Here is a 72,089-nt window from a genome sequence, read left to right on the forward strand (position 1 = left end):
CCAATTATAATTTGTCTGTCTGCACTATATGTGGTATTTATGCAATTGGGCTTAGATGCATATAGTGGCCCATATGTTTGTTAGATATATGAATTTTGCCAAATAAAATATTCATAAAATGATAGGTTTTATTTGGGTCCATTAGAAAATGTAAAGTTTAAATTCCTCTCTTGTGGGTGATTCCACTTGTGAAGACCCATTTGCTTTGCATGACTATAGTGGGCCTAATCAATTAATAAAAATTAATAAAACGAAGGTTTAAATTCCTATCTTTTGGACCTTGTATGGAATATTGAGGGTCTTTGTAGTGGGAACGACATACTGGACCCAGCCCTCCTCCATACAAGTCCAATTGTTAAGGCCCATTTGCCTGAGTTGGACATAATTGTATAAGTTCATTATATAAGTTAAACCTAAATATTTATTAGCAACAAATTAATTCTAAATTAATTGAATTTGTTTCACTATGACACTTTACAATTAATAGGAAATTATAGGACTTCGGTTTTAAAAATTTAATCTTTTCAATTTTTTTGGAGAAACTTAGTGATTAATTTTTTAAAATTAATAATCAAAATACAATTTTTAATAATTTTATAATGAGCTTATTTTAAGAATTTTTATTCGATCTACACTGTTGGTTTAACACAGTCTATAACTTAATGGGGCCTCGAGACGCTTTGATTCGTCCCCCTACAGAAGGTGTTCATTAGTTATTTTGACAATGTTAGATTTGGAAGATAGATAATTATAGGTCAAATTCTACTAGACTCACCCATACGGTGACTACTAGGACTAAATCTATGATTATCGAAACCATGGGACTAGCTCATAAAATAAGAGATTTTGTTTTCTCATTTTGATCGAATAGTTGGTGGTTAATAGTGGTGTCCATTATTAAATGAGTTTACAACTCTATTTAACTAGTGGTATTTTTGACACTCGCCAACCGGGACACGCATATCATAGATTACTTAAAAACCTAAAGAAATAGAGATATGCTTATTTTGATATTTTTTCTCATATCTTACATATTTTTGGTATATGTTGTGCTATTTCTTGAAATTTGTGTGAATAGGAGTTTTATTTAGAAAATGTGATTGATTTTTATTTTATTGATAATAAGTAGTTTTTTAAGTATGGCTGTGTCTACTCCCATCCTTTCTCAACTTTCAATGGAGAAACTCCCTGCAGAAAACTTCTTTAAAAGGAAGCAGAATATCAACATAGAGTTGATTGGTGACAATTATGCGTTCTTCATGACCGAGGAATCCCTAGAACGATCTCCATCTCCGCACGTTCATGATGGCACCGTGTCCTCACGTTCGTGATCAACTCAACTATGGTCTGACACAGCTCATGAATGAGCTTCAGATTTTTGAGTCTATCATGGGTCGACCTAGTAAAGGAGGAGAAAATAAGACTATTGTTGTTGCTGCTGATCCAGCTAAGGCTGAAGCTAACCAAGCTTCCTCTTCGAAAGATGGAAACAAGAGGAAAGGTGAACAAAATAACAACCCCAAGCCTGCAAAGGCTACAAAGACGAGTGCACAACTAAATGCACAGATGCCTATGGGGAAGAACAAGAAAAATAAGAAAGGTAAGGATAAGTGTTTAAACTGCAAAGAGAAAGGGCATTGGAAATGAGATTGCCCCAAGTTTCTACCAATGAAAAATAAAGGTAATGATTATAGTTCATTTATCTTAGAAACATGTGTTTTAGAGAATGATAAATTCGTTTGGATTATTGATTCTGGATCTACTAACCATGTTTGTAACTCTTTACAGCTTCTTGAATCGTGGGAGGAAGTGGACAAAAGCGGCTTAAAGCTTAGAGTTGGGAACGGAGCGTTCGTTGCGGTCCAAGCTAGAGGAAGAGCTCGTCTGAAGTTCGGAAATAAATTTTTAATTTAAAATGATGTCTTTTTCATTCCGGATTTTTAGTAGAAATTTAATATCAGTTTCCATGTTGAAATTAGAACAGTTTGTTATGACTTTCACAAGTTTTAATATATCTATTTCTTTTAATGGATCACAATTGTGTATTGCATGTTTGGAAAACATGCTTTATATTCAGCGACCTAGCGAACCCCTCGCTCTTAACAATGATTTATTCAAAGTAGCTAAACTTAGGACCAATAAACGTCAAAAGACCAATAACAATAATATGACATATTTATGGCACTTGAGACTAGGTCAAATTGGCTATGATAGGTTTCAAAGACTTACAAATGACGGACCTTTGAGGGAACTCATCATAGGTGAATTACCTGTCTGTGAATCTTGTCTAGAAGGCAAACTGACCAAGCGTCCATTCTCTGCAAAGGGTGATAGTGCCAAAGAACCACTTCGACTTGTTCATTCAGATGTTTATGGACCTTTGAATGTACAAGCCAGGGGTAGTTTTAAGTATTTCGTCACTTTCATTGATGATTACTCTAGATACTCATGTCTTTACCTAATGCATAGAAAATCAGAAACATTTTCAAAGTTTCAGGAATTCCTAGCAATGACTTAGAACCAATTAGGTAAAACATTAAAGATCTTGCGATCTGATAGGGGTGGAGAATATTTGGATATGCAGTTCCAAGATCATTTAACTAAACTTGGGATTTTATCATAACTTACTGCCCCAGGTACTCTGCAACAAAATTGTGTGGTGGAACACCTGAACAGAACTTTATTAGAAATGGTTAGATGCATGCTTAGTTACTCAACTCTACCAACTTCATTCAAGGGTCATGCAATTGAAACCGCGAATGAAATTCTCAATGTCGTGTCGTCTAAATCAATCCCCAAAACACCTTTAGAACGCTGGAATGGTCGTGAACCTAGTTTACACCATTATAGAATCTAGGGGTGTCCCGCCCACGTCTTGAGGAAAAAGGAAGGAAAGCTAGAACTGCGAATTGAAGTTTGAATGTTTGTTGGCTATCCTAAAGGTACTCGGGGTGGACTTTTATATAGTCATTCAGAAAAGAAAGTGTTTACTTCTACGAATGCTACTTTTCTAGAAAATGACTATGTCCAAAACTTCAAACCACATAGCAAAGTAGTTTTAGAGGAGATGGTTAAAGAATTGACTCCAACCAATGTTCCATCATCATCAAAGCGAGTTGGTGATGAAATTCCCACTCTTCTTGTCCAACCGACACAAGTCGATTTAAATGAAGATAGTACCACTGTTCCTGAGCAAACAGTCACAGAGCCTCGTCGTAGTGGGAGGGTTTCTAGGAGCCCACTTTGCTATGGTTTGGATGGTGAAACCAATATGGTTGTTGGTGACACTAGTGATGATGATCCGTTGTCTTTCAAATAGGCAATGACTATAGAAAAGGAACTATGGCTCGAAGCCATGAAACAGGAAATGGAGTCCATGTACTCAAATTCCATCTTGGATCTTGTGGAAGTACCTAATGACTTTAGGGCCATTGGGTGCAAGTGGATCTACAAGAAGAAATGAGGTGTTGATGGAAATATCGAGACTTATAAAGCTGGATTAGTGGCAAAGGGTTATACCCAAAGAGAAGGTGTGGACTATGAGGAAACTTTTAGTCCGGTAGCCATGCTAAAGTCCATTCGCATCGTCCTATCCATAGCTGCCGCTCTCGATTATGAGATCTAGAAAATGGACGCCAAGACAACTTTTCTTAATGGAAATCTTGACGAAGTAATATTAATTTGTTTAATATTAGATCTACATGAAAATAAATAAAGATACTGTATAAGTTTCCTAACAGGGATTCCTTAAGAAAACGTGTGGGGCTATAAAATTTATTATTACCTACCATTAGTATTAGTAGGTGTTAGATTTACCTACGATTATGTTCAAAGGGAAATTTTTTAACGATTCTCGCTTATTTTTCCCTCCGATTTTTACATAATTAAAAAAAGGTGATGTGGCTGCTAACATGTGATGAATATGGTGACATGTCAAGTGAGGAATACAAGTGGACGTATTACTACGTGACACGTGGCACTAATAATATATTTAAACAAATAAATTATAATAATATATAAATTAAAATTTAATAAATATTAATTTTAATTTAATATATCTTTTATATAAACCTAAAATCAAATGAACCCTAACATTTATCTAACTCTCAATCTCTCATCTGCTGCCTCCCTCACTCATGACCTCTTCCCCATTTTCGACTCCCTCTCACTAGATCTCTCCCATTTTCGGACTCCCTCTCAACAACTCTCTCCCATTTTTAGACCTCTCTTCGTGGTCAACTGGCATTTTTGGACCTCTGTCCATGGTCATCGACGCTTGCTTCAATCCCTGAGCCGCTGCAATTTTTCTTCGAATCTCGAAGCCGCCACCATCGTCCTTTGAACCCCTGAGCCGCCACCATCGTTGTTCACTTCTCTGAGCCGCTACCATTGTTGTTGAGTTATCTGAGCCGCCTCTATCATTTTTGAGTTCTCTATGCCGCCACCATTGTTGGTCAGTTCTCTTAGGGTAATTTTTCATTTTTAGATTTGTATAATTCCTTTGTGATTACTGTTGTTAATGTCTCTGATTTTTTGTTTAAGGTTTGATTTTGGTTTCTTTAGAGGCTTTGATTATTTTGAATTGGGTGGATTGGCCTGACTTTGAGATTTTTCTGGTGGCTTTGATATTTCAAATACTTTGGATTGGTGGCTGTAAGACTTTTGAAAGTTTGGTTTGGTGGCTCTGAGTTTCGAACTTATTGGCTTGGTTGCTTTGAGGTATAAATTTATGATTTTTTTTATTAAATCCCCACTAATCTAAAGGATTAATGATGACCCATTATTCTGAGGCCTTGTGATTGTTGTTTGTTATGTATATTTAGTATATGGTTTAGATTTATGCTTTGAGAAAATTCTGTTTTGATGATTACTGTGTTTCAGCTCTGAGTTGTTTCACTGTTATTGAGTTGTGATCTTGTTTAGAGTTGTTCAGTTATGTTTCATTCTTGTAATATGGTTTATGTTTTTCATTGTTATATTCTGGTTCATTTGTTTAATTGTCCTTAGGCTTTGAATTGTGATTTATTGTTTTGGGGTTTTGTTTATGCTCAGAGAATATGTCATATCTAATATTGTTTCCCCTATGCTTTCTTGTTTTGATGAGAAATTAGTTTTACATTACTTTGTGTATATAAATCTAGTTTATTGTTTCTTAATGAAATTTTGAATTTTAATGGGAAGCTTAGGAGATGTATCTTTGTCTATAGAGTAACTAATATTTTAGGCACTTATTATTTATTTTGCTTGTTTTTCCATTCTTATAAAAAAATTTGGAAATTAAATTAGAAATCTATCTGCCCTGTTTGCTATGTTCAAAATATGCATCTGTCCTATTTTATATTGCAAGTTTCTGAAGCTAGCTTTATGAATTTTTGAACTTTGGCATATGACTTTGGTTTTATTGTCTTTGTTGCATTTTAAATGAATCTCACTGTCTCTTGTTTTAAATTTCTTTTGGATATGTCTTGTTTTAGATTTTTTTTGGCCTATAATGTTTAATTTTTTTTTATGATTTTTATGTTTGGCATATGACTTTCCAAGGCTTTAAGGATTTGTCATTTTTGTTTTGCTTGGCTAGGTGGGTTTAAGTTGAAAGATTGACTTGGCTTAGTGGGTTTTAGAGTTTCAGATTGACTAGCTTTGTGGATTGGCGACTTTGAGAGTTTCAATCTGTTTGGCTTGGTGGTTTAGTAGCTTTGAGGTATATTTTTATGATTAATGTTGATTAAATCCCCACTAATCTGAAGGGTTCATGATGATTAATAACTTTGAGGTATTTTGTTTTGTTATGTTTACTGCATTTATTATAGGATTCAGATTAATAGCTTTGATGCATTGTTGTTTTGGCGATTTATTTGCTTTATTGGTCTGATGTATTAATTCATGTTTCATTGTTCTAGAGTTTTAGTTCATTGTTCTGAGGCTTCGAGATGTGTTTCATTGTTTTGAGGCTTTATTTGTTTCAAGTTTGATGCAAGTTTAAAGTGGTTTCTGCAAGTTCATAATTTAAAGTTTATCACATTAGTTTGCAAGTTGAATACTTTGTTCTAGGTTCATGTTAATTTGTGTATGTTTAGTTCTATTTTTGGTTTTATGTTGGTCTTTTTATTTTTTTAACAAGTCCTTTTTTGTTTCTGGTGTTATGTTTGTTGTCATTTCCCAAGGAAATGAATTTCCTCTATCTTGTTAAATATTTTTCTTTTGCCTCTGTCATGCTTTAAATTATTTTTCTTTTGGCCTATGATGTTAAAAAAGAGTATGTTTATTATGGTGGTGATTATGTGACTTCTTGTGCTCATATTTTTTTTTATATATATGCTGGTATATCAAGTTACATAAATGTCCTTGATAAGTCATGTTCAAGAATAAGTATACTTATTTTATGTTGGTGATTATGGGACTTGTTGTGCTCATATATTGGTTTTTAATAAATGTTGTTATATCAAGTGTCATAAATGTCCATAATAATAAGTCATATATTTTCTGAAATCCTTATGATGATTAAATTGGGGATATTTATTGTGTTGAAATTAATTATATAGTCCTTCAGCCAACTTGAACCCCACCTCTAGCCATCGTTGGTGTCCACCTCCCAAACACGTCATTGACATTCACAAGTTCAGTTAGAGAAAAGGAGGCTCTCGCACAATGATCCCAAAGTGAAGAAATAGAAAGAAAAATTACATTATTGAGTTTGCAATTACTTGAAAATAGAATTATGAACACTTGTTGATATTTGGATCATCGTGGATCAGTGTAACGGCCCGCGTCACTATGGCTGCTTCTTGGAATGACGACTGGCCCTACAAACCAACGCGAGTCTTTCCAGCATGCTTTGTCCTCACTCACATGCTTCTTGTGAAAACTTCCCAGGAGGTCACCCAACTTGAGATTGCTCCAGGTCAAGCATGCTTAACTTTGGAGTTCTCAAGTGATGGGCTACCGAAAAGAAGATGCATCTTGTTGGCATAGGTAGAACCCATCAATCCATTTAAACCCTCTTCAACTATGTAGTCCCATACCTACATAGTCTTAGAATCATCACACTTAACCTTCCCCAGGCGGTGTGGGATTGCACAACTTTACCCGGTCTTTCCCCCTACGGATCACGGGATACTGACTATCACAATCACCCACCCTTAGGGGTCCGACGTCCCCGTTAACCACACTTCCAGCTGGGTCAAGGCTTTGATACCATTTGTAATGCCCCACGTCACTATGGCTGCTTCCTGGAATGACGACTGGCCCTACAAACCAACATGAGTATTTCCAGCATGTTTTCTCCTCACTCACACGCTTCTTGTGTAAACTTCCCAGGAGGTCACCCATCTTGAGATTACTCCAGGTCAAGCACGCTTAACTTTGGAGTTCTCAAGTGATGGGCTACCGAAAAGAAAATGCATCTTGTTAGCATAAGTAGTACCCATCAATCCATTTAAGCCCTCTTTAACTATGTAGTCCCATGCCTACATAGTCTTAGAATCATCACGCTTAACCTTCCCAGGCGGTGTGGGATTGCACAACTTTACCCGGTCTTTCCCCCTACGAATCACGGATATTGACTGTCACAATCACCCACCCTTAGGGGTCCGACGTCCCCGTCGGCCACACTTCTGGCTGGGTCAAGCCTTTGATACCATTTATAATGCCCCACATTACTATGGTTGCTTCCTGGAATGACAACTAGCCCTACAAACCAACACGAGTCTTTCCAGCGTGCTTTGTCCTCACTAGCACACTTCCTAGGAAAACTTATCAGGAGGTCACCCATCATGAGACTAATCCAGGTCAAGCACGCTTAACTTTGGAGTTCTCAAATGATGGGCTACAAAAAAGAAGATGCATCTTGTTGGCATAGGTAGTACCCATCAATCCATTTAAGCCTTCTTCAACTGTGTAGTTCCATACCTACATAGTTTTAAATCATCATGCTTAACCTTCCTAGGCGGTGTGGGATTGCACAGCTTTACCCAATCTTTCCCCCTACGGATCACGGGATATTTACTGTCACAATCACCCACCCTTAGGGGTCCAACGCCCCCGTCGGCCACACTTCCAGCTGGGTCAAGCCTCTGATACCATTTGTAACGCCCCACATTACTATGGCTGCTTCCTGGAATGACGACTGGCCCTACAAACCAACACGAGTCTTTCCAACGTGCTTTGTCCTCACTCGCACGCTTCCTGTGTAAACTTCCTAGGAGGCACTACAAGAAAAAATGCTTTTAATAACACCAAAAATGTGTTATCAAAACATACCATAACACTTTTTGATGTGTTAAGACCGACTATGTTATCGTAGGGCAGGGTACTTTACATAACACTTTATCATTGTTATACATATGTGTTATTATACTGTCAACGATAACACACTTTCTGTGTTATTTTAATAAATAGATAAGTGTTTAATTATATTATTTATAGTCGATTATATAACACATTTCAATACTTATAAATTTGTGTTATACTACACTTTAGTATAACATTATTTGTGTTATATAGTGAAGTTTGCATAACAAAATTCTTTACATAAAAAGTGTTATTGTAATAGATATTATAACACAATTTTCATATTATTTTAATATTTAGATAAGTTTAAATTCTCATTATGCATTCATTTATATAACACTAATTTATTCTATTATATTTTAATTTTTTTTTTATATAATTAAAATTAGCTTTCTAATATATACTAGCATCATCAAATGAACTTGATTTTCAAATAACAAAAAGTAAAAACATTCAACATTGTATTAACAATCCACAAATCAGTTTAAAACATTCAACACTGTCATCAACAACAAAATGTTCTTTAAGTATTCACGTAGTCTTAAATATTCAACATATTGAAAAGTTACTACTTTCAACACAAAATATTCTCCCCTGACAGTGCATATATGCCTAAGCTCCTAGTATTTGCCAAATTAAAAAACAACAGTTGCAGGGAGAGGGTCCAGTGGTTAGCAATGACTATACAGTTGCAAATAATGGCTAGTAATCCCAGACACATTAGAAATATTAGCCACGTCCTCGACAAATTCCATGTCTATCATGCCACCAAAACGTGAACTGAGACAACAAAACTCCACTGTCGAGAGAAGCAACACAAGTAAAAGCTTTATTGTTATGTTAACCTGTGTAGTTGATGGCCTGAAGTCACACAGTACCCGAAGGCCAGAACCTGATGTTTTCAACAAATGTATGCAAACAGATAAGTTGCAGCTTTTACATGCAGATCTTAAAAGAATCAGAAAGTAACATGTCCCGGATGACCCCAAACATAACACAGTACACAGGAAAGGAATAGTATTTACCACACTCGACTCTCCAATTGCCCACTCACAGCAGTTTCTTGAGCATGAAATGAGTTGCCAATGCCCATTAAAGCAAAACACACCGCCTAGAGCATAAAGAAAAAAAATATCAATAGAAAGAACAAGGTAAACCAAAAAATTTATAGAAAAATCAAACAAGCCTATCAAGAAAAGAAACTCTTGGCAAATTTTTAAATAATCAAAACACAACAAATTGAAGATTCCCATTTGTGCCAATTCCAAAGTGCAAAAAATAGTTAACATACCTTAAAGCCAATGTACAGCAAAACATATTTCAACAGAAAAATGCATGAATAGCCAAGCAGTAAAATAGTCACATGTCACTAGTTTTAACATATATCTAGGAGGGCACAAATATAGTAAGAAAGATTGGATTTTATAAGTAAAGGATGAAACTAGACATGCCTAAGCCTCTATAATCAATCCTCCACATGCATACCATAATAGCTTAAACCAAACCACAAAAGGCAACATCAAACAAGAAGTTGTTTTCAAATCACTCCATGCATAAGAGCACTCTCCCAACAAAAGGATGTAAACATTATTCATCAAGACAGAAAGAAAGGAATAAATTTCTGATTAAGATTCTAGACCTATCAAACATTTTTGTCTTTTTTAATAAAGGGGGTGAATTAAATAATACTAAGCTAACCTGGTTGGGCACCAAGATCTATAACATGCAGCTTTGATGTAATTTGGCCAGCATTAAAAGTCTTTGTTGCAAAGGAAATGAGAGTAGAAGGATTCTCATTCCCTGGAACCTGTATAAATTCGACAATCAATCAACAAATATGCATATATGATATGCATACCAAGTGCGATAAAAAACAAGAGAATTAAGAGAGATAAAGAGAGGGAGAAGTTAATTTACGCACTTTAAATTGTGCAAAAGCAGCAGCATGATTTTCCAGAGCTTGACTTCTTTGTTGTTCCACTGAAAAGAGTTGCATATTCCCTTTGACCAGATTTTGCCTCTGTAAACAGAGCAGAGAAATAAATCAAGTACAAGAAATATGACAATTAAAGCTCAGAGTCTGCCAAGCAATCAATAAGGTATTAAAGCATGTTACAGGAAAATTCAAAATGACCATTTGGACAAGGCTCTTTGGCACTAACTAGTTATAGGAGATGCAGTCCCTTCTATTCCAACTACATGGATTACATCATTACAAATGTAACATATAAATACCAAGATCATCAAATATATTGGCTTGATGAGGATTTCCCTATGAAAAATCTATACATAAAGCATATTTGCATATGAGTGTCAATCTACTAAATGATATTACAATATATAAGAACATACCTCAGGAGCACCAATGGCAATTCCAATCAAAACCAACCACTTTTCAGAAGGGTCACATCGATAGTTTATTATATGATTGTTTGCCAGATTAGTAGTTCTTTCGAACATCTTCACAAGTTCAGTCTCACCTACAAGGAAGATATAGTGCACATACTAGCCAAAATTTTAAAACAAAAGTAATTGTATTGTAAAACAAAGCAGGCTAGAAGAGAAGTTCGAAGATTCCGCAATAGTTTAAAAAAAAATTAAATTGTTTAAATTAAATTTCAAAGATTCCGCAATAGTGTAATCTATTGTATTTAGACATAATGATTGAAATTGTGCACTCAAAGCTTTCTCGGTACTTAACACTGTCTTGCATAAACCGTCAAAGATAATGATTATAAATAGTTCTCTAGCATATGAAATTGGTTGAAAACTCTACACCTAAAGATGCTGACTTCTAGCCTTCTAGTACTCATTTAGCAAGCCAAATTGTATTATTCAAACTCATTGGTAGAAGAAATAATATCATAGCAAATACTATTTAACCTTAAATAGATAATTATCAACTGTATTAAGATGAAAGTATTAGAACTTAGCCCTGCTTTATCAAGGTGAGCATTACATAGCTATCATTATCAGCTTTCTGTGTTTAATATAAAACTGCATTTTTAATTTTTTTTTTCCTCATTCTACTCTCATGACTTGCTAAACTTCTATGGTGTATAATTTCGATAAACTTCTTCATGAACAGAAGTTTAATGAAATTATACACCATAGAAGAATTCTACTATCATTTCAACTGGTTCCTAAATAATCTAAATTAGAAATTTAGTACTATAGTTCTGAGAGATAGAAATTTAGAGCTAGAGAGAGTAAAACCAAAATTCAGGAACAAGTTAAAACTGAGCGAAACTGGGGAATGCAATCTTCAATATGAGAATCAAGTACACCTTGCTAATTTTTATTTTTTCACCATAAAATGTTATGATTCAATTGTTGAATTATATCCATTTCAACTTTTGAAGTGGCATTAAATCACCAAAAACTAGAAAATAGCCTTAAAACCCCACTAATGTCTGAGACACCCAAAGGACTAAATCTAAACTTTTCCAACCACATGTAAGTGGGACAAAAGGAATGTTTCTAAGCCAATACAGCAGCAATGTCTCAAAATGGGCCATTTCACATCTCTTAAATGTCTAATAATTTGTATTCTGGGTAGCTTAAACAAACTATTATTTATTACATGTTTTCAGCTGTCAAACCATGCCTTGTGTCAAACTCTCTTAAAAAGAGGTTTATAACTTTCCATTTTGTTTGGTGAGGGAAAACATTTTCATAATTGATTATAGTGGAAACCAGCTGTGTCTACATGTTTGATCTTTCATATCTGTTTTAGTAACCATATTTATTGTGTTATGAGTTTTGTGCTTAATCAGAAAGTGTGTGATCTTGAAGTGGTGTGTATGTATGCAGCACAACAAGAATGAGAGGTTCTCTACTGTTTCAGGTCTGAAAACCCATGTAATCACATAGATAAACCATTATATATATATTGAAAATATGCACTGAAAAATATGCCCTTCCAACGAATGTAAGAGTATATCAAATAATAACTTTTTAACTACTCAATACAAAGTTAAAAGTGTATGCGTGATAAAGAAGTCTTAAAATACACACCAAAAGGAGATAAAGTCATAACTCTCACCCCAAAATATCACCCAAAACCCAGCATAATTTATTATTTTGAAAACAAAAAACAACTAGCAACAGATCAAAGAAACAAAATGGCTGAATACTTTATTATTCCTAATCCACACAACAACCCAAAACTTCATCTTTTCACACAACGAATCTAGAGACACTTTTTCCTTTAAGAGGAACATTGGAGGAAGAGGCTAAAGAGATATGGAACAAACTAGCCTTTTAGTCTTAAGTTTCTCATTCTAGTAACTTTTAATTGTAGTATTCTTTGTTATAGTACCAATATCAGTACTTTATGAGAAATGGATTTGATTAGATACTGAGTTTGTGTTTCATTTTTCAGTGATTTTCTTCCATTAATGGTTTGACACTATTTTGGTTACATCATTAGTTATGTTTTGTGTGTTTTTATTTCAATAAGAATTGCTTCTACTTGGGTGTTATTTGAGTACTGGTTCAGTGGTTTCCTTTTTAGTTTATTTTAATCTTTTTGTTATGATATTTCTATCTTGGTACCAATAGAGTAATTATCTATCCAGCATAATATTCAAGCTACAATCATAGTGAATTATGTTAAGGAAATAATGGTGCAAACTATGTACATACATTTTATTCATGATTATGATGTGTATCATGTTGAATTTTTTTAGAGTTAAGATCAGGCTCCAATTGATATGGCTTGATTGAAGACTTGGAATCATGGTGGCCAAGTTTGTTTGCTCTATTCAGTTAGTAACTATAGTCAAATGATAGTTATACGTTTAAACAATTTGTTCATGTTTTTAGTTTTATATGATCCGTTTACTTAATTGAAATAGAGGGAAGATCAGAAATTGTAATTCTCTTTTTCTCTTTTCCTATCTATATGGGGTTTGTGCTTTGAAGCTTTTATTGCATTTTTGGTCCACAGTAGAAAGGCCAAAATTAATATTCTATATTCATATATATATATATATGTATATTTAAATTTAATGAAATGATCTTTCAATACTCAAAAATTACACTTGTGGTTTAGGTTTACTAATAAACAAGAAAAATGGTACAAATCTAAGTATAAATGGTTGATATTATGATTTATCATTTAAAACTTATAAGGATAAAAAAGTCCAACAATCCACTTATTAACAATGAAATATTAACCAATCTAAACTTTACCACCTTAGCTCATTTAGAATTTTTTTATATTAAAAAAAATCTAAAGCCAGGAATACTGATTTATTGCTAGAGTCAATAACTTCTATTTCCCTACCAATCACTCTATATAGCCAAAACCAATATTAATATTAATCTAGAGAGCATAGAATACAACTTAAAAAGCTACTTTCTTGGGTATATAATCTAGAGAGCATAGAATACAGCTTAAAAAGCATACAAACCTTATAACAAACACAATTGTAAAGATTATTGCCACATGGCAATAAATGGGCTCCAAAGACAAAGCTTAGATATGTACATAAGTGGTAAGAGTGTTAAATGCAAACTAAAAATGGTGGTCTAGACTCTAGTATTGTGAATATGACACTTACTCTGAAACTCAAACCAATCTTGATGTGATTTTGACTAGTGATTAACTGACGAATGACTTAACTAATGGTTGTTGTATGAGATCGTTGAAAATATTGTACAGTAAAATATAGCACAATAAACATGAATAAAAACTCACTATACATTGCATGAGATCATATATAAATATATATATCTATTAATTTGTAGCTTCTTGTTTGTTCTGTTGATCTTAAATAGTGTTGGGAGCTTCTTCAAGTGAAGACAAGGCTTGCCCATCTGGCTATCAAAACGGATATTGAATAAGACTAAACAATGAGGGCAAAACGCGATGAGAGTGGCACAACATGAGCACTGAGCTATAGCTAGAACAAAGACTACGAACATTTTTATCTTTGTGTCGTTTTTCACTTTCTTTGGTTTGAGGTGACTCAAATTTCTTCTAGAAAGATAAAAATATATACCCTACAAATTCCACTTGATTTTTTCCTTACATATATATGAGCATGTGTATAATCTAGAGAGCATAGAATACAGCTTAAAAAACATACATAGGCACAAATATCTCAAATTTGGTTTATGTGGTACACTACAAACCTTGTAGAATCTTATGTTTAATGACACAAAACCTGTTACAATGTATATGTTCATTTGTTTTTTTACAAGGGTTATTGATATTGATCAGAAGAATGTAATGTACTTTACAGTGAAATCAAGAAATAAAAAAACTCAGGCTAGGTTTTTTCTAATATGAATATTTGTTGTTGTTTTCATGAGGTCTTTATTGGAATAGAATGTGGATTTCAAATAAAAGTCAAGTCTTATAAAAGCTTATAACTCAATTTGTTATATGTATATGATATTTTTTAAACCTTCACTCTGGATAACTAAGCTAAATATGGCTTCTACTCATTGGGTTCTGTATAGAAAAAAAAAATTGGCACCTGTCATAAAATTAGTATCAGCCACAAATTAAAAGAATACCACATCAGTCTGTTATAAATTTTCAATGAGGATAGTTAATATTAAACCTTCTTCGGTATATAATCTAGAGAGCATAGAATACAGCTTAAAAAGCTACTTTCTTAGGTATATAATCTAGAGAGCATAGAATACAAGTTTCAAGATAAGTTACAAAAGTAGAGTCAAGAAACAAATAGTAAACAAAAAAAGTGAGTGGAAGACACCCACTATATATATATAAATTAACATACAAGGATTATATTACAAAAGATTATGGAAATCAGCAAAATAATAATGGGCATTGAACATTCAATTTTGAATGAGTTCTAGAAGTTGAAAATTTGGATGAGAAAGTCAGAGCAATGATCATATAAGAGAAAGAGGAGGAAACTATAATCTAAAATACAAATACTAATTAATAATCTCATTCTCTCTAAGTTCTCAAGATCACTCAAACAAAATACACAACTCAACAATAAAACATAAACTGATTTTCATCCCAATCCAAGTTGAATATTGCTACAAACAAATTGTTCAAAACTATCTCTTTTTCAAGTTCCTCTACCAGAATTAGATACTATATGACCAAACCAAAACAACACTCAATGTTGATAACCTTATACTAACAAGTCTATGCTCCTTTCTGCTCAATTCAATATATGACATATCATATTTGACAACCACTGTCTTTTTAAGCTCGTAAACTTTGATAACCTTATACTAACAAGAATGTATCTTCTATATACTAATGTAAAATTTTTAAGTTGGTGCCAACCACTGTCTCAAGTGTGCATATCTAACCATCTCAGCGAGCATACCACTGTCTCTAGCATGCTTACAATATAGCTAAGACTGTGTTTAAGCAGAATACCAAAAAGGATAAGTAATTTACAAGCTATGAGTGCTAAGAGAAGTTTGGCTCAAAAAGAGACTGAATATATACACATTGCATCTTTTTGTGTCAACATATTTCTTTTAATTTTAACAAGATTGAAATAGAAAGTTAGCAAAAACAAAAGGACAAACCCTATTGAGTCTTCTGAATGCTCTAAAGCCTGCCTCAACTCCGCCATTCGCTTCCTTCTAGATCCTCAATCCAAGCCCTGAAGTGAAATTGCAACAAAATGAACAGAAAACAAAGGAGACATTTTGCCAAGAATTTAACCAGATACAAATCCACTCTAAACATATCCCAAAAAGAAAAAACACATAAAAATCAACCAAAAATGCTTTAAAGTCAAAGCCCAGCAATATGCAAAATCAAAAACTAATTTTGAAAACCACAGATTTTATAGATTCTATGAGATTCAAGCTGATAAATATAACATCTACAACTAAATACTTACCTGGCTTGCCAAGATCGAAGAGAAGAACGAATCTGAGAAGCCCAAAGACTGGAAATCGAAGGTCGACAGAGAGATAGAGAAAGACAAGAGAGAGAGTGAGGAGTTTGGAGACCGTACCAAGCTGAAGAAATGGGTCTCTTCTTTGTGTTGAAATGTTGAAGGAAATGGGTCTCAGAAATGTTGAAGGAAAGGAAATGGGTCTCGGGTCTCACAAATTCTCAGGTCTCAGAAATGAAAAAAAAAGCTAAGTGGCGGGATGGTGCAATATATTATTGCTCTTTTTTCATAAAGTTGTCCAATATAATACTCTAACATAATAATTTTTTATTAGTATATATTCATGGGTTCTGGAAAGGGGTATTTGGTGTAGTGAGGTCACCCATCTTGAGATTGCTCCAGGTCAAGCATGCTTAACTTTGGAGTTCTCAAGTGATAGGCTATCGAAAAGAAGATGCATCTTGGTTGCATAGGTAGTACCCATCAATCCATTTAAGCCCTCTTCAACTGTGTAGTCCCATACCTACATAGTCTTAGAATCATCACACTTAACCTTCCCCAGGCAGTGTGGGATTGCACAACTTTACTCGGTCTTTCCCCCTACGGATCACGGGATACTGACTATCACAATCGGTATAAGAAAGCAACTCACTTTCTACCAGTGAGGATGAATTACACAGTTGACCGGTATGCAGATGTAACGCCCTACTGCCTTAGAGCCGTTACTAAGTGAGTTTAAAACGTGCAATTAACTCGCTAACCAAGGTTTTAGATTAAAAGTGTAGCTAAACTGTAATAAAAGTCATATAATTTGAAAATGTAATCATTCACTGAAAAGTATAAATGTAAAACATTTAGGATCCCAAAAATATTGTTTGGAAATATTTACAACTCAAATATATGATTAAAGTCGACTACACAACAAAATTTGGACCAATACAAAACATCTCCCAAAAAATACCCCTGACCGTGGTAGCCAGGCAGGCCAAACATGTACACGTCGCTTCACGCTCTCCGTACTCATGGTTGGTCGACCTTCCCCTTGCCCTTACCTGCACCATAGAGCACATGTGAGCCGAAGCCCAGCAAGAAAACTCCACACAAGCAATCAACATATGCATATCTATCAATCATCATATAATAATAAAACCGCCAATAGGCTAAACACATAATGGCGTCCCAGGCACTTTTGTAAAACGCCCTAGTTTAGTGCTTTACAAAACATTCACATATTCATTGGTTTATAAGAGAAAACCACTTATTATAAAGATTTTAGTGGGGTCTTGCTTAAAACATGCAAGTTGGGCCCAATAGTTTAAAAAAAGAAAATATCAATTTTCATGCAAAGTTCTAAAACAACAAAAAGTTCAAGTCTCACTGATAAGTTTAAAAAGTCCCATTAAACATAACATTATTAAAAGAAAATGACGTTTTAAACTGATTGTTTCTCGTCCATAGGATGCCCCCACGCCATACACACCAGGACGACAGAACTCCCCACATCACCACGCGTGCCATAGAGAAACCTATTTGCTACCTGAAAGGGAAAGTAAGGGGGGGGGGGTGAGCTAAAAGCCCAGTAAGGAAGTACATACAACAAACAAGTAAGATACAATAATTCACAAACACATTCATCCATCTTTATACATCATAGCATCATTGTCATAATGGTGTCAATATCATAAACATAACATAATCACGTCAACATTAACATCATCATCATAACATCATCATAGCATAACCATCATAGCATCGTCATAGCATAAACATCATAACATCATCATAAACATTTCCTTGTGAACATGGCCCGCTAACTTGTCCATGTCACCCTTTGAGGTAAACAGGATCTCTGGTCCTTGAATAACCTCGGCGCATCCGCCCTTGGAGTTACGTCTTCATATCCTTAGTAACTCGGGTTACATCTTCATATCCTTAGCAACCATTTTTTGATGTGTCACGTTCATCACGCTAACATCCATTCATAGCATACAACAATCATACAATTCAATCACATCATCATAATAAAACATTTCATAATTCATAGCGCAAAACATCATAACACTTCCATTCATACAAACAATCTTACTATTCATGCATAAACAAGCAAAATTCTATCTAACTTCCTTACCTCAAGTCCAAGCTAAGTAAAACAACAACTTCTCAACGAGCCTATACCATAATCAAAATAGCATTCCTTAGCATCACATAAACTCTATTTTGCCAACTCATATAGCTCATGTGTGCATGGGCCATGCACACATGGTGAGAGTTACTCACAACATCTAAACAATGCATAAGGTCATAAAAGAATAATGCACAATCTACCTATATTGCATGCATGATCTTCATATAAAAACTATATGGTTGCATAATAGACATATTTTTTAACGTAAAAGTTAATTTGCATGCAACATGCATACGTGGAAACGTTGCGTAAATGTGACGTTTAAAACTATAATTCTACGCGTCTTACTTCTATCGTTTTCAAAATAATAAAATTGTAACATGTTTTTTTTACCATTATTTATCTTCTTAAAATTACTAGGTTGATTAAATCTCTCAAGACATTATTTTTATTTCATAAAAAAAATTTATTTAGCCATTAAAAAAATATAATAAATCCATTTATTATTTTTAAATTACATAGAAATAACAAAGGCTTGAAATTATTTAAAATACTTAATAATTATCATGTTTCCTTAGAAAATAATAATTTAATTTAAATTAATAGAATTAAAAAATTGATGTGAGAAAAGTATAAATTTTAGGTGTGGGAAAAATATATTTTGCTTGAATTATTTTAAGAATTAATTTTATGTAATATAAATTCATATGTGATAATCAAATAATTATTTTAAACTTATTAAACTAAACTTTCAGCCACCATTTAATTTATTTAAAAATCACAAGTAAACTAAATTCAAAATTTTTCTAAACCAAAAATAAAGAAAAATCATAACTATTAAAATAAGCAATCATATTATATTAAAATTACCACTTTTAATATTACCATAGTTTATGGTATTAATTTATTTCATGATACTCACAAAATTTCTTTTATTAAAAATACAATCTATTTTTTTACAAAAATTCTAGCAACTATCCTTATTCTCAAAATCACCATTTTTATGTTTAAAACTCAATAATTTCTAAAAAATAAAGAAAAATTCTGTAGGTAATGATTTGTGCAAAAATATTATTTTAAGGCATCTTAAAACCTTCCCTTTAATTTCTTGAAACATCGAAGCATTGGAAAAATTATTTTAAACATCCAAAACATTATTTTCATCATACGCTAACCACCCAAACTCCAAAAATCATCAAGCTTAATCAAAACAAAATCCATCTTTACGTCATGTTTTCACAAAATTTATATTATTACCATATATGTTTAAATCTAATATATTAATTCACAAACCCTAGCATGTTCCTAATATGCATGGGTAATACAAAATCAACAACTTCATCATGCATTACACCCTTATAACCAAAACCCTCATGGATTAACTATCAAACCAATTCTCATTTATTTCCACATGCATACCATAACTTATTGACGCATAATCTCATAAACATATTTATCAAATTTCATGGATCCAATCATCAAGAGTCCAAATTATTATCATACCAAAATTACATAGGTCCTAGAACATGGATCTAACATATTGACAACATAAAATAATAAAACATAGGGAACCCATAGACATGCATAGGCCGAAACCCACATGTACACAATCCTGAAATATCATTAATCATAGAAAATAATAACATCATATTATCTACATCACATATCAATAATAAAGTTCATGGACATACTATGAATATACCTATGAGAATTTCAATCATAAGAATCACTCCAAAACAACACCAACACCCATGCCCATGTCTAGGTTAATTTCCTCATGCATCAACATAAAATATAACCATCAATTTCATAACCCAAGAAACACAACAAACACTAGGTTTAGAGATCCACTACCTCTCTTGATTGTAAAATCAATAACACACAAGATGACCAACACCCAAAACTATAATCCCCCTTGCTCAAGCCTAGGATTTTCGAACCCATGAAGAGAAAGAAACAACAATCCAACCAAGAGAAGAAAATAGGGTTTAGTCATCAAGAAAAAAAAAAAGAAAACAAGAAGAGGTAGAGAATTAAATTACCAAGGGAATCAAGAACACAAACCTAGAGTTTTTCCTCAAGACCTTCTTCTTTCTCTTCTTCCTCCTTCTCTCTCCTAGCTCATGCCACTCTCTCTCTCTCTCTAGAATTCGGCAGCCCCAAGAGCATAATGCTCTTCCAATTTTTCCTTCCCCCTTTATCTTAATTCTCTCATAAAGGTCCAATTAAAAGAAAATGGTAACTTTCCTATTTTCTATTTATTTTCTTTTAATTTTCATTTGTTTGTTTTTTTTTATTATAATTGGTAGAAGATAAAAGATGATCACCTCCTTTCCCAAAATAGCCATTGTCTTCTAATTTTAATTTATTTGATTAAGAAAATAAATGGAATAAAACCCATTTCCTTTCCCACTACACACACACGTCCAAGCCTTGTTTCCTGTTCCTTTTATTTTATTTATTTATTTTTCTAATAATTCCAATAAATCCAATAAAGGGAAACTTCAAAGTGTGTAGATAATTCTACACATGTGCACCATGCTACCATGCACTTGCACACACTAAATCACTAGGGGTGCATCACTACCTATCACGCACCTTAATGCATTCAACCAAAACTCAAATAATCACATTTTAAAATAAAATAAATAAATATCATTTAACAAATAATTTCACAAAAATTCTACCAAACAATTCTAACAATTAATTTAAACAAACAAACAATTAAATAAACTAAACAAACATTTAAATAAAATAATTCACAACACTTAACAATTAAATAAAATAAAACACAAAAATTTTAATAACTAAAAAAAAAAATAATTTGGTGCACAACAACTTTACCAGGCCCTGGGTTCACGGTCTACACTATGAGGATATCCCAGGTATCCAATAGGGGTCTCACCCTGGAAACTCGCACTCCCCGTGCTTAACGCTGCTCTCGGCCCCTTCCCGTACTTGGCCTTGCCGTACTCGGCCTTGCCGTTCTCGGCCTTCGCCGTTCCCAGCCCTCACCATACATTTACAGATATGCAACACATAGCATAAACTTAACAAAACTTAAACAAATAAAAGCATACACAATAGGGCTACGCCCTGCACCATAATCACATAGCGTCGTGCCCTACAATACAAACTATAGGGCCATGCCCTGCTCTATGGGTACAACAGTTTTCTTACCTGTGTCCTGAGCTTTCCGAGCATCGATATCCCGAGCACAATCCCCTAGTCTGAGCCTTGCTGAAAACATAGTCACAACGCATCAATAACATCCATCCATCAAGTTCTAATCCATTAAATAACCTTGGGTTATAATTCTAATCTCCGGGACCTTGAATTCTATCAATCCGGGTGATAAAATCCATTCCGAGCCTTAACTTTTAGATTTCCGAGCCTAAAACCTCCTTGGGGTCTAAAAACCCACTAAGCATCGCTGCCCCAAGATCCCATGCTGTGACCTGGCTCAACCAAAAACCCCAACCCCCAAAACAGGCCATGCGCGCCGCGACCCAATCTATGGTGTGCCACGACCCGCCCTTCTTTCTGGCCTCCCAATTGTTCTAGAGGGCCGCGGCTCAGTAAGAACAATGCCGAACCCAGAAAAATTCTCCATTTTCACCACCAAAACCAAGCCAATTTAACCCAAAATCAATCTAACAATCCAATTCATTCACGACATAAGTTCTACTATAATCTCAGCAACAAAACCTAATAAAAATGAACCCCAAACCTCATCTAGATACTCAAGAGTAATCCACCACCTAGCTCACATGCATAACTTTGAAACACCGACAAAACTCAGCATGATTCAATTAATTAAGTGCTGGAATCCTTACCTCAACTGATAGCTTTGCCGTTGAGCTAATCCTCAATCACAGCCAGCTTCAATTCTCTTGATAAGCAAGCCCAAATTCTCTAATAGATCAAAGTCTTCAAGCTTCCAAAGAGAGAGAGAGAGAAAACTGCAAGATAGGGAGAGGGTCGGTTCACTAAGTTTCTGAATGGTTCCAAGTTTTGTTTACTTAACTTTGGTCTCTTAAGTTACCTCCAAGGCCCGGGGTACCAAAAACGTCCCTGAGGGCAAAATGGTAAATTTCCCCAATAATCCCTCCTAAATATTTTAACTTCAAATATATCTCCAAATATTTATTTTCATAACCCGATAACCAAATAAAATGTCTAATACTCGAAATACCCCTCGACTCGCCCCGAGTCGAGTATTCGACCCCGTTCTGACATTCTAGCTAAACTGCTGCCTAGGACTGTCTTGGATCGTGCAACACAAATATATCACAATAGTCACAAATATTGCATTTATGCCCTCAATGAGCTAAAATTACAAGCATGCCCCTAATAACCAAATGGGGCCTACATGCATATTTAATTCACCTAAACATGCATTTCTAATCACATACTCATCAAATTCACATATTCATATAATAAATCACTTATTGCCCTCTAGGCATGCTAATCAAGGTCAAAGTTTGGGATGCTACAACTATCCCCTCCTTACAAAAATTTCATCCTCGAAATTACCTGAACAACTCGGGATACCGCTCCCGCATATCTGATCCAAGTTCCCACGTCACCTCCTCAACCTTGCTGTTCCTTCACAGCACTTTCACCAAGGCGATGGTCTTGCTCCGCAAGACTTTATCCTTCCGGTCAAGAATTTGAACAAGCTTCTCCTCATATGACAAATCCCGGTCCAACTCCAAGTTCTCATAACTTAATACACGTGTCAAATCTAATACATACTTCCGAAGCATGGACACGTGAAAAACATCATGAACCCCTGATAGAGTTGGGGGCATTGCCAACCTGTAAGCTACCTCTCCAACCCGTTCCAGAATCTCAAAGGGACCAGCAAACCTAGGACTCAGCTTGTCCCGAACACCAAACCGTTTCACTCCTCTCAAAGGTGAAACCCTAAGGAACACATGGTCAGCGACTTGAAACTCTATGCCCCTGCGTTTCAAGTTTGAGTAACTCTTCTAGAGACTTTGGGAGGTGAACATTCGAGCTATAATCTTTTCAATCGCCTCATTGGTCCTCTGAACCATCTCAGGACCTAAGTACCTCCTCTCACCCGTCTCATCCCAATGAATAGGTGATCTTGACTTCCTCCCATATAGCATCTCATACGGAGCCACTCCGATAGTCGCCTAAAAACTGTTATTGTACGAAAAGCTCAATCAAATGGAGATACTTACTCCAAGATTCCCCAAAATCTAGCACACAGGCTCGTAGCATATCTTCTAGATACTGAATCGTGCTCTCAGACTGTCCATCTGTCTGAGGATGATAAGCAGTACTAAATCACAACTGTGTGCGCATAGCCTTCTGCAGACTCTCCCAAAACTTGGAGGTGAAGGTGAGGTCCCTGTCAGATACTATCGAACTCAGAGCCCCATGAAGTCGAACAATTTACTTCACATACAACTCGGCATACTGCTCCACAGTATAAGTCATCCTGACAGGTAAAAAATGGGCGGACTTGGTATACCTATCCACAATCATCCACACTGAATCGTGCTGTCCCACAGTCTTCGGCAAACCAACCACGAAGTCCATGGCGATATCCTCCCACTTCAACTCTGGAAACCCCAGAGGCTGCAATAACCCTACCAGCCTCTTATGTTAAGCCTTTGCCTGCTGACAAGTTAAGCACTTGGCCACATAATCCACCACATCCCTTTTCATTTTTGACCACCAGTATAAGGCTCTCAAATCTTGGTACATCTTCGTCGTACCTGGATGTAAATAATAGGGAGTGGTATGAGATTCATCTAAGATCTCTCGCCAGATACCAGAATCCATCGAAACACAGATTCGACCCTTGTACTTCAGTAATCCCATCTCCGAGATGGAGAAATCCTTAACTGCTCCAACCAAGACATTCTCCTTGTGCCCTCTCAACTGGGGATCCTTATCCTGTGCCTCATTGATCCTCTCAAGAAGTGTAGACTGAAGAGTGATGTTGGCTAACTGACCAACCACCAACTTTATGCTTGCTCTAGTCATCTTCTCAGCTAACTTATCGATATCTGCCTTGAACTGAACAATTGTCCTGGGCCCTTCCGACTCAATGGATCAATTACTACATTAGCCTTCCCAGGATGGTATAGGATATCACAATCATAATCCTTTACCAATTCCAGCCACCGTCTATGCGCATATTCAGATCCTTCTGAGTAAAGAAGTACTTCAAACTCTTATGGTCGGTGTAGATCTTGCACTTGTCACCATACAAGTAGTGTCTCCAAACCTTAAGTGCAAATACCACCGATGCCAACTCCAGATAATGCGTGAGGTATTTCTGCTCATACTCTTTTAACTGTCTTGATTCGTAGGCTATCACCTTTCCTACTTGCATCGACACAGACCCTAAACCCTGTCTGGAAGCGTCACAATAAACCACAAACTTCTCATTGTCTGTCGGCAGACTCATTACTGGAGCGGTGATCAGTCGCTGCTTCAATTCCTTGAAGATGTTCTCACACCTGTCTATCCACACATACTTACTCTTCTTCCTCATCAATTCAGTCAATGGTGTGGTTATCCTAGAGAACCCCTCAACGGACCGCCGATAATACCCTACCAATCCCAAAAAACTCCTAACATTAGGAACACTGCTCGGTCTAGGCCAATCTCTCACTGCCTCAATCTTACTTGGGTCAACCAGAATCCCCTCCATACTGAAAATATGGCCCAGAAACGTGACTTACTGTAGCCAAAACTCGCACTTATTGAACTTAGCATATAACCTATGCTCTCTCAATTGCTGCAATACCAAACATAGATGCTGCTCATGCTCTGTCTCTTCTGACTGAGAGTACACCAGTATGTCATCAATAAACACAATCATGAACTTGTCCAAATAGTCTTTGAAAACCATATTCATCATGTCCATAAAAGCTACTAGGGCGTTGGTTAATCCAAAGGACATAGCCAGGAATTCATAGTGTCCATATCTTGTGCGGAAAGCGGTCTTTGGTATGTCCTCCTTTTTAATCCTTAATTGGTGGTATTCTGACCGGAGGTCGATCTTAGAAAACATTGTCTTTCCTTGTCCTAGGTAATGGGTACTTGTTCTTGATAGTCAACTTGTTCAGCTCCCTGTAGTCAATACACATCCTAAGAGATCCATCCTTCTTCTTAACGAACAACACTGAAGCACCCCATGGCGAGAAACTCGGTCTGATGAATCCTAAATCTAGTAACTCCTGCAACTGAATCTTCAATTCCTTCAACTCTGCCGGAGCCATTCTATAAGGTGTCCTAGATACTGGCTTCGCCCCTGGCGCCAACTCTATAACAAACTCGATCTCCCGTTGTGGTGGCAACCTTGGCAAATCCACTGGAAATAAATCTAGAAACTCACATACCAATCTAGTCTCACTCGGTCCAACCAACACAATCCTAGAGGTATCCACAATGTTCACTAGGAATCCTATGCAATCTTCCTACATCAGGTCTATAGCCTTCAGTGTTGAAATCATAGGTACCCACGGTCCACTAACAGTCCCCACAAATACAAAGGGTACCTCCTCTTCTAGTTCAAAAGTCACCATCCTGCGCTTGCAGTCAATTGTCTCCCCATACTTTGATAACCAATCCATCCCTAGAATCATATCGAAGTCATCCATCACTAGCTCAATCAGATCAACAGACAATTTCCTACCGTCTATCTCTACTGGAAATGCTCGAATCCATCTCATAGAGAGTACCAGTTCCCCAGTTGGCAACAAAGTCTGAAAACCCCTAGCATACAAATCACTAGGTCTACACAATTGATCTATCACTCTAGCAAACACAAATGAATGAGTAGGTCCCGAATCAATCAGCACAATATAAGAAGAACCAACACTAGAAATCTGACCTGTCATGACTGAGGGGCTAGCCTTCGCCTCAGTCTGAGTCAAGGTGAATACTTTGGCAGGAGCAAGGCTATCACCCTGCTTTGGCTCATCTTTCCTAGCTTGTGAGCAGTCCTTCTTTAGATGATTGATACTCCCACACATAAAGCAGGCCCTGATCGTGCACTCTCCCTGGTGTCGTCATCTACATCGAGGACACACTGGAAAACTCATCCAGTTGTCACGTCCACCCTGACGGCCACTAAAAGCACCCAGTGCCTTCCTATTCGAGCTAGGAGGAAAAAAAGAATATGGGGCCTTTCTCTTCTGTTCAATGTGGCCACTACCCCGACTAGATCTAGTAAAAAGAGGCACCGTCCTCCTGGCATCGCGCCTAATAACGCTCTCTCTCCGTATCTGATCCTCGACTCCCTCAGCCGTAAGGGCCTTGTCCACTACCTGGGCATATGTAGTAGTCTCTGGATCCAAAGTAATCTTAACATCATGGGCGATCATAACATTCAACCCCCACACAAACCGATCCCTTCTAACCACATCATTTGGTACCAAATCCGGTGCGAACTTTGCCAACCGCCCAAATCTCAAGGCATACTCAGTTGCTGTCAACCGGTTTTGAGTTAGGTTGAGAAACTCGTCAACCTTCGAAGCTCGGACTGCAACACAGTAATATTTTTTATTAAAGATGTTTCTGAACTCTTCCCAAGTCATAACTGCAACATTCCTTCTTTGAGTCACTACATCCCTCCAGATGCGGGCATCCTCTCTAAACATGTAGGTGGCACTGGCTACCCTATCGTTCCCTACAGTCCTCATAAAATCTAAGATGGTGGAAATCATATTCATCCACTGCTCTGCTCGTAGTGGGTCTGGTCCACCCTTAAAGGTGGGAGGATGCTGCTTCCTGAACCTCTCATACAAGGCTTCCCACCTATTCTCCATAACAGGCTGAACCGGCACTGGCGCAACAGCTTGCTGAACTGACAACCCAGTGGCCTGAGGAGGGGCCAACTGCCTCAGCTATCGACGTTCTTCCTCTGTTCGATGCAATCTGGCTTCCATTTCGGCAAACATCTATTGCCAATTCTGTGGGCAGGTGGAGGGTCCTGACCCTCATTGTCATCCTCGGCCCTACTGCCCCGGAGTCGATGAATTTTGAGGCATCTTAACAATATGCCTGCAATCAATGATGCCGCTCATCAGGCATGATAACAACATCCAAAACCACCTCCCAAATCACATCAGCCAACCATAATAGCAATCCACAATGCACAAATAGCATACAACACTCAACGAGCCATGCCCTAGCATCATGTATATGTTAACTCATTCATCATGCTCTATATAAAAATAATCAGGCATATAGGGCATTTAAACACATAATCAAACATATAATTCAATCTTTACCAACCAACCCTGAGTTGAGCTTGTCACTATCAGCGAGCGTACATGTTCGATCAATCTCCAGGAACCATAAACCTTGGCTTGCTCTGATACAAATTTGTAACGCCCTACTGCCTTAGAGTCGTTACTAAGTGAGTTTAAAACATGTAGTTAACTCGTTAATCGAGGTTTTAGATTAAAAGTGTAGCTAAACTGTAATAAAAGTCATACAATATGAAAGTGTAATCATTCACTGAAAACTATAAACGTAAAACATTTGGGATCCCAAAAATACTGTTTGGAAATATTTACAACTCAAAAATATGATTAAAATCGACTACACAACTAAATTCAGACCAATATTAAACATCTCCCAAAAAATACCCCTGGTCGTGGCAGCCAGGCATGCCAAACATGTACACGTCGCTTCACGCTCTCCGTATTCATGGTTGGTCGACCTTCCCCTCGCCCTTACCTGCACCATAGAGAACCCGTGAGCCAAATCCTAGCAAGAAAACTCAACACAAGCAATCAACATATGCATATCTATCAATCAGCATATAATAATAAAACTGCCAACAGGCTAAACACATAACGACCATGCCATCGCAGGCGCTTTACCAGGCCCTATGTTCGCTCTACACCATGAGGATATCCCATGTATCCAATAGGAGTCTCACCCTGGCAAATCTCGCTCTGCGTGCTTAACACTGCTCCCAGCCCCATGTCGTACTCGGCCTTGCCGTTCCCGACCCTGGCCATTCTCGGCCTTCGTCGTTCCCAACCCTCACTGTACATTTATAGATATACAACACATAGCATAAACTTAACAACAATTAAACAAATACAAGCATACACAATAGGGCTACACCCTGCACCATAATCACACAGGGTCGTGCCTTGCAATTCAAACTATAGGGCCATGCCCTGCTCTATGGGTACAACAGTTTGATTACCTGTGTCCTGAGCTTTTCGAACACCGATATACCAAGCACAATCCCCTAGTTCGAGCCTCGCTGAAAACTTAGTCACAACGCATCAATAACATCCATCCATCAAGTTCTAATCCATTAAATAACCTTGGGTTATAATTCTAATCTCCGAGACCTTGAATTCTATCAATCAGGGTGATAAAATCCATCCCTATCCATAACTTTTAGATTCCCGAGCCTAAAACCTCCTTGGGGTCTAAAAACCTACTAAGCGCCACGGCTCCAAGATCCCATGCCGCGGCCTCGCTCAACCACAAACCCCAACCCCCAAAACAGGCCATGCGCGCCGCAGCCCAATATATGGCGTGCCACGGCCAGCCCTTCTTCCTGGCCTCCCAATTCTTCTAGAGTGTCGCAGCTCAACAAGAATAATGCCGCAGCACGACCCTTCGAAAACAGAAAAATCCTCCATTTTCACCACCAAAACCAAGCCAATTTACCCCAAAATCAATCTAACAATCCAATTCATTCACCACAGAAGTTCTACTATATTCTCAGCAACAAAACCTAACAAAAATTAACCCCAAACCTCATCTAGATACTCAAGAGTAATCCAACACCTAGCTCACATTCATAACTTTGAAACAACAACAAAACTCAACATAATTTAGTTAATCAAGTGGTGGAATCCTTACCTTAACTGATAGCTTTGCCCTTGAGCTAATCCTCAACCACAGCCAGCTTAAATTCTCTTGATAAGCAAGCCCAAATTCTCTAATAGATCAAAGTCTTTAAGCTTCATAAGAGAGAGAGAAAACTCCAAGATAGGGAGAGGGTCGGTTCACTAAGTTTCTCAATGGTTCCAAGTTTTGTTTACTTAACTTTGGTCTCTTAAGTTACCTCCAAGGTTCGGGGTACCAAAAACGTCCCCGAGGGCAAAATGGTAAATTTCCCCAATAATCCCTCCTAAACGTTCTAACTTCAAATATATCTCCAAATATTTATTTTCATAACCCGATAACCCAATAAAATGTCTAATACTCGAAATACCCCTCGACTCGCCCTGAGTAGGGTATTCGACCTCGTTGTGACTTTCTGCCTAAACTTCTCCCTAGGACTGTGTCGGATCGTGCAACACAAATATATCTCAATATTCACAATAATCACAAATATTGCATTTATGCCCTCAACAGGCTAAAATTATAAGCATGCCCCTAATAACCAAATGGGACCCACATGCATATTTAATTCATCTAAACATGCATTTCTAATCACATACTCATCAAATTCACATATTCATATAATAAATCACTTATTGCCCTCCAGGAGCGCTAATCAAGGCTCAAAGCCTTATTAGTAAATTTGGGACGCTACAGCAGATCTCTATGTGAGAGAGATAATTCGCCTTCATGGGGTGCCGAGGTCTATCGTGTCTGATAGGGACCCTATCTTAACTTCCAAGTTTTGGGGAAGTTTGTAGAGGGTGATGGGTACACAGCTAAAGTTCAGTACAACTTATTATCCTTAGACTGATGGTCAGTCTGAGGGGACTATCCAGATATTGGAAGACATGCTGAGAGCACGTGTGTTGGACTTTGAAGGGTCCTGGAGTAAATATTTGCTTCTGATAGAATTTTCCTATAACAAAAACTACCACTCTACAATTGGGGTAGCACCTTATGAGATGATGTAAGGTAGGAAGTGTAGATTGACCATTCACTAGGATGAGAAGAGTGAGTGGAAATATTTAGGTTTTGATGTAGTTCAGAGGACCACTGAGGCTATTGAGAAGATTAGAGCTTGGATGCTCGCTTCTCAAAGTCGGCAGAAGAGATATTTTGACCCGAGGCAGAGGGATGTAGAGTTCTAGGTGGGAGACTATGTCCTATTTAGGATTTCACCTCTGAGAGGGGTGAGGAGATTCGGAAAGAAGAGCAAGATGAACCTTAGGTTTGTTGGACCGTTTGAGATTCTGGAGAGTATCGGGCAGGTGGCCTACAGGTTGGCCTTATCCCCTGCATTGTCTAGTGTGCATAATGTATTCCATATTTCCATGTTGAGGAAGTATGTGTGAGATGGAACTCATGTACTGAGTTATGAAGATTTGGAATTGGAGGCAGACTTGTCTTATGAAGAACAACTGGTTCAGATTCTAGACAAGAACGACAAGGTCCTGAGAAACAAGACTATACCTTTAGTTAAGGTATTATGCCAGAACAACAAGGTTGAGGAAACGGCCTGGGAGCTAGAGATGGATATGAAGACTCAGTATCCCAAGTTTTTTAGGTAAAATTTCGAGGATGAAATTTCTGTAAGGAGGGGATAGTTGTAACGTCCAAAAATTACCTAATAAGGCTTAGGGCCTTGATTAGGGGGCCAAGATGGAAATATATGGAATTATGTGTTTAATTTTTATATTGATTATAATTATGTGATAATATGACTACCTATGCATGTCAAGGAATATTAGACATGCATGTGGGCCCGCTTTTTATTAGAAGGGCAATTTTGATAATTTGGCCCGTTGCGGGCATAATTGTTTATCTCTGTACATATATGTGAGGGACCACATTATTATGTGGGTTTATTTGAGTTACTTGGCACGAGATGATCCCAGGGAGCAAGTTTGTGGGAAAGTCACAACGGGACCAAATACCCGAATCGGGGCAAGTCAATGGGTATTTTGGGTATTAGACTTTTAATTGGGTTATCGAGTTATGGAAATGAATAATTAGAGATATATTTGAACTTAGTGAGTTTTGGAGGGAATATTGGGGAAGTTGACCACTTTTCCCTTGGGGACATTTTTGGTACCCTGAGCCTCAGGATTAGCTTAAGTCACTTAAGCTTAGGAAACAGAACACCAGAAACACATAGAAGCTCCCCACTGACCTGTTGGGAAAACTTATACAGGATCTTTATTTATTTTCATGTAGATCTAAAATTAAAAAAATTCATATGAGATAACCTAGAACATGTTTCTAAAATTGAATTCAAAGAGAAACAAAGATAAGAATACTTGCAGTATACGCAGTGGAATGAAAGAGTCCTTCCTTCAGTTTCTCTAACTCTTGTATCCTCTCTGTCGCAGAGTATTATCAAGAAACTGAACCGATCTTCTATTTTCTTCACAGCCTTCCAACGTATCCTTAGAATCACCAAGACTAGTGTGGGCAATTCTCAACACATGAGACAGATATAGAGAGAAGAAGAGAAACTAACCAAGAGGCTTAGAAAATGACTTGTGTTTAGAGAGAATCTAAAACTATCATAAAGCCAGTGATTAAACTTATCTGTCGTCTTTTTTGACTTCTCTCTAAGCACTCATTTTATAGACTCAATTAAGCCATTTAATTTAATTGAAAAATCAATAAACTAATAGCCAATTAGAAGCCCTAGGTCGAAATTATCATGGGCTTTAGGCCCGTGAAATTTCCCATTTGATTATAAGCCCATTGGACTTAAAATCAAGGCATGTATTATTTTATATCGATTTAATTAATTAACTAATCATTTAAATCCTTTATCAAATTAATTATTTATAATTTGAACCTTGATTTAAAATTATTTATTAATTTAGATACCAATTTATCTTAATTAATAAATCTGCCCTAATTTCTCTTTTCTTCTCAAAATTACATAACTCTGTGAAACTATCCAAAATTGACCTGGTCAACTTTGATAATTCTAATTGATAATTAAATCAATCAATTGAGATGATCTAGATGATTTTATCCAAGGTACAATGGAGACCATGGGAATATGAAATCAAGCTCCAATAAGTTATCATAAATCTAACAAATAAATTTACTAACTTATTAATTCCTCGTGACTCCACTATAGACTCAGAATTGTAGTCTTGAATTCATAGAACGTTTTATAACAAATATAGATACGCCATTAATTATCCATTGTTACAACCACAATTTTCACTCAATCCTCTATAGACAGTCTACAATGAGATAGGACTAAAACACCATTTTCCCCCTCATTGTATTTTATCCTTAAAACACTAAGTTCCTTGTAAATGATATTTCAGTAAACTAATTTAATTACTGAAATGAGATCTCTATCATTTAACACCTTGAACCAAACTAAAAGGAAACCATCATTTCACTTCTTCATCAGAAGCTATATATCTTCATATCTATGATTAACACTCCCACTCAATTATACTACCGAGTTCCCAAGATGTAAGTATGGGCTAGTCCGTAGAGTAAGCTAGTAACGAACAAGTCAAAGAACTCAAATAATACAATCAGTTAGAATACTCACCACTCAGAATTGAGATTGAATTGACCCATGGTCAACTATATGATATGACTATAATAGATAATAACAGTATGTTTACTTATCTTATCAACTGTCAATATCGGTCTTGCCCGATGTAACAAATACATCCGATCTTATCTACTTTGCAAATGTTTTGGAAAGAACATTACACTGTAATGTGTAAGTAGATCATATCGTACATTGGAAAGTCAGTGTAATCATGTGCACTGACTAATCTTAGGACTAACTTATTTTGAACATATAATCATATTTGTATTCCACTGTGATTACGTCGCTATAAATAAGATTAGCTATATGCTCGGGATTTAATAGAAGTTTATATTAAACAAATAATCATGAAAATAAAACATGTGAGCAAAGTGATTGACCAAGTAAAAAAATGATTTCTATTCTTTTATTGATAATAAAATGAGATTACAAAGAATTTGGGTTTTAATTTTGGCATAAAACCCCAACAAACTCCCACTTGCACTAATTGAAACTAATGCCTTAATTTTACTTATCCCATTTCCTTCATATGATTATCAAATGTAGCTTCTAGTAGTGTCTTTGTAAATGGATCCGCAAGATTGTCTTCAGTTGCAATCTTCATCACCTTAACATCTCCCCTGGCCACATATTCTCGAATAATGTGATACTTCCTTTCTATATGCTTACTTCTCTTGTGACTTCGAGGTTCTTTTGAGTTGGCTATCACTCCTGTATTGTCACAAAACAACACAATCGGTTTATCCATTTATGGAATAAAACCAAGATCAGAATAGAACTTCTTTTACCAGACTATTTTCTTAGCTGCTTCAGACGCGGCTATGTACTCAGCCTCCATGGTGGAATATGAGATTGCAGACTGCTTTTCGCTTCTCCATATCACAGCTCTACCCCCAAGAGTAAACACCATTCCATAAGTAGACTTCCTGCCATCGACATCAGTCTGAAAATATGAATTGGTGTAGCCTACAGGGTTCAGAAACACCACCCTTGTAGACTAACATATAATCCCTAGTCCGCCTTAAATACTTCAGGATATGCTTAACTGCTATCCAATGTTCTGGTCATGGGTTTGACTGATACCTGCTCACTAGTCCCACTGCATAGCAGATATCTGGTCTAGTCCACAACATGGCATACATTAGACTTCCAACTGCAGATGCGTAAGGAACTTTTCTCATTGCATCTTCCTCTTCAAGAGTCTGGGGAGACTGCTTCTTTGGAATTTGTCATTGAGAAATATTCAAGCACTTTATTTATGTAAGCTGCTTGAGATAGAGCTAAGAGTCTGTTCTTTCTATCCCTGATGATCTGGATACCTAGAACATAACTCGCTTCACCCCAATCCTTCATCTGGAATTGAGTGCTCAGCCAATTCTTCACATCTGATAATTTCTTAACATTGTGTCCAATGAGTAAGATATCATCTACATAAAGAACCAGGAATACAACTATTTGATTTGCCTTGAGTTGGTAAACACATGTCTCATCAATATTTTGTTCAAAGCCATAGGTCTTGATTATTTCATCAAACCTAAGATTCCAGGAATGAGAAGCGTGCTTAAGTCCATAGATGGACCTATTCAACTTGCAAACTTTTCCTTATTGTCCATCTATTTTAAATCCTTCTGGCTGATCCAAATAAATGACTCCATCAAGCTTTCCATTAAGAAAAGTTATCTTGACGTCCATTTGCCAGATCTCATAGTCGAGAGTGGCTGCTATGGATAGGAGGTTGCGAATGGATTTGAGCATGGCTACCGGACTAAAAGTTTCCTCATAGTCCACGCCTTCTTTTAGGCTACGGAATTTGAGTACATGAACACCATTTCCTGTTTCATGGCTTCGAGCCATAGTTCCTTTTTAGGGCTAGCCATTGTCTGTTTGAAAGACAACGGATCATCATCACTAGTGTCACCAACAACCATATTGGTTTCATCATCCAAACCATAGAAAATTGGGTTCCTAGAAACCCTCCCACTACGACAAGGCTCTGTGACTGTTTGCTCAGGAACTGTGGTACTTTCTTCATTTAAATCGACTTGCGTCGGTTGGACATGAAGAGTGGGAATTTCATCATCAACTCGCGTTGATGACGATGGAACATTGGTTGGAGTCAATTCTTTAACCATCTCCTCTAAAACTACATTGCTGCGAGGTTTAAAGTCCTGGACATAGTCATTTTCCATAAAAGTAGCATTTGTAGAAGTAAACACTTTCTTTTCTGAATGACTATAGAAAAGTCCACCCCGAGTACCTTTAGGATAGCCAACACACATGCAAACTTCAGTTCATGGTTCTAGCTTTCCCTCCTTTTTCCTCAGGACGTGGGCGGGACACCCCCAGATTCTATAATGGCGTAAACTAGGTTCATGACAATTCCAGTGTTCTAAAGGTGTTTTGGGGATTGATTTAGACAGCATGACATTGAGAATGTCGTTCACGGTTTCATTTGCATGTCCCCAGAACGAAGTTGGTAGAGTTGAGTAACTAAGCATGCATCTAACCATTTCCAATAAAGTTCTGTTCCGGCATTCCGCTACACCATTTTGTTGCGGAGTACCTGTGGCAGTAAGTTGTGATAAAATCCCAAGTTCAGTTAAATGATCTTGGAACTACATATCCAAATATTCTCCACCCCTATCAGATCGCAAGATCTTTAACATTTTACCTAATTGGTTCTGAGCCATTGCTAGTGTAGAGTCCCAGAATTTTACTTAGCTAGTTAGATAGTAGTAGTAGTAGCAATATCTAGTATTAGTTTTTAGTATGTTAGATTTCGTGGATTTTGGTTCAAATCGGACTTAGTTGGAAACTCCTAGCAATAGTTATGGATTTGATAAGTTTAACTTATAGTTTAAGAATATTAATTATAACATAAGGTTTGATTAATATTGCTGGTTATTAATATGATAATTATTACAACCTAAGGTTTAGATAGAGCCAATAAGAATATGACACTTGTCATGAGCACAGTTATTCCTAAGGTTTAGATAGAGCCAATAGGATTATGACACTTGTCATATGCATGATTATTAAGGAATTATTATTTTAATGATAAAATAAGGAAAATATAAGACTTAGTCTTCACCAGAATCTGTTAGGAGCATGACATTTGTCACAATTTTATTTATTTGTGGATTATGTTGTTATTTAGATAATTAAATAGATTTTTCGTAACTTTAGGGTACTGTAACTTCCAACCTATTTTTGACCCAGTTATGTTATGAATTTTGGAAAATAGTATTTCTAAAACGTTGTAGATAATTGAATTAGCTTTCTAACAGTATAAAGATAGTCTAAATTGGAGTCATACAGCTTCAGTTATGTTGATTTTAATACATGTGAGTTTAGAGTTACGAGATTTAGGGAGTTAGAAGTTAGGATTCTATTTGTTTTTATTATTTTTGTTTTTAAAAATCAAGCTTTGACACCTTAAACCTCTCTCTGAACAATTTGACCAAGTCCTAAGCCTTTAGCTAAAGAATATTCAAATATTTTCATTTAAATTCATTATTTTTATTCAAAGCCAAAAAGAAGATTTTTATTCCTAGAACTCTATAAATAGGACCTAGCACCAAGCCTTTTCATTCATTCTTCAAGCATTGATCAGAGCCTTCCAGGTGCTAGTGAGACTATAGAGTGATAAACACTTGGGTTGAGATTATAAACTTTATCATTCTAAGCTTATTAGACACTTGGGAAGTAAAGTTCATAGTGTGTATTTCAGTTTCGAGGTGTAGTTCGGTCATATAAATTTCAAAGGTATTCCTATTCTTAGTTCCTTTTCTGTATTGTTTCATTAGTTCTTATAGTTTTTCTGTACTCAATTCCTAACTCAGTCTTCTCTATTCTTGGTTAGGCATCTAAGTTCTTCGAACTTGAGATTTCTTGTTGGTAAGTATTTTCTCGATGGTTTAGTTCATTCCCCTTCATCTCTTTCTTTTAGAATACTCACCTTTCTATTAATGGATTCTACGAGTGTTCCAAAATCTCGACCTTGTTCTCATCATCCCGGTATTTTGGTAAGGAAAATAGGATAGTTCTTATGTGATATGTGCTATGTTTATGTAAGATGTTATGATTATGCTATAGTATGATTTTATGTGTATGATATATGTATGTTTGGGGCTTATAGTTGTTATATAGCAAACCATATCACATTTATGTTTTGGGGCTTATAGCTGCTTTATAACAAACCCCAATAGTTATATGTTTTTTTGGGCTTATAGTTGCTTGACTAGCAAACCTCATTGTAGTCTGAGGCTTATAGTTGCTTAGTTAGCAAACCCCAATAGTTACCATGTACATGGGTTAGAATTATGATATGTGTGTTATAGTATATGATAGATGTTCATAGTTTATGTGTATGATTATGTTTCATGCTTATAGTAAATTTTCCTTGCTAGGCATTAGGCTCATTCCTTTATGTTTTATATGTGCAGAGAAAATAGTTATTGCGGCAGGAAGATTCTTGGCAGCTTGGGAATGTGTATTGAGGGAGAATGAAATCGGTGGACTGCGCTAACGATTCGAGGATGAAGTTGTTTAAGTCTTTTAAATTATGATTTTTATGTATTTCCGCACTTAATATTGTAACCATTTTATTTAAGATTTAAGTTATGCTCTATTTTATTTCAAAACAATGGGATCCCATATCCTACTATGAATTTTATGTGTTTTAACTCTTTACAATTTTAATAAAGTTATGGTTATTTCATATATATGTTTTCTTAAGACTAGTGTCTGTGTGTATAGTAGTTATTAATGGTCCAAAGTCTAGAATAGTTGGGTCGTTACAGCTAGGAATTCTTGAAATTTTGAAAATGTTTATGATTTCCTATGCATTAGGTAAAGACATGAGTATCTAGAGTAATAGTCAAGGAAAGTGATGAAATACTCAAAACAACCCCTGGCTTGTACATTCAAAGGTCCACAAACATCTGAATGCACAAGACCAAGTGGTTCTTTGGCCCTATCACCCTTTGCAGAGAATGGATGCTTGGTCAGTTTGCCTTCTAGACAAGATTCACAGACAGGTAATTCACCTAAGGTGAGTTCCCTCAAAGGTCCGTCCTTTGTAAGTCCTTGAATCCTATCATAGCCAATGTGACCTAGTCTCAAGTGCCATAAATACGTCATATTATCGTTATCGGTCTTTTGACATTTATTGGTCCTAGGTTTAGCTACTTTGAATAAATCATTATTAAGAGCAAAGGGTTCGTTATGTTGCAGAATATAAAGCCTGTTTTCCAAACATGCAATACACAATTGTGACCCATTGAAAGAAATAGATATATTAAAACTTGTGAAAGTCATAACAAATCGTTCTAATTGCAACATGGAAATTGAAATTAATTTTTTACTAAAACACAGAATAAAAAATACATCATTTAAAATTAAAAATTTATTTCCGAACTTCAGACGAGCTCTTCCTCTAGCTTGGACCCCAACGAATGCTCCGTTCCCAACTCTAAGCTTTAAGCCGCCTTCGTCCACTTCCTCCCACGATTCAAGAAGCTGTAAAGAGTTACAAACATGGTTAGAAGATCCAGAATCAATAATTCAAAAAGAGTTATCATTCTCTAAAACACATGTTTCCAAGATAAATGAACTATAATCATTACCTTAATTTTTAGCTACTAGAAACTTGGGGCAATCCTGTTTCCAATGCCCTTCTCTTTGCAGTGAAAACACTTACCTTTACCTTTCTTATTTTTCTTGTTCTTCCCCTTAGGCGTCTGTGCACTTGGTTGTGCACTCGCCTTTGCAGGCTTGGGGTTGTTGTTTTGTCTACCTTTCCTCTTATTTCCAGCTTCCGAAGATGAAGCTTGGTTAGCTTTAGCCTTAGCTAGATTAGCAGCAACAGCAGTAGTCTTATTTTGTCCTCCTTTACTAGGTCCACCCATGATAGGCTCAAAAATGTAAAGCTCATTCATGAGCTACGTCAGACCATAGTTGAGTTGATCACGAATGTGCGGACACAGTGTCATTCGAGCATTCACGGTGTCATCACGTATGTGCAGAGACGGTGCTATCCAAGCATTTATGGTGCCATCACGAACATGCGGACACGGTGCTCATTCTGGGGATTCCTCAATCATGATGAATTCAGAGTTGTCACCAATCAACTCTATGTTGATGTTCTATTTCCAATTAAGGAAGTTTTCTCTAGTGAATTTCTCCATCGAAAATTGAGAAGGATGGGAGTAGACACATACATTACTTAACTTAAAACTACAAATTACTAATAAAATAGAAATCAATCACATTTGCACAATTAAACTTCTATTCACACAAATTTCAAGAAATAGCACACCATATACCAAAAATTATGTAAGATATGAGAAAAAAATACCAAAAACAATCATATCTCTATTTCTTTAGGTTTTTAACTAATCTATGATATCCTTGTCCCGGTTGGCGAGAGGTAAAAATACCACTAGTTAAATAGAGTTTTAAACTCATTTAATAATGGACACCACTATTAACAACCTACTATTCGATCAAAATAAGAAAACAAAATCTCTTATTTTATGAGCTAGACCCACAATTTTGATAATCATAGATTTAGTCCTAATAGTCATCGTAGGAGCGAGTCTAGTAGAATTTTACCTATAATTATCTATCTTTCGAAATCTAACCTTGTCAAAATAACTAATGAACACCTTCCTTAGGGGGACGAATCAAAGCGTCTCGAGGCCCCATTAAGCTATTGACTATGTTAAACCAACGGTGGAGATCGAATATAAATTTTAAAATAAGCTCATTATAAAATTAAAAATAATATTTTTATTATTTATTTTTAGAAAATTAATGACTATGGTTTTCCAAAAAAAAAATTAAACAAATTAAATTTTTAAAACCAAAGTCCTATAATTTCCTATTAATTCTAAAGTGTCACATTGAAACAAATTCAATTAATTTAGAATTAATTTATTGCTAATCAATATTTAGGTTACTAATATAATGAACCTATATAATTAAGTCCAACTCAGGTAAATGAGACTTAACAATTGAGCTTGTATGGAGGAGAGCTGGGTCCAGTATGTCGTTCCCACTACAATGACCCTCAATCTTCAATACAAGGTCCAAAAGACAGGAATTTAAACATTCGTTTTATTAATTTTTATTAATTGATTAGGCCCACTATAGTCATGCAAAGTAAATGAGCCTTCACAAGTGGAATCACCCACAAGAGAGGAATTCAAACTTTACATTTTCTAATGGGCCCAAATAAAACCTATCATTTTATGAATATTTTATTTGGCAAAATACCATATATTTAACAAACATATGTGCCACTATATGCATCTAAGCCCAATTGAAAAAATACCACATATAGTGCAAATAGACATGTTATAATTGGATGGGCCTAATCATGTTACTATATGAGCAATTCTATGAATTTATGCAAAAATACCACAATTTATTTCATCTGCAAAAATACCACAATGAATTATCTAGAATTTATAAAAAATTTGAAGTAATTAAATTTTTACAAAAAATAAGTCAATTTAAATGAAATTTATCAACAAAAAACAATAGTTAATTTAAATTTCATTTATCAACAATCAACTTTGTTTAGGTTAATTTGAAAACAAAATAATAATTTAATTTAAATAGAATTTATCAACAATTAACCAAAGTTAATTTAAATCCCACTTATTAAAAAAATATTTTATTAATTGGTCGAAAAAAATAATATTTTTCAAAATTTAACCAATTTAAAATTTTAAAATCAATATCTTAGCTGTTTTTTTTTTAAATATCTTGTGTTGTTACAACTATTAGCTAATATTTTAATCATTAAAAAAAATCTAAATAGTTATAACAATCCTAAAATATTTTAAAACAGTTAAACAAATTCAAATATCCATAAAAATATCTAACTAACAATATTCAAATTTCAAATAATTTAAATATTAAAAACTATAGAATAAAAATATATTTATATTTTCAAATAAAGATTTAATAAAAATATAAAGAATTTAAAAGAAAATATCTTAAATATCTGATATCTTAATTCTAATATTTTAATATATTAAAACGTTTAAAATTAAGTTGTTAGTCTATTTTTAAATTTGAATTTGAATCTTTGTAGAAAATATCTAATTATTTAAATCTCAACTAATCTAATTTTGATAATTTGGCCAGTTGCGGGTATAATTGTTTATCTCTGTACATATATGTGAGGGACCACATTATTATGTGGGTTAATTTGAGTTACTTGGCACAAGACGATCTTAGGGAGCAAGTTTGCAGGAAAGTCACAACGGGACCGAATACCCGAATCGGGGCAAGTCAAGGGGTATTTTGGGTATTAGACTTTTAATTGGGTTATCGGGTTATGGAAATGAATAATTAGAGATATATTTGAACTTAGTGAGTTTTGGAGGGAATATTGGGGAATTTGACCATTTTTCCCTCGAGGACATTTTTGGTACCCCGAGCCTCAGAATTAGCTTAAGTCACTTAAGCTTAGGAAACAAAACACCAGAAACATGTAGAAGCTCCCCACTGACTTGTTGGGAAAACTTATACAGGATCTTTATTTATTTTCATGTAGATCTAAAATTAAACAAATTAATATGAGATAACCTAGAACATGTTTCTAAAATTGAATTCAAGGAGAAACAAAGACAAGAATACTTGCAGTATACGCAGCGGAATGAAAGAGTCCTTCCTTCAGTTTCTCTAACTCTTGTATCCTCTCTGTCGCAGAGTATTATCAAGAAACTGAACCGATCTTCTATTTTCTTCACAGCCTTCCAACGTATCCTTAGAATCACCAAGACTAGTGTGGGCAATTCTCAACACATGAGATAGATATAGGGAGAAGAAGAGAAAATAACAAAGAGGCTTAGAAAATGACGTGTGTTTAGAGAGAATCTAAAACTATCAGAAAACCAGTGATTAAACTTATATGCCATCTTATTTGACTTCTCTCTAAGCACTCATTTTATAGACTCAATTAGGCCATTTAATTTAATTGAAAAATCAATAAAATAATAGCCAATTAGAAGCCCTAGGTCGAAATTATCATGGGCATTAGGCCCGTGAAATTTCTCATTTGATTATAAGCCAGCGCTCTATAACAAATATAGATACGCGATTAATTATCCATTGTTACAACCACAATTGTCACTAAATCCTTTATAGACGGTCTACAATGAGATAATACTAAAATACTGTTTTACCCCTCATTGTATTTTATCCTTAAAACACTTAGTTCCTTGTAAATGATATTTCAGTAAACTAATTTAATTACTGAAATGAGATCTCTATCATTTAACACCTTGAACCAAACTAAAAGGAAACCATTGTTTCACTTCTTCATCAGAAGCTATAGATGTTCATATCTATGATTAACACTCCCACTCAATTATACTACCGAGTTCCCAAGATGTAAGTATGGGCTAGTCCGTAGAGTAAGCTGGTCACGAACAAGTCAAAGAACTTAAATAATACAATCAGTTAGAATACTAACCACTCAGAATTGAGATTGAATTGACCTATGGTCAACTATATGATATGACTAGAATAGATAATAACGGTATGTTTACTTATCTTATCAACTGTCAATATCGGTCCTGTCCGATGTAACAAATACATCTGATCTTATCTACTTTGCTAATGTTTTGGAAGAAACATATCACTGTAATGTGTAAGTAGATCATATCGTAGATTGGCAAGTCAGTGTAAATCCTGTGCACTGACTAATCTTAGGACTAACTTATTTTGAACATATAATCATATTAATATTCCACTGTGATTGTGTCACTATAAATAAGATTAGCTATATGCTCGGGATTTAATATAAGTTTATATTAAATAAATAATCATGAAATTAAAACATGTGAGCAAAGTGATTGACCAAGTAAAAAAATGATTTCTATTCTTTTATTGATAATAAAATGAGATTACAAAGAATTTGGGTTTTAATTAGGGCATAAAACCCCAACATGACCGACTCTCTCTTCTTCTCCTTCACTCTTTTCTCTCAAGGGACTTTCCAAGCTAAACCATGGAAGAACCAAGGGGATTTTGGCTAGAAATTACTGAATTGAAGGCTTGGGATTGGATTTTGGATTGCTTGAGGCTAGAGGGTCTTCACCTACAGTTAAGGTAACCATTTGAACTTCCCTTTTATGGTTAAATCTCTATAGAATCCATCGTTTCTTGAGGTGTTCTCGAACTTCCCTTTTAGGACTGAATTTTTATTGGGCTTTGTTGCTAGGAACATGTTAGAACTATTGTGGTAATTGAGTTATAACTTTCAGGTGAATTTGGGTTAGTTTGGAATGGATTTGGCTGCTGAAAATGGATGAATTTCTGTGTTCGAGGGGCCAAGTCACGGCTGTGTTCTTGAGAAGACGCGACTTAGCTTAAGCCTAGGGCCTTGGGGGGAATCCTCTGCCTTGGGGGTGGGGGGCTCCGTGGCATGTTAGGGCAAGTCGTGGATTGTGCCCCTTGACAGAGAGGAGGGGGCTTGTTAATAGGAGGGGCGCACTGCGACCCACTAAGCCAGGTTGCGGCTCGCCTAGGCATTTTGGACTTGGGGAGTTTGTTTTAAAAGGGAACCTTTTTACTTAGCACTCGAGATCGATTCCACTACCTAGTTTAGTGGAACTCAAGTGTTTGGGAGGCTAGGACTTAGTCCAGAAGCCTTTGTTCGCTCGTTATTAATAGAATCCTATTTTATGGTTGTGAGTAGGGAACCGCTAGGGGCTCGGAACCAGGATCGTGCTCGAGGGTTGTTCTTATCTACGCTTACTTGGACTTGAGGTAAGAAAATTGCACCCAATACGTGTTATATGTGATTAAGGCTTGGCTCGACTATTATGTATTATCATGACTAAGGCTTGGGCCTCGAAGATGTTTATGCTTAGGCTATTGTTTCACATGGAAATTGATATCTGCTTAAGTGCTTTATGACTGTTGTATGGATTCCAGAGTTAGGGCTTGAGGCCCCATTATATCATTATGAATAGTGTTGTGAGAATGATCAATCAATGGTGTTATGTGATTAACATGCATATGTGCGTACTATGTTGGGATATGCTTATCCATATCTGTTTCTGTGTTGAGATCGTAATCCAGGATCAGGGCTTGACTTATTAGTGAAGGACGGCAATAGCACGCGTGTGCTGTAACGCCCTGGTTAGCCAGGACCGCTACACTGTGTGTTTTTAAAGTGCCAGACTCGCTAATCAAGTCATTAAAGTAAAAACGTGTTATTGAATTAGTAGAGGAACTAGGGTTAAAAACGTTTTGGTCTCAAAAGATACATTTTCATTACTAAACATTGTTTATGTACATGGGATCCCAAAAATGACAGTTTAAAAGCCATTTACAGAAGTTACAAAGTTTATATACATTAACAGCCATACTAAGGCAAAATGAGCAGTTAGGTAATCTCTGTCCTGACACACTCCTCGATCATGGTGATCGAACGGCTGGCTATGTACATTTCACTTCGGAGCTCTCCACCTCAGGCCTGGTCCAGCTTGCCATTGCCTTTACCTGCACCACGTAGCACCCGTGAGCCAAGGCCCAGCAAGAACACATATCAATAATAAAACATGCACATTTAGCTGTCAAGTCAATCTCACATATGGCATCTCATAAACTTCAAGTATATCAATAGTCAAGTATTTCATATACAAAGCTTATCAATGGTCAAGTATTTCATATACAAAGCATATCAGCTCATATAACACAATGCACAGATGATAACCAGGGCTAGCGCTCTCAAGCTGCTCCCTCTGTTATCTTTTCGTTTCTGGCTCCCAGTGGCCAATTCGCGTCCCATGCGCTAAATTCATGAACGGTACTCTTAGACCGCTTACACGTGTCCCTTGGCATAATACCAACGATGACACAAAACAATTCTCGGGAGCACTTAGTCCCATCACAATCATATATTTCGGGTGCAGTGTTCTTACCTTTCAATTTACTGGTTTCCGATGCCATGTAGCCACAAGCACGGTCCTCTACCCCGAGCCTCTCCAAATTCCTAATCACAACATAAATATAATATTCTTTGTCATTAACCAATCCAAAACTACCTTCCCGGTACCTAATCCACACTCTCGGAACCCCCAAAACCTTAGAACAACACCCCGGAGGCATCCCCCGAACCCCCAGAGCAAAGACCGAAAATTGCAAAATATCACTCCCTGAAATTTGCCTTGTGCCGCGGCACCACATTCCTTGTGCCGCGGCACCCACCTCCAGAGACCCCTAGGCCGCGGCAAGCAAAAGCTGTGTCGCGGCACACCATCGCAGACCCAGATTTCTGGGTTTTCCTTCGCATTTTTCCCGAACCTAACTCATTCCAAATCATCCCAAACTCTATCCTAAGCCCCAAAACCAACTCTAAACCCCTAACAAACCTCACAACAACCCAAAGACATCATGCCCAAGCTCACTCACACCTTCAATCCTAAAATTCACTCTTGAATTTCCCACTTGACAACTCCAACCAGAGAAATTATGAACTGTTTGAACTCAAGCACAACCCACACTTCAAACTCCCTAAACCTTAACAAAACAAACCTAATAAACATACAGAGACCTTACCTTAAGCATAAATTCGACCTGAGCTTCCTCCAATTCAAGCTTGAGCTAAATTCCACCTTAACAAACCAGCTGAATCCCACACAAGAAAAACCATGGCTATTTCTCAATTCTTTCAAAAACCAAATTCAAAACTTAACAAAACAGAGATCAATCCCTTACCTCAGTATAAACCTTGATATAAGCTTGATTCCACACCCTTAAGCCCTTCTTTAGCCTCAAAGAATTCAGTTCAGCTCCTCTCCCACCTTGCTTCCTAAGTTCTTGATTCCCCCTTTCCTTCTTGCCCTTTCTAGTCTTCCAAAAGCTTAACTTCAGTTATACTTTGCATAAACAAATCGTACCTATCTTTTTCTTTCAGCCAAAGACTCTATAACACTGCCAAAAGACCTTCTTAACCCTCTCCAAATATCATTTTCTAACTAAACCTCAAGGGTACACTTGTCTTTTCACCAGTTTTGCAATTCTACCACTTTCCCCTTAAAGCTTGTTACTCTCTAAGGTTACTAATAGTTACACAGGTTACCAAACCACCAGTTACCTTTATCTAGTTTCCTAGGACCGTCTTGGCACGTGCATCACGTTTGTTTCACAGCACCCACGCAGTACAATTCACAAATCATTATTATCACATAATATAATTCACATAGTCATATAACATGCTTAAAATCATAATCATACGTCTTAATCATAATAATCACACATAATTCCCATCATGCCCTCCCGGCATACTAATCAAGGCCCTTAAGCCTTATTAGTGAATTTGGGTCGTTACATGTGCACTGGTCGAAAGGCTTATGCCTAAACCAGCAACATACTATTACGTTGGTTGACTTTAAAGTCAATGGTAAACCTAGGGGTTGGGCTAGCTTTATGGCTAGTGAGACAGAGCTAAGGGCGAGGGCCCCAGGTGACTCTATGGTCACGTAGCTAGGGCATATGCCCCGCGATTGGCTCTAAGGCCATCTATTTAGGGTAGCGGCCCCAAATTGGTCCAATGACCACTTGCTTGTATCTAAATGATGGTATTTGTGGATTTATATTGCAGGATTTGTTAAAGGGGTATTTGGAGATTTTATATTCTTTATTTATGCACATGTTGAGTTTTCTTGATGAGCCTTGGCTCACGTGTGCTTTCTGGTGCAGGTAAGGGAAAGGGAAAGCTTGACCAGCCATGAGTTGGAGAGTTTCAACCACCACGACCAGGAATATCTTAGAGGAACTAGGGTTGTTGTAACGCCCTGGTTACCCCAAGACCATTACGGTGAACGTTGAACCGTGAATTCAACTCGCTACCTGAGTTCTTTGGTTAAAAACGTGCTTCTAGGTGTTATTAATAGGTTAAGGTGGAAAACCAATCAAAAGGAAAGGATATATTTTATTTAAAACATAAAACTGTTCATGGGCCCATCAAAACGTTTACAAGTTGTTTACGATACAGAAAGGTCATTACAGTTTGAAATTTACAACTCGCCGATCTAAGCAGAAAAAATAGGGTAAACCCCCTAGTTCCCCTGAGAACTCCTTGGCTGTGGTGGTCAAGCAGCTGCATATGTACACCTCACCACCTAAGTTCTCCACTCAAGGCTGGGGAGCTTTTCTTCCCCATTACATGCACCACATAGCACCCATGAGCCAAAGCCCAGCAAGAAAATACTATACACCATGAATATAATATCAACAATGGTCATAATAATCATTCACGATTTTCAGTCCAAAATAGAGGAGTGACAATTACAAAAGTCACTAAAGTGGGTTCCGTTCCCATAAGTCATGTGAAGATAGGGTCACCTGGGCTTTTGTAGAGTCCAAGAAATTTACTTAGCTAGTTAGATAGTAGTACAATAGTAATAATAGTATTATTTTTATCACTATGGATTTTGGTTCAGACCGCGATTTATTTGGATACTCATAGTAACACTTGTAGATTTTCTAAGTTTAACCTATAGTTTAGGAATATTAATTTTAACCTAAGGTTTGATTAATATGACTGATATTGAGGGTAATATTTATTATACTATAAGGTTTAGATAAGACCCAATAAGATAATAGCACATGTCATGTATAGGTTTAATAATGATTAAGTATTTTGAGGATTAAATTTATTAAGGTTAAAATTTGAATATCCTAGGGTCAATCAGCAGCTTTGAAAACATTAAAGGGCTTAGTCAACGTTGTTTACTCAATTCAAATTAAGCTAAAAATGTGTAATTTCGTGTTTAAATATTCAGCGTATGCCGATATATCGCAGTTATAGGGGGCGATATATCGCAGTATGGGGATACAAAAAACATGAAACATTGCACGATTGCCTCGGGCACACTGGCCCAGGCGATATATCGCCTATAGTGGGCGATATATTGCCTCCTTCAGTGTGCTTTTGAAAGTTTTCAAAAACGTTCTCATTCAAATCCTTAACCTCTTGATAAGTCCAGCACCTTTCTGAACGAGTCTTCAGCCTCTGCTAAACGATAATTCAAATGATTTTCACTTAAAATGCCATTATTTTTATTCAAGTTAAATGAAGATCTTTTCATTCCTAAACTCTATAAATAGGACCTAGTACCCAGCCATTTATTCATCTATTGAGCTAAGTTCAGAGGCTGCAAGTTGCTAAGTTAGTGTGAGAGTATAAACACTTGGGTTGGGAATTATAAGCTTGATCACTATAAGCTTACCAAACACTTGGGAAGTAAGGTTCTATTCACATTTCAGTTCATGGTTTAGGTAGATTATAGAAGTACTCAAGGTATCCCAAACTCTAGTCCATTTATGTATTATTTTCTTTAAAGTTCTCATAGTCTTCTACTCAGTATTCTAACCTTATTCCTATTCTTGGTTAGGAAATCTAAGTTCTTGAGCACAAGGTTGTTGGTAAGTATATTTTGATAGTATAGTTCCTTCATCACTTTCATCCCTATTCTTCAATATACTCACTCTATTATAAATGGTTTTTAGGAGTGTTCCAAATTCCGAAATCAGTTCTCATATCCTGGTTAATTTGGTAAGGAAAATAGGATAGGATTTATGTGTTATATGATTTTATATGTTATCTTATGAATTTGTGTTATGAAATATGCTATGTTAAGTATGCTTGTAGACTTGGGCATATGACCCGTACAACTAACAAGCCCCAAATAGATTATGGGCATATGACTTGCTTAGCTAGCAAGCCCCACTAATATAATGGGCATATGACTTGTTTAGTTTATGGGACCCCAAGTAATAATGGCCATTATAGTATGTATGTGACATAAGTGTTATGACATGTTTTATGTTACTTTATGAAATTTTATGTATATGGTTATATGTTAGATTTTCCTTGCTGGGCATTAGGCTCACTCCTTTTTTTTTATATGTCCAGGAAAATAGCTTTAGTGGCGGGAAAGGTCCTTGGATGCTTGGGGAATGTGTATTGAGGCGGAATGGATTCAAAGAGCCGAGAGTTTCGATTTGAGAATGAAGTCTTTACTTATGGTTTTATGTGTATTTTCCGCACTTATTTATGTAATCTCTTTTAAATATAATTATGTTATGTTTTGATTTTAAAACAATGGGATCCCATATCCTACTTTGAGTTTTATGTAAGTTTATGATTATTTCACTTGTAAGATTTATTAAGGATTAGTGTTTATAGATAGTTTTCATTAATGGTCCAAAGTCTAGAGTAGTTGGGTCATTACAGTTGGTATCAGAGCAACGGTTCCTTCGCATGAAGTTTTCGTCGATACACACACTCACAGCTCTGAATCTGACCGCCAAGTAAGCATTTAAGTTATAGTTATTTTGCTTATGTGTATAGCTAACGATTTTTAGCATGTATGTTTTCAGTTAAGTATGAACGGAGCATTAACCTATGAGGATATCCGACCCATTAAGGCTTTAAAGAGAATAAGGGAACCAAGAAACACCATAGGAACACTAGAGAGAATCACCCGGAGACTACTCTTGTTCCACAGAGAAATAGGTCATCTTCAAGAGTCTAAGCAAATAATGATGAGAGCAACATAACAATATGTATTAGTAATTAGTTTAAAGATTTTCATCCTGTAATAGCAGCCTTAGAGGAAATATGGGAAACAATGGATGATGAGGATGAACTACCAGCAGCAATGCGATATTACTTTCTTCTAATTAGGTTCACTTCAAAATCCGAATTTCAGTTTACCTATGAGCAAAAACATAGGATTTTCACAAACCTTCCTAGAGGACATTTTGATGCACATGACAATGAGGATTATGAAGAATTGGATGATGATATGTTAGATGAAGGGTCGGATGTAGAAGATCCTGATTTTTAGAATAGTAGTTTTTCATTGTTTGTTTTATTTATTTCTTTGTTTTATGGTTGTAATAAGTGAAAAACGTTTTTTTTTCCAAATGAATATCATGTTATTTCATTATCATGTATGAGTTTGATTTTTTATTTTATTTTTTCGCAATCATAATAAATAATAAGTAAAATAAATAACGACTAAGTTCGGTGAGGGTGGATACAAATCAATGAACCAAGGTTCTATATTGAGAGTTAGGGGGCCATAGTAGTGGGAACGATTTTACTGATCCCAACCCTCCCTCAATATGGTTAACTTTGGAACAAAGATGAGTTTCGAGTCTGAGAATTAAGTCATATAGGATAATTAGAAACAGACTTAGAAAATAAAGATGGCTTGTTTTTCTAAGTATAGAAACCCACTCTAACTAATAAATAAAGATTTATATAAATTTTTCATAAGAAGGCATAATAAATAGGTCCGAGATATGTTTGTTTTAGAATAAGTTTTTGCCTTAGAGCCTATTAGGTAAAGTTCTGACATGCTTCTTTCAATAGTTAGATCTCTGCTACGATGTGGCTCCGAAGATCTGCACGCACCAATGGAAACGCCTCCAACACTGTTCCAGTGAGCAATGAAGCCCCTCCAGTTCGTAGAAGGGGACTGTGTGCTACTATTAGCCGCAACGCGCCGGCACCGCCAGCTGACAACACTGCGGAGATCGCCAGACTGCGACAACAAGTCAAGGAACTTTTGCAGCAACAACACAACAGGCTCAGACTCAGCCTCAGCCTCCACCGCCGCCGCAGCCACAGCAAATGGCCTCATCACCCCAACAAGTTGGTCCATTTGGGGGATGGCCAGTGGCGAATTACGCCCCGTATCCGGAATATCACATGGAGCCAGTGTATGAGAGGTTCTGCAAACAGCACGCTCCAAACTTCGAAGGGACTACAGACCCCTTTGAGGCAGAAGAGTGGCTAAGGAATGTGGAGCCAATTCTGATGCACATGAATCTCAGTAATGCGGACCGCATATCCTGCGTCTTGTCATTACTCAAGAAGGATGGCAGGATATGGTGGGACTTGGTCCAGCAATCGCATGATGTTGCCACCATGACATGGACTCGATTTGTGGAGCTGTTCCACAAGAAGTACTACAATTCGGATGTACTTGCTTCAAGAGTTGAGGAGTTTGCCAACTTGAAGCAAGGAAATTTATCAGTGGCAGAGTATGCTCGCCAGTTCGACCTCTTAGCTAAATTCGCATCTGAGATGGTTCCAATCGATTTTCTCAGGGTAAATAAATTTGTTAGAGGACTTCGACCGAAGATCGAGATGGGGGTTAAGTTAGCAAACCTGGGGAATACTACATATGTCGCGTTCTTGAGACGGCAATAGAAGTAGAGAGGTTGCAGGCTAATGTAAGTAAAGAGGAAGCTAGTAAGCCTGAACCTAGACAGCAGAGTCAACCTCAGACCAATCGGAACAGCAACCATAACGGCAACAATCAGTCCGGAGACCACAGTAATAGCCAGAAAAGACGGCATCCGGATAACAAGCAATTCGACAGCGATAAGAGGGCACAGACGAATAATGAGGGAAATAGGCCGGATTATGTGGAATATCTGCCATGTGCTAAGTGTCAGAAGAAACATCCTGGAGAATGCCACGCAAACACCAAGGAATGTTGTAACTGTGGTCATGAAGGACACCGGAAAACAGATTGTCCTCAGCGCAAGCCAGAAGGAAAGAAAGATGACAAGATGGTTCATGCTAGGGTTTTTACTTTAACCCAAGGAGAGGCTGATGCTAGCAATAAGGTGGTCACAGGTCAAGTTTCTATCCTCAATAACATATGCTATGTATTATTTGATTCGGGAGCCACTCATTCGTATATCTCGTTAGGAATGATAGAAAAACTAAACAAACCTTGTGAAAGATTTAGAACTAGGTTTGTAACCGAGTTGCCTTCGGGCAAAGAAGTTCTATCATCACGGATAGTACGAGGCATACCGATCAAGATTGAGGACATAGAACTAGAAGGAGACCTGATAGAACTAGTGATCAAGGACTTCGACGTAATACTAGGCATGGACTGGCTAGCACGGCATGGCGCAACCATCGACTGTAAACGCAAGAAGGTGATGTTCGAGACTCCTGACGGCTAGAGACTATGCTTCATGGGACAAACTTCAGGATTACACACCCCGTTAGTATCATCTCTCAAAGCTCAGAGAATGATGGAGAAAGGATGTCAATCGTTCTTAGCCAGCATCACAAATGTGGAAAGGGAGACACCACTTAAGGTTGGAGATGTGAGTGTTATACAAGAATTTCTAGAGGTATTTCCCGATGACTTGCCAGGATTTCCACCAACTCGGGAAATAGACTTCATGATAGAATTAGTACCGGGCACCGAGCCTATCTCTGAGGCACCATACCAGATGGCACCTACGGAACTCAAGGAGTTAAAGACGCAGCTACAAGAACTGCTAGACTTGGGTTTTATTAGGCCGAGCCATTCGCCATGGGGAGCTTCGGTGCTATTCGTGAAGAAGAAGGACGTAAGTATGCGAATGTGTAATGACCCACTAATCTAGACTCTTGGACCATTATCGAACTATACATACAAATTCTTACTAAAACATACATTTGTGAAAATACCATAATTTGTTATAAACTTGTAGAAACAAAGGTTACTTTCATAAATAATAAGTAGGATATGGGTACCCATTGTCTTTAAAACAAAAATAACTTAAAGTAAAAAGAGTTACATAGAAAATGCGGAAAATACATTTAAAACCATAAAAAACATAAACAAGACTACATCCTCGAATCGAATAACGCTCGGCCCCTTGACTCCATTCACCATCGATACACATCCTCTAAGCGTCACGAATCTTACCGCCTCTAAAGCTTATTTTCCTGCACATAAAACAGAAAGGAATGAGCCTAATGCCCAGCAAGGAAAATCTAACACATAGTCATAAACATAAACTTCATAATAAACGTAAAGACATATCATAACACATACTACATACACTTATTATAATGGCCATTATTACTTGGGGTCCCATAGACTAAAAAAGCTTATGCCCATGAGATTAGTGGGGTCCCACTAGCTAAGTGGGCATATGCCCATAACCTTTTTGGGGTATTGTTAGTCAAATAGGGCATAAGCCCAAGCCTACAAACATACACATTCATAACATAATTCATAGCATGTTTCATAACATAACACATAAAATAACATAAACATAAACATATAGATTCTAGCCTATTTTCCTTACCAAAGTTACTGGGATATGTGGACTGAGTTGGGACTTTTTGGAACACTCCTAAAAACATAAGAAAGAGTGAGTCTAAAGAAGAAAGGAGATGAAATGAAAGGGATGGAAAGACTAAACCATTTGAGAAACATGCTTACCGAAACTTACGTGCTCAAGAACTTAGATTCCCTAACCAAAATGAAGATTAAGGTTAGAGATTGAGTAGAAGACTATGAGAAAGAAAATAACATAATACAGAAATGAACTAGAGTTTTGGTTACCTCAAAGACTTGAAAGACCAATCTACTCCTCAACCGAAATACTATAGAACCTCACTTCCCAAAGTGTTTGATAAGCTTATGATGTTTAAGCTTATGATTTTCCCAAACCAGGTGTTTACACTCTCACACTCACTTAACACTAGTAGCGTCTGAACTTAGAGCAAAAGGTGAATAATGGCTGGGTACTAGGTCCTATTTATAGAGTTTGGGAAAGAAAGTATCTTGATTTTACTTGAATAAAATAATGGCTTTTTAGGTGAAAATCATTTGAATAATCGTTCAGCAGAGGCTGAAGACTCGTTCAAAAGATGCTGGACTTTTGAAGAAGTTTGAATGGCTGAAAGGAAAAGAATTCAAAAGAGTTTGAATTTATGCTGAAGGAGGCGATATATCGCCCCCTGTAGGCGATATATCGCCTGGGCTAGTATGCCCGAGGCGACCGTGCATCGTCTCGTGTTTTCCGTATCTATGTGCTACGATATATCGCCCCCTATAGCTGCGATATATCGGCACACGCTGAATATTTAAACACGAAATTACACATTTTTAGCTAAGTTTGAATGGAGTAAACAGCCTTGACTAAGCCCTCAATGTATTCAAAGCTGCTGACTGACCCTATAACATTCAAACTTTACTCCTTATTAAATTAAATCCTCAAAAATACTTAATCCTTAATCACCATTCATAACATGTGCTTAAAATCCTATTGGTTGATATCTAAACCTTATGGTATAATAAATATAATCCTTAATTATCAGTTATATAATCAAACCTTAGGTTATACTTAATATTCTTAAACTATAGGTTAAACTTATAAAATCTATAAGTACTACTATGAGTGTCCAAATAATTCTCGGTCTGAACCAAAAATCCACAGTAACAAAGATAATACTAAACATACTATAATACTACTAAATATTAGTTAAGTAAAGTTCTTGGACTCTACAGAATGTGCATAGACTACCGCGAGCTGAATAAAGTAACAATTAAGAACAAATACCCGCTACCTCGGATCGACGACTTGTTTGATCAACTTTGAGGCGCGACTGTATTTTCAAAGATAGATTTACGGTCCCGGTATTATCAGCTCAAAGTAAAGGGAGAAGATATTCCTAAGACAACCTTTAGGACTCGTTATGGACATTACGATTTCTTGGTTATGTCCTTTGGTCTTACTAATGCACCAGCCGCGTTTATGGACTTGATGAATAGGGTCTTCAAAGACTACTTAGATAAATTCGTCGTTGTGTTCATCGACAACATTTTAGTATACTCCAAGGATGAATTAGAGCACGAGGAACATTTGAGGTTGATCTTGACGCGATTGAAGGACCATTAACTCTACGCCAAGTTTAAGAATTATAAATTTTGGCTTTCGCAAGTGGCGTTCCTCGGGCACATTATATCGAAAGACGGAGTTGCAGTAGACCCATCAAAGGTAGAGGCCGTGAAGGATTGGCCCAGACCAAAGAATGCATCTGAAGTAAGAAGCTTTCTAGGGTTAGCAGGTTATTATAGGAAGTTTGTAGAGGGCTTTTCTAAGATAGCCAGTCCACTCACCAACCTGACCCGGGAACAACTAAGATTCAACTGGAATGATAAGTGTGAAGAAAGCTTCCAGTTTCTTAAGGATAAGCTTTTCTCAGCACCAGTACTCTGTGTACCGACACCCAATGATAAGTTCTTAGTCTACTGCGATGCATCAAAGCAAGGATTGGGTTGCGTGCTGATGCAAAATGACAAGGTGATAGCCTACGCCTCACGACAATTGAAGGAGTACGAGCAGCGCTATCCAACTCACGATATGGAGTTGGTAGCAGTGGTCTTTGCATTAAAAATCTGGTGCCATTATCTTTATGGAGAATGGTACGAGATTTATACGGACCACAAGAGTTTAAAGTACTTCTTTACTCAGAAGGAGCTCAACATGAGGTAGCGCAGGTGGTTTGAGTTAGTAAAGGATTACGACTACGAAATCCTATACCACTCGGGGAAGGCGAATGTAGTTGCCGATGCACTTAGTAGGAAAAGTTATGGGAATTTAGCAGCTTTAGCCGGAATAGAAAAGCCGTTACAGCAGGAGTTGAATAGTGCCGGAATAGAAGTAGTTGTAGGCAAGCTGGCTAACTTGTCTATCCAATCGAATGTGTTAGAGGATATACGAATTGGTCAGGGACATGACGACACACTAGCAGTACATATGGATGCAGTCAGAGAAGGCAAGGCAATAGATTTCTCAATATCTAGTCAAGGTTTATTGAGATATAAGGATCGGATATGCGTGCCAAATGATTAGAAGATTAAGAGGAAGATTCTGGAAGAAGCGCACAGCACCCCGTACTCAGTTCACCCAGGGTCTACCAAGATGACTCATGACATCAGGGCAATCTATTGGTGGCCAGGGATGAAGAAGGACATAGCATAATTTGTGTCCAAGTGTCTTATATGCCAGCAAGTGAAAGCAGAGCATCAGCGGCCTGCAGGCTTATTGCAACCACTTAGCGTACCAGAATGGAAGTGGGATGATATAGCTATGGACTTCGTGACGGGTCTACCAAAGATGAATAAGCAGCATGATTCCGCTTGGATGTTAATAGATAGACTAACCAAGTCGGCTCATTTCCTGCCTGCTAAGACTTCATCCACGACAGACCAATATGCAGACATCTATATCCAAGAGACAGTATGGTTGCATGGAATCCCCAAGACAATAGTGTCAGATAGAGGGTCGATGTTTACATCGAGATTTCGGCGAAGTTTACAGCAAGCTATGGGTACTAAGTTAAGTCTTAGTACAACTTTTCATCCTTAGACAGATGGGCAGTCCGAGCGTACGATTTGGATTTTAGAGGATATGCTACGCGCGTGTGTACTTGATTGCGGAGGATCATGGAATAAGTACTTGCCGTTGATAGAGTTCTCCTACAACAACAGTAGCCAGTCAATGATCAGGATGGCACCTTATGAGTTGCTATATGGAAGAAGGTGTCGATCACCGTTGCACTGGGACAAGGTAGGAGAAAGGAAGCTTCTAGGCCCCGAAGCTATTAGACAAGCTCAAGAAGCAGTAGCGCTTATTAGACAGCGTATGCTTTCTACTCAAAGTCGTCAGAAAAGCTATGCGGATACCAAGCAACGCGATGTGGAATTCCAAGTTGGAGATCAAGTCTTCCTGAAGATATCTCCTATGAAAGGTGTAAAGCGGTTTGGGAAGAAAGGCAAGCTTAGTCCTCGATTCATAGGTGCTTTTGAGATATTGGACAAAGTGGGAGCACTTACGTATAGACTAGCCCTACCGCCAGCACTAGCCGATAGTCATAACGTGTCCCACATCTCGATGCTACGCAAATATGTGTCAGACCCATCTCACGCCCTCAAGTACAATACGATAGCACTCCAGAAAGACTTAAGTTACGAGGAACGACCGATTAGCATCCTAGATAGGGGGATGAAGCAGTTACGGTCCAAGATCTTTCCTATAGTCAAAGTCTTATGGAGTAATAGTTCTGAACGAGAGGCAACGTGGGAATTGGAGGAGGACATGCAAGGCCGGTATCCGAAGTTATTTGGTAAGTAAATTTCGAGGACGAAATTCTTTTTAGTAGGGGAGAATTGTAGAGTCTAAGAACTTTACTTAGCTAGTTAGATAGTAGTACAATAGTAATAATAGTATTATTTTTATAACTATGGATTTTGGTTCAGACCGGGATTTATTTGGACACTCATAGTAACACTTGTAGATTTTCTAAGTTTAACCTATAGTTTAGGAATATTAATTTTAACCTAAGGTTTGATTAATATGACTGATATTGAGGGTAATATTTATTATACTATAAGGTTTAGATAAGACCCAATAAGATAATAGCACATGTCATGTATAGGTTTAATAATGATTAAGTATTTTGAGGATTAAATTTATTAAGGTTATAATTTGAATATCCTAGGGTCAGTCAGCAGCTTTGAAAAAGTTAGAGGGCTTAGTCAAGGTTGTTTACTCAATTCAAATTAAGCTAAAAATGTGTAATTTCGTGTTTAAATATTCAGCGTATGCTGATATATCGCAGCTATAGGGGGCGATATATCGCAGTACGGGGATACGAAAAACATGAAACGTTGCACGATTACCTCAGGCATACTGGCCCAGGCGATATATCGCCTCCTTCAGTGTGTTTTTGAAAGTTTTCAAAAACGTTCTCATTCAAATCCTTAACCTCTTGATAAGTCCAACACCTTTCTGAACGAGTCTTCAGCCTCTGCTGAACGATAATTCAAATGATTTTCACTTAAAAAGCCATTATTTTTATTCAAGTTAAATGAAGATCTTTTCATTCCTAAACTCTATAAATAGGACCTAGCACCTAGCCATTTATTCATCTATTGAGCTAAGTTCAGAGGCTGCAAGTTGCTAAGTTAGTGTGAGAGTATAAACACTTGGGTCGGGAATTATAAGCTTGATCACTATAAGCTTACCAAACACTTGGGAAGTAAGGTTCTATTCACATTTCAGTTCAAGGTTTAGGTTGATCATAGAAGTACTCAAGGTATCCCAAACTCTAGTCCATTTCCGTATTTTTTTCTTTAAAGTTCTCATAGTCTTCTACTCAGTATTCTAACCTTATTCCTATTCTTGGTTAGGAAATCTAAGTTCTTGAGCACAAGGTTGTTGGTAAGTATATTTTGATAGTATAGTTCCTTCATCACTTTCATCCCTTTTCTTCAATATACTCACCCTATTATAAATGGTTTTTAGGAGTGTTCCAAAGTATGAAATCAGTTCTCATATCCTGGTTAATTTGGTAAGGAAAATAGGATAGGATTTATGTGTTCTATGATTTTATATGTTATCTTATGAATTTTTGTTATGAAATATGCTATGTTAAGTATGCTTGTAGACTTGGGCATATGACCTGTACAACTAACAAGCCCCAAATAGATTATGGGCATATGACTTGCTTAGCTAGCAAGCCCCACTAATATAATGGGCATATGACTTGTTTAGTTTATGGGACCCCAAGTAATAATGGCCATTATAGTATGTATGTGACATAAGTGTTATGACATGTTTTATGTTACTTTATGAAATTTTATGTATATGGTTATATGTTAGATTTTCCTTGCTGAGCATTAGGTTCACTCCTTTTTGTTTATATGTGCAGGAAAATAGCGTTAGTGGCGGGAAAGGTTCTTGGAAGCTTGGGTAATGTGTATTGAGGCGGAATGGATTCAAAGAGCCGAGAGTTTCGATTCGAGGATGAAGTCTTTACTTATGGTTTTATGTGTATTTTTCCGCACTTATTTATGTAATCTCTTTTAATGACAATTATGTTATGTTTTGATTTTAAAACAATGGAATCCCATATCCTACTTTAAATTTTATGTAAGTTTAACATTTGTTTTTACAAGTTTTAGTAAAGTTATGATCTTTTCACTTGTAAGTTCTATTAAGGATTAGGGTCTATGTGTAGTTTTCATTAATGGTCCAAAGTCTAGAGTAGTTGTGTCATTACAAAAGGGAAGTTGTTCTAAGAAGATCTCAAATATTTGAAGCATGTTGATGTTTTAGTGAGAACAAAGGTAAATATTTTAGAGTTTTGGTAATTTTCCACTCATCTCCATCTTCTACCATAACATTCCTTTTTAAAAAAATCTGCATGTGGTACCTTGGGGCTTGGTTTGAGTGTATAGAACATAAGGAGGAAGTTTTAAAGGCTAAGGGAACCACATCTCCAAGCTATAACCATCAAACTTAGATTTTTGGTTGGTTTTGAGTTGTTTTTGGTTATTGATGTTAGATCTGGTTGTAAAGGTTGTTTTGTTGGTTTTTGAAGTTTTTTTTTATGCTTGAGGGTTAGATTGGTTGATTTGCATGCATGCATATGGCTAGGGTTTTTCTAGTTGTGTTTATTTTGCAAGAATGTGTAGAAATGCTTGTTGCCAAGTTTTCATGGTCTGACTTCCAATGGGTCAGATCATACCTTACTACCTCTGTTTGTGGAAAAAATTTGTATGGCTGCATATTTCTAGATGATTACTTGAGTTTAGTATTTTAAAAATCGAAAAAAGGTGTTTTCAAACCCTAAGTTATGAACTTTTTGGCATCTTGAAGCAATCTGAAAATTTTCTGGGAAGCATCCAGTGCCCATATTGTTTTGAATATTGAACACATTTTACTAAGTCAAAAGCCAAGAAATTTGGTAAAATGTTAGTTTAAATATGTATAAGTATCACACAAAAGGTTTAGAGGAAAATGAAAAATGGTTAAAGAGTAATGGTTTTTCAAAATATTACCAAATAATCTGAAAACGAAATTTTTGGGCAGCAAACCCTGTCCAAATTGTCTTACATTTATAAATGGGTTCCCCTTTCCTAAAAATTATTATGTTTTTAGAGAAACTACATTAGATATGATTAAAGATCCTGCTAAAATGTTGGGAAAAACTGGGCTACGGTGTAAGAGAAATAATTTTTCAAAGAACCCTAAAAATCTGAGAAAAACTCTTGGGTAGCAGGCACTGCCCAGATTTCTTTAAATTTTTTATTGGGTTTTGCCTTCCCAAAAATTATGAAACATGGTGAGAAAATTTTTAAGATAGGTATTACAGCCCTGGTAAAATTTTAGATTAAAATATTTCACGGTTTAAGAGTTGAAATTTTTCTAAGTTACCTAAAAACGGGGAAAAATAGTAATTTCGAACCTTAATAACAAAAAATGAGTTTTGGGAGGTTAGTTCTCCTAACCTAAATTGAATTTGGGGCTTTTTCCTAGTTCCCTTCATTAGGACACATAATACGTGAATGGGATTTTAAAGGGTTGTGGTTAGAGAACCTAACATTTTAAAAGCAAGATTTTTATCACGTTAAAATGAACAGTAAAAAAGTTAGGTTTGGAATTGGAAATGAAGTTGTTTTCAAACATAGCTAAATTTTTGGATATCTAACAAATCCCAAATTAGTTTAAGGATATTGAGTTCATTTTTACAATTTTCTAAACACAAGGTCTAGTTGCCCTTTCTTTTCGAAAATGACGTAATAGAGATCCTAGGTTATGGATTAAAGATGGTAAAAATGGGAGTTAGGTTTTATAAAATAGTAAATCGAAAAGTATTATCGTTAATGGATAATAAATTATAAAAGGTCAAAACGCAGTATTTTTGGGTAAAGAATGGAAAACGGTAAACTCCATACTTAAGTAGAAAGTGGGCAGTTTTCTAATATTAAGAGTCATTTTAAACTTCCTTTATAAGTAACCAAAATACGCGTAATACGAATGAGATAGTCTTCTAGAGATAGAATATTAAAATGCACAGCACGGGGAACATGTTGCAGTAAGGATGATTTTTCTCAGGAAATTGTACATTGATTTAAAGCGGAATATGGTCTTATACACTGTAAAGAGAAATGTTAGTATAGAGTCTCTAAGAGAACTTTATTGAATGTAGCTATCATAGAATATTAACTATACGAGTATGCCATAGTTTAATTCGAGTATACTGTATTCATTACATTAATCGCAAAAAGGGAAAATGAATGGCAGAGTTAAAAGATCGAGCTGGGAACTAAGGACTCCAAGTAAGTTAGCCTTTCTCTTTCTTGGCTACAACATGAATATACTAGTGTGTGCTTGTAGTAGTATATTACACTAGTTTTGTTTGGGTCATTAAGACCAGGGCACGCTTAATGCCTACCTTTGCAATGCTTATGCATTCTGTGGCTTAATGGTAAGTGAGTTCAGGTTGGAGCCAGAACCTTATTATAACATTGTCCGAATTGGAGTCAGGACATGGTGAAATTATAGTCCGAGTTGAAGTGAGGACATGCTGAAATTATAATCCAAGTTGGAGCCAGGACATGGTGAATTATAGTTTAGGTTGGAGCTTGAACCTTGTTATAATACTATCCAGGTTAGAGCCAGGACATGGTGAAACTATAGTCTGGGTTGGAGCTAGGACATGGTGAAATTATAGTCCGGGTTGGAGCCAGGACATGATGTCTGGGTTAGAGCCAGGACATGGTGAAATTATAGTACGGGTTGGAGCTGGGACATGGTGAAATTATAGTCCAGGTTGGAGCCAGGACATGGTAAGATAAAGTCCGGGTTGGAGCCAGGACATTGTGAAATTATAGTCCAGGTTGGAGCCAAGACACTAAAAGTGAATTTGGGTTGGAGCTAGGATCCTTTGTTTTTGTTTGAATTGATTTGAATTTTATAATTATATATCTTGAATGTTCTGGGATTTTCTGAATGTAGGTTGATATGATATGTATGAAATAGGTTGTTGGGTGCAACCAATGTGCTTGATTTCTGTATGGATATTATTAAGAATTGTATGATAGGGTTGGAATTTATTCCAATACCCTAGTGATCGTTAGTGATATCTACCTTAGGGCAACCCGTTACTTGGTTTATTATATTTGTGTGCAAGGCTATTCTTACTAAGCATTTTCGCTTACCTAGTTATTTCATGTTGCAGGTAAGTGTAAAAGAAAAGTGGAGCAGTGAGCGCCGAACTCTGCTTGTGGATATGTACATGTGGCTCGACCTGGGGTGGTTTTGAGGGAACATCATTTTGAAAAGAAACGTTGGGAGCTATGATCTCTTTTATGACATTTGTTTTGCTTTAACTCTGCAAAAGAGTAGTTGTAATTTCGTTTGATAAAACTAAACGTGTGCGCACAGGATATTTTTTATTAGTTTTTTTATATGGATTTTCGGTACAATGAGTTTAAAGTAAAAAAAAAAAAGTGTTAAATTTCTGCATGTTTTTGTATTGTAAGTTTTGAGGGTCGTTACAAGTGGTATCAGAGTTAGAGTTGAGCCGATTTTGTAGACAAACCCGCATGTACATTCTGCAAGATAGACCGACACTCATTGTACGTAGTGTCTTTTCATTCATGTTTCCTTTACTTTCTTTATTTACCTCGATTCTATAAATTGTAGGTTAAGGATGATATACATGAGATAAGTGACCCTGTGATAGAGAACCTACCCATGATCCTTACGCGTAGGATCGATTACTATAGACTCTTTAACAACGAGAATCCTTAACGCTTCAAGTACGATCAACATCATCGACGTGTCATTTGGAAATGGACACATTACATGATAGAAGTCTTTGATAGGGCCAGCACACCCGAGCAACGAAGCGTGCGATATGCCGACACTTGTTTTAGAGGCTCAACATAGATATGGTTTTGTCGCAGACGTTGGCAACTGGTTCACGACATGTGGGATGACTTCCGTATGGAGATTGAGCTTGCATTTGGGCCATAGATTGGCCTATCTCCATGGTTGATAGCATACCTTCAGGCAAGGCAATAGAGCCAAAGGAGGATCCGAAATAGAGCTGGATATGCTGATGGATAGGGTAGATTAGGATCTGCTGTGAATGTCTCGTTTATACTTTTTGGTAATGACTTGGAAAACCTACTAGGTTGTAGGACTTTTGTATAGTTATAGCAGGCGTATGCAGAAACCCGACATGTAGCTAGGGTTCTCTTTTGTATTTATCATTCTACTAACTAAAATTTTATGGCATGAACTGTCATGATCATTTTGTATTGCTAGGTTATCGCCTTGAATGTTATGACTACCTATTTTAAGTTGAATCGTTATGATTTTCTTTCCTTTTCCTTGTGCACGAGAAACTTGTATGCTAAAAGGTTTTCAACATTGATGTATAGAGACTCGAGATGGTTCCTAACACTCGAGCCAAGGGAGGTCGAATTGTTAATCCACCAAACCCAGTCGAGAGAGCGGATGTTGAACAAGAGGTAGGTCATGGTCGAAGCAGAGGAAGGGGTTAAGGCCGAGGGAGAGGTCGTGGACAAAGAGCACAGCCAGAACAAAATCTGGCAACTCAGATAGAGGATTTGAGAAGGAATGTGCATGAGCAGAATGTGGAAAATGCCTAGATGTTCGGGAAACTGATGCGGAGATTCTCAGAAGCGCCACACAACCCCGCACCCCGAGAAGATGTTCCCAAAAAATAGGAATTCCCGGTGCAAGAAGACCAACTGGTGGGAGCAAATCCGCCAGCTGATGCATCTAGAACAAATAGTCGAAACCAATCTCGAAACGATTTAGCCGAAAAAATCACCTTGTGTTTGAAGGGACTTAGGACCCCCTGATTGCAGAGGAATAGGTCAGCGTGCTGGAGAGAATCTTTGACTTTGTTGCGGCTACTGAAAGGGAAAAGGTAATCTTTGCAGTGTATATGTTGAGGAAGGATGCCCACATCTAGTGAGACATTTCTAGGAAGGGGCGTGACGTTGGACAGATTAAATGGGTATAATTCCTGACCATGTTCAATGCCAAGTACTACAACCAGATGGTGATAGATCGGGAGGTGGTTAAGTTCGCCAACGTAGTCCAAGGGTCATCTAATGTACAAGATTACGTGAGCAAGTTTTACCAACTCTCAAGATTTGCTCTGGATCTGGTACACACTGAAGCCAACTGGGTATGCAAATTCATCAAGGGGTTGAAAAGAGAGATAGCTCAGTTCGTGGACACCGGGAAGACCAGCTCAGATACTTATGATGAAGTTGTAGAGTGAGCAATCCACCAATAATCCTGGTTAGTACAAGAAAAGAAGGAGCCCTACAGAGCTAAAGAACAAGCATATGTTACAAATGATCGAGGAAGAGAATCTTATGGGAGGTTTACATTCAGAGGCAATCAAAGTATGGGGAAGATCAATACTCTAGGAAACTCTCAGTTTTCCAATGGTGGAAATAAGAAATGAAGAATGGAGCCACCAAGATGAACTTCGAACTTCAACAATGTAGAGTCTAAGAACTTTACTTAGCAAGTTAGATAGTATTAGCAATAGTAATAGTTGTAGTATTTTTATGACTGTGGATTTTGGTTTAGACCGGGATTTAATTGGGCACTCATAGTAACACTTATAGATTTTCTAAGTTTAACCTATAGTTTAAGAATATTAATTTTAACCTAAGGTTTGATTAATATGACTGATATTGATGGTGATATTTAGTATATTATAAGGTTTAGATAGACCCAATAAGATAGTAATACATGTCTTGTGTATGTTTAATAATAATTAAGTATTTTTGAGGAATAAGTTTATTAAGATGAAAATTTGAATATCCTAGGGTCTGTCAGCAGCTTTGAAAACGTTAGAGGACTTAGTCAAGGCTGTTTACTCAATTCAAAATAGGCTGAAAATGTGTACTTTTGTGTATAATATTTCAGCGTATGCCGTTATATTGCAGCACTAGGGGGCGATATATCGCCATACGAGGATATGAAAACACGTAAACTTTGCACGAACACCTCGATGAGTCTCGGGCATATTAGCCCACGCGATATATCGCCTACTAGGGGCGATATATTGGCTCCTTTGAATGATTTTTGAATGTTTTTGAAATTGAACTCATTTTAATCTTTAACCTCTTGTTAAGTCCAGCATCTTTCTGACCGAGTCTTCAACCTCTGCTGAACGATAATTCAAATATTTTTCAATTGAAAAGACATTATTTTATTCAAGTTAAATGAAGATCTTTTCATTCTTGAACTCTATAAATAGGACCTAGTACGCAGCCATTTATTCATTCATCAAGCTAAGTTCAAAGGCTGGAAGCTGCTAGGAGTACTTGAGAGTGTAAACACTTGGGTTGGGGATTATAAGCTTATCAAACACTTGGGAAGTAAGGTTTATAGCACATTTTGGTTCAAGGTTTAGATCAGTCATAGAAGCATTCAAGGTATTTCAAATTCTAGTTTATTTTGGTATTGTTTTCCTTAAGTTCTTATAAGTTTTTCTACTCAAAATCCTTACTTTATTCTCTATTCTTGGTTAGGAATCTAAGATCTTGAACATAAGATTTTTGGTAAGTATATTCTTGATGATATAGTGTGTCTATTCTTTTCATCCCTTTTTCTTTAGTATACTCACATTTCTTTGATGGTTTTTAGGAGTGTCCCAAAGTCCCAAACCTGTTCTCATATCCCGGTATATTTGTGTAGAGTCCAAGAACTTTACTTAGCTAAGTTAGATAGTAGTATAATAGTAGTAATAGTATTATCTTTATGACTGTGGATTTTTGGTTCAGACCGGGATTTATTTGGACACTCATAGTAATACTTGTAGATTTTCTAAGTTTAACCTATAGTTTAACAATATTAATTTTAACCTAAGATTTGATTAATATGACTGATATTGAGGATAATATTTAGTATACTATAAGGTTTAAATAAGAACCAATAGGATTATAGCACATGTTATGTATGGGTTATTAATGATTAAGTATTTTGAGGATTAAATTTATTAAGGGTAAAGTTTGAATGCTCTAAGGTCAGTCAGCAGCTTTGAAAACGTTTGAGGGCTTAGTCAAGGCTGTTTACTCAATTCAAATTAAGCTAAAAATGTGTAATTTCATGTTTAAATAATCAGCGTATGCCGATATATCGCAGCTATAGGGGGCGATATATCGCAACACGAAGATACGAAAAACCCGAAACGATGCACGATTGCCTCGGGCATACTGGCCCAGGCGATATATCGCCTACAGGGGGCGATATATCGCCCCTCTCAGCACATTTTGGAAGTTTTCAAAATCATTTCCCATTCAAACCTTCAACCTCTTGATAAGTCCAGCATCTTTTTGAATGAGTCTTCAGCCTCTGCTGAACGATAATTCAAATTATTTTCACTTTAAAAGCCATTATTTTTATTCAATTTAAATGAAGATCTCGACATTCCTAAACTCTATAAATAGGACCTAGTACCCAGCCATTTATTCATCTATTACTCTAAGTTCTGAGGCTGCAAGTTGCTAGGTGAGTGTGAGAGTGTAAACACTTGGGTTGGGAATTATAAGCTTGATCATCATAAGCTTATCAAACACTTGGGAAGTAAGGTTTTATAGCATTTCGGTTCAAGGTTTAGATTGGTCTTACAAGTTTTCAAGGTATTTCCACACTCTAGTTCATTGGTATTATTTTATTTAAGTTCTCATAGTCTTCTACTCAGCCTTCTAACCTTATTCTTATTTTGGTTAGGAAATCTAAGTTCTTGAGAACAAGGTGTTGGTAAGTATATTTTAATAGTATATTTCCTTCATCTCTTTCATCTCTTTTTCTTCAATAGACTCACCCTTTCATAAATGGTTTTTAGGAGTGTTCCAAAGTCCCAACTCTGTCCTCATATCCCGGTATTTTTTGGTAAGGAAAATAGGATAGAATTTATGTGTTATATGCTTTTATATGTTATCTTATGTTTTTATGTTATGAAATATGTTATGATTGAGTATGTTTGTAGGCTTGGGCATATGACCCATATGACTAACAAGCCCCAAATAGATTATGGGCATATGACTTGCTTAGCTAGCAAGACCCCACTAATCTAATGGGCAGATGACTTGTTTAGTCTATGGGACCCCAAGTAATAATGGCCATTATAGTATGTATGTGATATAAGTGTTATGTTATGTTTTTATGTTTTTTTATGAAATTTATGTATATGGACTATGTGTTAGATTTTCCTTGCTGGGCATTAGGCTCACTCCTTTTTGTTTATATGTGTAGGAAAATAGTCTTAGTGGCGGGAAAGGTTCTTGGAAGCTTGGAGAATGTGTATTGAGGCAGAATGGATTCAAGGGCCGAGCGTTTCGATTCGAGGATGTAGTTTTGTTTCTTATGGTTTTTACATGTATTTTTCCGCATTTTTTTTTATGTAAATCTCTTTTTAATTATGTCATGTTTTGATTTTAAAACAATGGGATCCCATATCCTACTTGATATTTATGTAAGGTACATCTTTATTTTTTTTACAAGTTTCTTAATAAAGTTATGGTCTTTTCACTTGTAAGTTTTATTAAGGATTAGTGTTTATGTATAGTTTTCGTTAATGGTCCAAAAGTCTAGAGTAGTAGTTGGGTCATTACAATTTGGTAAGGAAAATAGGATAGGATATTATATGTTATGCTATATGTTATCTTATGATTTATGTGTTATGTTATGTATGTTGTAGACTTGGGCATATGACTTGTATAACTAACAACCCCCAATAAATTTATGGGCATATGACTTGCTTAGCTAGCAAGCCCCACAAATCTAATGGGCATATGACTTGTTTAGTTTACAAGCCCCAAGTAATAATGGCCATTATAGTATATGTGACATATGTTTATGATATGTTTTTAGTATATGTTGCGATATGAATTTTATGTATATGACTATGTGTTAGATTTTCCTTGCTGGGCATTAGGCTCACTCCTTTATGTTTATATGTGCAGGAAAATAGCTTTGATGGTGGGAAAGGTTCTTGGAAGCTTGGGGATGTGTATTGAGGCCGGATGGAATCGATGGACCGAGCATTCGATTCGAGGATGAAGTCTCTTTAATTATGGTTTTTCTATGTATTTTTCCGCAATTGGTTTGAAATAAGTTTTAATTATGTCAAAGTTATGTTTTGTTTCAAATAATGGGATCCCAATGTCCTACTTATGAATTTTATATAGTTTTAAACCTTTACCTTAGAGTTTTGAAATAAAGATATGATAGTTTAAATGTATGTTTTCGTAAGATTTGTATAGAAATTAGTAATGGTCCAAGGTCTAGTATAGTTGGGTTGTTACAAACAAGCAGCCAAGGAGAGAAAACAACTATTGGTCGCAGTGCAACAAATACAATCAGCGCCACCAAGGCGAGTGCAACAATAGCAACTGCTTCACCTGTGGAATGCCGAGTCATTTCTCCAGGTACTTCTCGACTCATAGTCAGAAGGGAGGAAATGACCAACCAAAGCCAGTATGCATTGCATCATGAGTCTATGCACTCACCCAGGGTGACAAAAGGAGCTCGGACTTCCGAAATGGACACAGGTCAGCTTCCCGTGGCTAATAAATCAGCATATGCATTAATGGACACTGGTGCATCCCATTCTTTTATTGCTGCATCTTATGTTGATAGAATTGATAGGAAGCTTGAGCCTATGACAAATGTATGTGGTGTATCCTTACCTTCGGGGGAGGATATGATGGTACAGTCTTGGGTTAGAGCCGTACTAGTCTGGGTAGAAGGTCAGGAGTTGACCGTGGATTTGCTAGATTTAGATTTACATAAGTACTGTAGCATCCCAAAATTTTACTTAGCTAGATAGTAGCAGTAGTAGTAGTAGTAGTAGTAGTAGTAGTAGTAGTAGTAGTAGTAGTAGTAGTAGTAGTAGTAGTAATAGTAGTAGCAGTAATAGTAGTAGTAGCAGTCGCAGTAGTAGTAGCAGCAGTAGCAGTAGCTGTAGAATTTTATTTTTCGTGGATATTGATTAATATAGTTGGTCCTAAGAATATTATTTATTATAACCTAAGGTTTAGATAGATTACTTAAGAATGTGACACTTGTCACAAGCATGTTTATTAAGGATTTAAGTATTTTAGATTAATTTTTTAATTAAAAGAAAGATCTAGAAGCTCTAGAACCTTCCATCATCTGTTAGGATTACGTTTTACTCAATCAAAGTTCTTGTAATCAATTTCAAATCATCTTGAAGTATGCAAAAACGTGTTTAAAATATCACCGTATGTTAATATATCACAGCTATAAGGGTTGATATATCGCCTATATTGATATGGAAAACACGTCGACTTCGCACGAACAAAACCACAAACCCTCGGTATAATGGTAGGGGTGATATATCGCCTACCCTAGGCGATATATCGACTCCAATGACCAATATTTGAATTTTCATAGAATTCTGAGCTAGAAACCACCCTCAACAACCTTGACTCATTCCTGAATGTTTTTGACCGAGTTCTGGGCATTTTTTGAACAAATAATTCAAATTTATTCATTTTTAATCATTTATTTATTCATTTTAAAGGAGTTAGTTTCACTCCTTGAAGTCAATAAATATGACACTTCATTTAGCCAGTTCATTCATCATTCAAGCATAGTTTAGAGCCTCCAAGCTGCTGAGTTCATTCTAGAGAGAAACATTAAGGTTTTGGGGTTAAAGCTTTCAAATCTAAAGCTTTTATAAATAATTGGGAAGTAAGTTTTGTGTGATTTCGATGTTCGATGTATAGATCGAGGTTCTAAGCTATCCAAGGTATCCATTGTCATCAGGTTTAGTTCACTATAGTTTATATTATTCTTTCATTTTCTACAAATCCTAATTTGTGATAGTGACTTTTGGTTAGGTGTTCAATTTCTTTGAAACATAAAGTTTTTGGTAAGTTCTTATCCCGATGGTTTAGATCTTCTCTTCATCTTATTTTTCTTTAGAAACTTATGGTTTCTTTATGTTTGGTTTTAGGAGTTTTCAATCCCGCTCTTGTATCCAATATTCCAGTTTTTCATATGGAAAATTAGGTAGTTTAGTATTATGACCTAGTTTATGTAGTTTATGATATAGTTTATGTTTGTATGACCTAACATTTCAGGTACAATAAAGGGGCAAGTGTGTCTGGACCTAAGGTGTCCAATGATGTATGACGGACTATGTCAGGTAGGTTCGGCTGCCAAAACTTTATGACGGACCTAAGTGATGTCCGGTGTATGACGGACTTATGTCTGGGGCTTAATTGCCACCCTTATATAAACACTTATCTTTTTATTTTATCTGACTTGTTATTATGACCTATGACCTATAGTTATGATTATGACTTATGACCTATGATTTATGATCTATGACTTATGACCTATGACTTATGACTTAGAATATGATTTATTATTTATGACTTAGATTATGATGTAGAATTATGACTTAAGCTACGATATGACCAGAGGTTTGTGTTTGTATGACTCTTGTGAATTTATGTTATGTTTGATTATATGACTAACTCTTTTTTGTATTTTCCTTATGATGTTGTTATTTAAGACAATTGAAGATAGAAATGCCGGTGGCGAGTGGTACCTAAGAGCTTCATGATGTACTCGTGGGGACCATATAGTCGAGGAAGATCAAGCATGTCTATTTTTATAAAAGCATGTTATTTTAAAGTTTCATTTAAATGTTGCTCATTATTATGTTAAAGAAAATTATTTTATTTTTGTAAAACCATGGATCCATGTATTTATTTTCAAGCTTTTATTCAATAAAAGAGCAATATTTATAATTATGACCCAACGCTGTGTTCTTGATAATCTATGAGAAATTAGAGCGTTACAAGTACGATGTTAATTTTGGTATGGATTGGCTAATAAAAGGCGAGGAAGTGGTAAATTGCAAACTAAGAAAGGTTACTTTTAACCCACCAGGTGAAGAACTGTTCGTGTTCCAAGGCACAGCCTGCGAGAAGAATTTTGCTATAATCTCCACCTTGAAGGCTTGGAAATTACTGGACGATGGATGTATCAGCTACCTAGCTAATGTAATAGACAAGGATAGGGAGTCTAAGCTACAATCAACTAAGGTAGCAGTGGTGTGCAAATTCCTGGAAGTGTTTCCTAAGGATCTTCCAAGGATACCCCCAGACCGAGAAGTTGAGTTCGAGAACGAGTTGATTCCAAGCACCGCACCTATTTCAAAGGCACCATACCGGATGGCACCGACAGAGCTTAAAGAACTACAAGCGCAATTACAAGAATACATGGATGGAGGATTTATATGACCAAGTCTTTCTCCTTGGGGAGCCTCGGTACTATTCGTGAAAAAGAAAGACAGCTCCATGAGAATGTGTATAGACTACCGCGAACTCAACAAAGTGACGATCAAGAATTGATACCCGTTGCCCAGAATTGATGATCTATTCGATCAACTGCAGGGAGCATCGGTATTCTCGAAGATCAACTTGAGATCCGGATACCGCTAGTTGAAAGTCAAGGAATCGGATATTCCCAAAACTACATTCCGAACTCGGTATGGCTACTACGAGTTTGTGGTGATGTATTTTGGACTCACCAATGTGCTCACAACATTCACAGATCTTATGCATAGGGCATTGGGTGAGTATCTAGACAAATTCATGATCGTGTTTATAGACGATATAATCGTATACCCACAAAACCTGGAAGAATACGCTCAACACCTAGAACTAATATTACATCGATTGAGTGAGAAAAAGTTGTACGCCAAGTTCTCCAAGTGAGAATTCTGGTTGATTGAAATGAGTTTTCTAGGACACGTGGTGTCGGGAGATAGGATTGCAGTCGATTTGGCCAAAGTCGAGGTGGTAAAACAATGGAAAGCCCTAAAGAACGCACAAGAGGTCTGCAGTTTCTTGGGTCTAGGAAGGTATTACATGCGCTTTTTGGAGGGTTTCTCCAAAATAGCTATGCCCATGACCACACTGACCCGTAAGAACATCAAGTTTGAGTGGACTGACAAGTGCAAACAGAGTGTTCAAGAGTTAAGAACCAAATTAACAACTTCTCTGGTGCTCACTATCCCAAAAGGCACAAAGGGTTATGCCATTTACAATGATGCATCATGTCATGGACTCAGAGCAGTATTGATGCAACACGGGAAAGTGATTGCATATGCCTCCCGAAAACTAAAAAATTACGAGAAAAACTATCCAACTCAAGACTTGGAAAAAGCAGCGGTAGTGTTCGCATTAAAGATCTGGAGACACTATCTCTATGGGATCCACTACGACATATACATGGATCACAAGAGTCTGAAATATTTCTTCACCCAGAAAGAGTTAAACATGAGATAATGGAGGTGGTTAGAATTTTTCGACGATTATGATTGTGATATATTGTACCACCCATGAAAGGTTAATAAAGTAGTTGACGCGTTGAGTCGGCAACCAATGGATTGTGTAATTTTGGTGAAATAAATACCCCAATAACAACAAACTGATATATCCAAATTTGATTAGGAGATAGTAGTGGGTAGATTGGAAAAGTTATTTGTGCAACCCACGATCATGGAAGTGATTCAAGGGGGACAACTCACAGATCCGTGGATCCAACGACTGGTGCATGAGATGATGAAAGACATGCGACCCGGGTTTCACATCTCGAAGGATGGAAT

The sequence above is a fragment of the Humulus lupulus genome, chromosome 2 (genome assembly GCF_963169125.1).
Source record: "Humulus lupulus chromosome 2, drHumLupu1.1, whole genome shotgun sequence".
NCBI classification, from domain to species: domain Eukaryota; kingdom Viridiplantae; phylum Streptophyta; class Magnoliopsida; order Rosales; family Cannabaceae; genus Humulus; species Humulus lupulus.